This window comes from Ranitomeya variabilis, chromosome 7 (assembly GCF_051348905.1).
Source record: "Ranitomeya variabilis isolate aRanVar5 chromosome 7, aRanVar5.hap1, whole genome shotgun sequence".
Lineage (NCBI taxonomy): Eukaryota > Metazoa > Chordata > Amphibia > Anura > Dendrobatidae > Ranitomeya > Ranitomeya variabilis.
In genome coordinates, this window is record NC_135238.1 from 10,430,654 (window position 1) to 10,502,742 (window position 72,089).

The following is a 72,089-nucleotide window of genomic DNA, read 5'->3' on the forward strand; positions in this document are numbered from 1 at the left end:
TCTCTCTGACCACTTCAGGATTGTCCTGTGTTCTCATCATCAGGCGAGATGTCGCATTCTCCTTGTCTTGTTGATGTAAAATACGGATCTGCATATTCTGACCGGACCAGACCTTCTCGGTGCTTGATTCTTGAAATGAAAGAGTGCAAGTCTTACATCTTTCATTCCCCTCAGATGAATAAATATTTTCTGTTTCAGGATCTTTCCGCAACTGATCGATGATTGGGATCCCATTGGACTGAAACCTCAATAGTTTGCTCCATCAATTGAAAACATTACTCTGTGAAAAGAACGGATGTTAAAGCTACCACAGAAAGTCCTGCAAGTAAGAGGCACAATTTCATATTCCTTGTGATAATCTGCAAGATTCCCAACTCAGACAGAATTTCCTGCGTTAGATCCTGAAAAAAATGAGTCTTCACCCGAGGGATTGCACTGATGGAAGCGGTTACCAGCCCCAGAATTGTGGAGTCCAAATGCACCAAGACACTGGAAGGATAAATAAGAAGACCGACTTCTTTCTTGTCCTCTGGAAGGTTTGGTATGTAGAGGCCATCATCAAGCCAAGGAACAGCTTCTTGGTAGCAGGAGTTAAATGATGTTGAAAAGAAACTAGAGTTTCTGGAGAAGTTGGAGTGTCGTTCGAAGGGGAGACTGAAGGTTTATTGGAGAAAGGTGCCATAACCGGCCAATAATCCAAATGCAGAATGACACATTATTCCCTAAAGACATAATGCTGTTATGGCAACAATGGCCACTTTTGTGACCACTCTTGAAGCTGGTGATAGGAAAGCTTTGGATTGGAAATGAAACCTTTTCCTTCAATACAGCAATCCTGAAAAATGTACTGTCTTCCTCTGAAATAGAAATGTGGAAATTGGCATCTAATAAAGTCTACATTGTCCTTAATTTACAAGGTGGCGATAACGGAGTTTATTTTTTCCATTGTGAATATCTCTTTCTTCCAGGGGACGTCCACTTTTGGCCCTGTAAAGACTATTATTCCACGTCAATAGTTCAGAGTGTTCATCCATTAAGTCGCCATGGCAGAACAATGAGCCGAAGGCCGTTAAATAATAATAATAATAATAATAGTTCTGATTTGTCAGGAAAGAGACGGATTAATTTGACACATCAGAAAAACCTTGACGAAATGTAGAGAGTCGTCTCGTTGTATGGTCTTCATCCTCAATTATCTGTAGTAGTCTATGACCAGACATGAAATAATTTTAGTAATCTTGCCCCTACAAAAAAAAACCTTGTGGCACGGAATTTTGACTTTTGTTTTGGATTTATCCTAAATTCTTGAACTATAAAAGCATCTGCGATATCCGCTCTCATTATGAAACTCTTCTCTTTGTGAAGGTTGGTAGAAACACAAGGCTGTAGCCGTCCTTATTGGCCTGTAATATCTGCAATAATCTTGGCGTCTTGGCCAAGGCAAAGCATATAATATATACACCTCAGATTCCATCATATGGAAAATATGTATATATATATACACCCCGGTACAGTCACTGCCAGCTCCACAATAACAAAAAAATAGGCAAAATTACTAAACCTTATGTTGCAGGAATGGCTCTCATGTTTCTCGTTGCGATTTTACTTTTCTATAGTGTTGAAATTTGGCATGGATAGCATCATCAATTGGATCGTTATTAAGTTGGAAGGGTTAGAATGGCCTACACTAATGTGAGTGAAAACATTATGTTTATCCCTTTGCTACGATGGAGAAAATATATCTCCCACAAATATCGGATTGATGCAAAACCCCAATATTCATTGCTGACCACTGGCTCCAAAAAAATCTGGGTACCGGTGCTTTCAACACAGGACGCTCTTGCCATGGAAGTGTACTTTTCGGCCTCTGAGTAAACGAATCCCAGTCTTGCTGGCTGGTTCTCAGAGCAGATATCTGCTGTAATTACCTGTTCACTGCAGGTGGTCCCCACTTCATTGGACAATGAAGCATTGTCTCTTTCTCACCTGTTATAATTAATCCTGTATGCGAGAGTGATACGTCCACTCTCCATAGATGTCTTTATGGATTTTAATTTCTTCCTTATGACACAGTGTTAGACACACAAGCGCCTTCAGTAGGTGATGCAGGCTGAACTGCAGGATATATAGGAAGAAACTGCCACAGGTAAAACAGGCTAAAAAGGAAGAGAAATCAGTCTGTGTAAGTTTACTGCGTCTTTTTAGGAAGCTTCTACTGTAGCAGCTTGAACTCTGAAAGACAACGTTAAGCATTAGGAATAGGCTCAGTAGATGACACTAACAGAACAATGATATTCCTAATAATGTACCCTAAAGCTGACACTGGTTCTGGCTGCATTCAGCTTATGGGAAGGACCTCCGCCAGGTTAGCCATCACATAGAGCAGCAGCGTGATTTTCAGGCACTGTATACAAATCCTCCTGAGACTGTAATATGCTGCACACATCACAAAGCAAAAGAGAAAATCAACTTATTTCATTTTCAGCAGCATATTTTCTATAAAAGCCGTAGAGAACGCACCGTCATACATACACTGCTCCTCACTGAGGCAGCAAGGAGAGCAAAGGGCGCGATACAGTTGTGCTCAAAAGTTTAAATACCCCGGCAGAATTTCTGCCATGGTTTTGTTTGTACAGAGCCCCTGATTGTCCATTTGTTAATCACAGTGTGAATGCTGCTGACCGGCATTATCAATTCCTTGGATATATTTTTGCATCCCTTTATACGGTTCCACTACCTTTTCCCGTAGATCCGTTGACAATTCTTTTGCTTTCCTCGTGACTCACAATCCTGAAACGTCAGTGGCTGGATGAAAGATGCAAGAGTCTGTCTGGATCCCAGAAACTCACTCAACTTTTATGCACACACTGATCACAAGCAAACAGGTCACAGGTGAGGATGTTACCAATCACCAGGGTATGGGAACTTTTGATCAGGGTCACTTGGATGTTTTGGGTTGTCATTATGATTTATAAAGAGAAAACACAGTAGTCTGACAATAAATGGCTTCTCCCAACCACTGACCATGAGTGGAGGAAAAGTTTTATCATTCATATTCTCTGAAAAGAGGCCAAGAAAGCAAATATTCTGCCGGGGTATGTAAACTTTTGAGCACAACTGTATATTAATTTTGTGTGCGTCCTTGGTTATACTCATGTCTATTATCCCCTTACATTTCTCATGCTCTGGTTTGGAATATATTTTATTAATGTTTAAAAGATTTAATAAATTTGATTTTATGGTTAAATATACTCTCTGGTATTACAGTATGCAGTTGCAGTAGTACAGTATATAGGAGCAGTATTACAGTATATAGGGGCAGTATACAGGGGCAGTAGTATAGTATATAGGAGCGGTTTTACTGTATATAGGGGCAGTATACAGTATATAGGGGCAATATTACAGTATATAGGGGCAGAAGTATAGTATATAGGGGCAGTATTACAGTATATAGGGGTAGAAGTACAGTATATACAGTCATGGCCAAAAGTATTGACACCCCTGCAATTCTGTCAGATAATACTCAGTTTCTTCCTGAAAATGATTGCAAACACAAATTCTTTGATATTATTATCTTCATTTAATTTGTCTTAAATGAAAAAAACACAAAAAGAATTGTTCTAAAGCCAAATTGGATATAATTCCACACCAAACATAAAAAAGGGGGTGGACAAAAGTATTGGCACTGTTCGAAAACTCATGTGATGCTTCTCTAATTAGTGTAATTAACAGCACCTGTAACTTACCTGTGGCACCTAACAGGTGTTGGCAATAACTAAATCACACTTGCAGCCAGTTGACATGGATTAAAGTTGACTCAACCTCTGTCCTGTGTCCTTGTGTGTACCACATTGAGCATGGAGAAAAGAAAGAAGACCAAAGAACTGTCTGAGGACTTAAGAAACCAAATTGTGAGGAAGCATGAGCAATCTCAAGGCTACAAGTCCATCTCCAAAGACCTGAATGTTCCTGTGTCTACCGTGCGCAGTGTCATCAAGAAGTGTAAAGCCCATGGCACTGTGGCTAACCTCCCTAAATGTGGACGGAAAAGAAAAATTGACAAGAGATTTCAACGCAAGATTGTGCGGATGTTGGATAAAGAACATCAACTAACATCCAAACAAGTTCAAGCTGCGCTGCAGTCCGAGGGTACAACAGTGTCAACCCATACTATCCGTCAGCTTCTGAATGAAAAGGGACTGTATGGTAGGAGACCCAGGAAGACCCCACTTCTTACCCCGAGGCATAAAAAAGCCAGGCTGGAGTTTGCCAAAACCTTCCTGAAAATGCCTAAAACGTTTTGGAAGAATGTTCACTGGTCAGATGAGACAAAAGTAGAGATTTTTGGGCAAAGGCATCAACATAGAGTTTACAGGAGAAAAAAGAGGTATCTAAAGAAAAGAACACGGTCCCTACAGTCAAACATGGCGGAGGTTCCCTGATGTTTTGGGGTTGCTTTGCTGCCTCTGGCACTGGACTGCTTGACCGTGTGCATGGCATTATGAAGTCTGAAGACTACCAACAAATTTTGCAGCATAATGTAGGGCCCAGTGTGAGAAAGCTGGGTCTCCCTCAGAGGTCATGGGTCTTCCAGCAGGACAATGACCCAAAACACACTTCAAAAAGCACTAGAAAACGGTTTGAGAGAAAGCACTGGAGACTTCTAAGGTGGCCAGCAATGAGTCCAGACCTGAATCCCATAGAACACCTATGGAGAGATCTAAAAATGGCAGTTTGGAGAAGGCACCCTTCAAATATCAGGGACCTGGAGCAGTTTGCCAAAGAAGAAAGGTCTAAAATTCCAGCAGAGCATTGTAAGAAACTCATTGATGATTACCGGAAGCGGTTGGTCACAGTTATTTTGGCTAAAGGTTGTGCAACCAAGTATTAGGCTGAGGGTGCCAATACTTTTGTCTGGCCCATTTTTGGAGTTTTGTGTGAAATGATCAATGTTTTGCTTTTTGCTTCATTCTCTTTTGTGTTTTTTCATTTAAGACAAATTAAATGAAGATAATAATACCAAAGAATTTGTGTTTGCAATCATTTTCAGGAAGAAACTGAGTATTTTCTGACAGAATTGCAGGGGTGTCAATACTTTTGGCCATGACTGTAGGAGCAGTATTACTGTACATAGGGGCAGTATTACAGTATATACGAGCAGTATTACTGTACATAGGGGCAGTATTACAGTATATAGGGGCAGTAGTACAGTATATAGGAGCAGTTTTACTGTATATAGGGCAGTATACAGTATATAGGGGCAGTAGTACAGTATATAGGAGTATTACTGTATATAGGGCAGCATACAGTATATAGGGGTAGTATTCATTATATAGGGGGCAGTATACATTATATATGGGCAGTATATTGTTCTGATCTGGTGGCCTAAGAGCAGCATGAGACGTACTCTGGAGAAGGTGGTACCTGTACTGACCGCAGACCCTGAACTTAACACCGCAACTAGAAGTAGCCGTGGGATGTACCTAGCTCTCCCTAGACATCTCGACACAGCCGGAGGACTAATTACCCCTAGAGATAGAAAAGGGAAAAGTATCTTGCCTCGGAGAAAATCCCCAAAGGATAGACAGCCCCCCACAAATATTGACTGTGAGAGGAGAGGGAAAAAACATACACAGACTGAAATGAGAATTTAGCAAAGGAGGCCACTTCTAGCTAAATAGAAAGGATAGGACAGAGTACTATGCGGTCAGTATTAAAACACTAGAAAATATCCACCACAGAAAATACAAAATCTCCACAGCTAACTAAAGATATGGAGGGTATATCTGCATCTCCAGAGATACCAGCTTGGCTAAACAAATCCTTATACAGACCAAGCTGGACAAGACAAAAACATGGAAAAGAACTGAACAATAAGGCCACAGCACGTGGACAGCAAAAATCAAGGCCAGAACTCATCTTTGTTGAAATGAACTGCAAAGCAGAAGAGACCAGGCAGGGATGTGAATCCTCCAGGAACAATGGACAACTGGCACTGACTAAAGGGTGAAGCAAGACTAAATAGCCCAGTCAAAATTGCAAAAAGTGAACACACCTGATAAATGCTGTGATTCAGAGACAGCAGCGCTACCACTTACAACCACCGGAGGGAGCCCAAGAGCAGAATTCACAACAGTACCCCCCCTTGAGGAGGGGTCACCGAACCCTCACCAGAGCCCCCAGGCCGATCCGGACGAGCCAAATGAAAGGCACAAACCAAATCATCAGCATGAACATCGGAGGCAACAACCCAAGAATTATCCTCCTGGCCATAACCCATCTATTTGACAAGATACTGAAGCTTCCGCCTTGAAAAACGAGAATCCAAAATCTTCTCAACCACATACTCCAACTCCCCATCAATCAACACCGGGGCAGGAGGATCAACAGAGGGAACAACGGGCACCACATATTTCCGCAACAAAGATCTATGGAAAACATTATGGATGGAAAAAGAGGCTGGAAGCGCCAAACGAAAAGACACCGGATTGATAATCTCAGAAATCCTATAAGGACCAATAAACCGAGGCTTAAACTTAGGGGAAGAAACCTTCATAGGAACATGACGGGAAGACAACCGGACCAAATCCCCAACCCGAAGCCGGGAACCAACACACCGACGACGGTTAGCAAAACGCTGAGCCTCCTCCTGAGACAACACCAAATAGTCCACAACATGAGCCCAAATCTGCTGCAACCTGTCAACCACAGAATCCACACCAGGACAATCAGAAGGCTCAACCTGCCCCGAAGAAAAACGAGGATGAAAACCAGAGTTACAAAAGAAGGGTGAAACCAAGGTAGCAGAACTAGCCCGATTATTAAGGGCAAACTCGGCCAATGGCAAGAAAGCCACCCAATCATCCTGATCAGCAGACACAAAGCATCTCAAATAAGTTTCCAAAGTCTGGTTAGTTCGCTCAGTTTGGCCATTTGCCTGAGGATGAAATGCGGAAGAAAAAGACAAATCAATGCCCAGCCTAGCACAAAAGGCCCGCCAAAACCTAGAAACAAACTGGGAACCTCTATCGGACACAATATTCTCCGGAATACCATGCAAACGAACCACATGCTGAAAAAACAACGGAACCAACTCTGAAGAGGAAGGCAATTTAGGCAAAGGCACCAAATGAACCATCTTAGAAAACCGGTCACAAACAACCCAGATAACCGACATCCTCTGGGAAACCGGAAGATCCGAAATAAAATCCATAGAAATATGCGTCCAGGGCCTCTCAGGGACCGGCAAAGGCAAAAGTAACCCACTAGCGCAGGAACAGCAAGGCTTGGCCCGCGCACAAGTCCCACAGGACTGCACAAAAGAACGCACATCCCGTGACAAAGAAGGCCACCAAAAGGACCTAGCAACCAAATCTCTGGTACCAAAAATCCCAGGATGACCAGCCAACACGGAACAATGAACCTCAGAAATCACTTTACTAGTCCATCTGTCAGGAACAAACAATTTCCCCACTGGACAGCGGTCAGGTTTATCAGCCTGAAATTCCTGAAGAACCCGTCGTAAATCAGGGGAGATGGCAGAAAGAATCACCCCTTCCTTCAGAATACCGACCGGCTCAAGGACCCCAGGAGAATCAGGCAAAAAGCTCCTAGAGAGGGCATCAGCCTTAACATTCTTAGAACCCGGAAGATACGAGACCACAAAATCAAAACGGGAGAAAAACAGGGACCATCGGGCCTGTCTAGGATTCAGCCGTTTGGCCGACTCGAGGTAAATCAGATTCTTATGATCAGTCAAGACCACAATACGGTGCTTGGCCCCCTGAAGCCAATGTCGCCATTCCTCAAATGCCCACGGTTTCATCAAGGAACCATCAGAATTCCTCTGAGACAAAACGGCCCCTGCCCCAATCTCAGAAGCGTCAACCTCAACCTGAAATGGAAGAGAAACATCCGGCTGACGCAACACCGGGGCAGAAGTAAATCGGCGTTTAAGCTCCTGAAAGGCAGAAACGGCCGCAGAGGACCAATTCGTCACATCAGCGCCTTTCTTCGTCAAATCGGTCAGGGGTTTAACCACACTGGAGAAGTTAGCAATGAAACAGCGATAAAAATGAGCAAAGCCCAAAAATTTCTGAAGGCTCTTCACGGATGTGGGCTGGATCCAATCATGAATGGCCTGAACCTTAACCGGATCCATTTCTATAGATGAGGGAGAAAAAATGAAGCCCAAAAAAGAAATCATCTGTACTCCAAAGAGGCACTTAGACCCCTTCACAAACAGAGCATTATCACGAAGGATCTGAAATACCATTCTGACCTGTTCCACATGAGACTCCCAATCATCTGAAAAAATCAAAATATCATCCAAATACACAATCATAAATTTATCAAGATAATTCCGAAATATATCATGCATGAAGGACTGAAACACAGATGGAGCATTAGAGAGTCCGAATGGCATCACAAGGTATTCAGAATGGCCTTCGGGCGTATTAAACGCAGTTTTCCATTCGTCATCCTGCTTAATACGAACAAGATTATATGCCCCTCGAAGGTCAGTCTTAGTAAACCAACTAGCCCCCTTAATCCTAGCAAACAGATCAGAAAGCAAAGGCAAAGGGTATTGAAATTTGACCGTGATCTTATTCAAGAGGCGATAATCAATACAGGGTCTCAAGGAGCCATCTTTTTTTGGCAACAAAAAAAAAACCTGCTCCCAATGGTGAAGAAGATGTCTGAATATGTCCCTTCTCCAAGGACTCCTTTACATAGCTCCGCATGGCGGTATGTTCTGGCACAGACAGGTTGAAAAGTCGGCCCTTAGGGAACTTACAGCCAGGAATCAAGTCAATAGCACAATCACAGTCCCTATGCGGTGGAAGGGAACTGGACTTGGGCTCATTGAATACATCCTGGAAATCTGACAAAATCTCAGGAATTTCAGAAGAGGGGGAGGAGGCAATTGACATCAAAGGAACGTCACCATGAACCCCCTGACAACCCCAACTAGTCACAGACATAGATTTCCAATCTAATACCGGATTATGCACCTGTAACCATGGGAAACCCAGCACAATAGCATCATGCAAATTATGCAACACCAGAAAACGACAATCTTCCTGATGGGCTGGCGCCATGCACATGGTCAGCTGTGTCCAAAACTGGGGTTTATTTTTAGCCAACGGTGTTGCATCAATGCCCCTCAAAGGAATAGGATTCTGCAAAGGCTGCAAGGGGAAACCACAACGTCTGGCAAATTCTAAGTCCATTAAATTTAAAGCGGCGCCTGAATCCACAAATGCCATGACAGAAAATGACGACAATGAGCAGATCAGGGTCACAGATAACAGTAATTTAGGTTGTACAGTACTGATGGTAACGGAACTAGCGATTCTCTTGGTACGCTTAGGGCAATCAGAAATAACATGAGCAGAATCGCTGCAGTAAAAACACAACCTATTCTGACGTCTGAATCCTTGTCGTTCAGCTCTAGACACAATCCTATCACACTGCATAGGCTCAGGACTCTGCTCGGAGGACAACGCCATAGTGTGCACAACTCTGCGCTCGCGCAAGCGCCGATCAATCTGAATGGCCAGAGACATAGAATCACTCAGACCAGCAGGCGTGGGGAACCCCACCATAACATCTTTAACGGATTCAGAAAGACCCTTTCTGAAAATTGCCGCCAAAGCATCCTCATTCCATTTAGTCAGTACAGACCATTTTCTAAACTTCTGGCAATAAGATTCTGCCGCTTCCTGACCCTGACACAGGGCCAACAAGGTCTTCTCAACATGATCCACTGAATTAGGTTCGTCATACAGTAACCCAAGCGCCTGAAAAAAGGTGTCTACATTAAAGGGAACCTATCACCCCGTTTTTTAAAGATTAGATAAAAATAGTGTGAAATAGGGGCAGAGCTGGGCTTTACATTAGTGCCTTTTTGTTGCCTTTATTCCCCCGTTAGGCTGCCGAAATACCTTTGTGACGTGGCCGTTTTGTCCTGTCACTCAAGTTGGTCAGGTCGGATGGGCGTGGTTAAATAGCGGTTCCTCCCCCACCTCTTGCGTTTCTCTGCGAAGTTTAGTACCGCCGTTGGCGTTGTGTTTAGCGCCTGCGTAGTTACGTCTAATTTGGCGCCTGCGTATTATGCTTTGCCCAACTGTGGGCATAGCATAATTTACATCACTGCGCATGCGCGGGTCGTAACTTTAGCCTTGGTGCCCCGGAAGTGATCATATGGGCATAGTGTTTATCTGGATGCCGGTAAATTTTTCTCAGCCCGAACTGCGAGCGTAAGTTTGGTGCCAAAATCGCTCGCCTGCCTATCGTTCTATCTATCGTTTTTTACCAGCATCCAGATAAACACTATGCCCATATGATCACTTCCGGGGCACCAAGGCTAAAGTTACGACCCGCGCATGCGCAATGATATAAAATATGCTATTCACTGCGCAACTGCTAAGAAAAAGCGCGATCTGTGCCATTCACAGATCGCGTTTACGAAAGACACGCCGAGAAGCAGGGGGGAGGAACCGCTATTTAACCACGCCCATCCGACCTGACCAACTTGAGTGACAGGACAAAACGGCCACTTCACAAAGGTATTTCGGCAGCCTAACGGGGGAATAAAGGCAACAAAAAGGCAGTAATGTAAAGCCCAGCTCTGCCCCTATTTCACACTATTTTTATCTAATCTTTAAAAAACGGGGTGATAGGTTCCCTTTAAGCAACGCCGGATTCCCAGGTTCCAGGGCAAATGCCCAATCCTGGGGATCGCCACGCAGCAGAGATATAACAATTTTAACCTGCTGGATGGGATCACCAGAGGAACGGGGTTTCAGAGCAAAAAACAGTTTACAGTTATTTTTAAAGCTCAGAAATTTGCACCTATCCCCAAAAAACAAATCAGGAGTTGGAATTCTAGGCTCTAAAACCGGAGTCTGAACGATATAATCAGAAATACCCTGTACTCTAGCAGCAAGTTGATCCACAGGAGAAGCCAATCCCTGAACATCCATACCAGCTCCGAATTCCTGAGCCACCCAGAGGTAAAGAGGGAAGAAAAAAAAACACAACAGACTACAGAAAAAAAATGGCTCAGCACTTTCCTTCCCTTCTTCTGAGATGCGGTTAACTCATTGTTGGCCAGTTGTACTGTTATGATCTGGTGGCCTAAGAGCAGCATGAGACGTACTCTGGAGAAGGTGGTACCTGTACTGACCGCAGACCCTGAACTTAACACTGCAACTAGAAGTAGCCGAGGAATGTACCTAGCACTCCCTGGACATCTCGACACAGCCGGAGGACTAATTACCCCTAGAGATAGAAAAGGGAAAACTATCTTGCCTCAGAGAAAATTCCCAAAGGACAGACAGCCCCCCACAAATATTGACTGTGAGAGGAGAGGGAAAAAACATACACAGACTGAAATCAGAATTTAGCAAAGGAGGCCACTTCTAGCTAAATAGAAAGGATAGGACAGAGTACTATGCGGTCAGTATTAAAACACTAGAAAATATCCACCACAGAAAATACAAAAACTCCACAGCTAACTAAAGATATGGAGGGTATATCTGCATCTCCAGAGAAACCAGCTTGGCTAAACAAATCCTTATACTGACCAAGCTGGACAAGACAAAAACATGGAAAAGAACTGAACAATAAGGCCACAGCATGTGGACAGCAAAAAAAATCAAGGCCAGAACTTATCTTTGTTGAAAAGAACTGTAAAGCAGAAGAGACCAGGCAGGGATGTGAATCCTCCAGGAATAATGGACAACTGGCACTGACTAAAGGGTGAAGCAAGACTAAATAGCCCAGTCAGATTTGCAAAAAGTGAACACACCTGATAAATGCTGCGATTCAGAGACAGCAGCGCTACCACTTACAACCACCGGAGGGAGCCCAAGAGCAGAATTCACAACAGTATATATTATATAGGGGCACTATTCATTTTATAAGGGCAGTATACAGTATATAGGGGCAATAGTACAGTATATAGGGCCAGTATACAGGGGCAATAGTACAGTATATAGGGGCAGTATTCATTATATAAGTATACAGTATATTATGCCCCCTGATAAAGGAGCTGCCTGCTCCGAAACGCGCGTCGGGGTCGGGCTCAGTCACCTATCTATCCTGCATATACTAGGTACGTATCCATGCCTGATATCATTTTTACTAAAGCTGTGGCACTTGTCCAATATTTGTTTTGCAGCTATGGGTATCCATCGTAATGAGGCTTAACACTATGCTATAGCAGGGTTTGTGTTGGTGTTCCGGCCCGTTAGCTATGGTAATTGCAACGCATGTTTATTCCCGTTTGCATCATTGTATCTGATTTGGTGGTTTTTAATGTTGCTCAATAAAGCGTACATTTTATGGGACTATATGGCTGCTTATTTTTCTTGGCTACTATTGTTGGCAGCTGGTCTCTATAAGTCCTCTATGCATGTTTGCCATTTTATATCTCTACTGTGGCAAATTTTGTATCTTTCTATATATACTTAACATGCTTGCTTCAATACTATTATAGTATATAGGGACAGTATACAGGGGTAATAGTACAGTATATAGGGGCAGTAGTACAGTATATCATATAGGGGCAGAATTCATTATGTAAGGGCAGTATATAGGGACAGTATACAGTGGCAATAGTACAGTATATAGGGGCAGTATACAGGGGCAATAGTACAGTATATAGGGGCAGTAGTACAGTATATAGGGGCAGTGTACAGTATATTATATAGGGAAGTATTCATTATATAAGGGCAGTATATAGGGACAGTATACAGGGGTAATAGTACAGTATATAGGGGCAGTAGTACAGTATATCATATAGGGGCAGAATTCATTATGTAAGGGCAGTATATAGGGACAGTATACAGTGGCAATAGTACAGTATATAGGGGCAGTATACAGGGGCAATAGTACAGTATATAGGGGCAGTAGTACAGTATATAGGGGCAGTGTACAGTATATTATATAGGGAAGTATTCATTATATAAGGGCAGTATATAGGGACAGTATACAGGGGCAATAGTACAGTATATAGGGGCAGTATTCATTATACAAGGGCAGTCGTACAGTATATAGAGGCAGTATAAAGTATATAGGGGCCGTATGCATTACATAGGGGCAGTATACATTATATAGGGGCAGTATAAAGTATATAGGGTGCAGTATACATTATATAGGGGCAGTATACAGTATATAAGGGCAGTATACAGTATATAAGGGCAGTATATAGGGACAGTATATAGGGGCAGTATACAGTATATAAGGGCAGTATATATTATATAAGGGCAGTATTGCAGTATATAGGGACAGTATACATTACATAGGGGCAGTATTACAGTATACAGGGGCAGTATTCATTATACAAGGGCAGTATTACAGTATATAGGGACACTATACATTACATAGGGGCAGTATTCATTATACAAGGGCAGTATACATTATATAGGGGCAGTTTTACAGTATATAGGGGCAGTATACGTTACATGAGGCAGTATTCATTATACAAGGGCAGTATTACAGTATATAGGGACACTATACATTACATAGGGGCAGTATTCATTATACAAGGGCAGTATACATTATATAGGGGCAGTATTCATTATACAAGGGCAGTATACATCATATAGGGGCAGTATATAGAGGCAGCTCAGTATTCGGTCAGTATTGTCCCCGCTGTGGAGCCGGTTTCCGGTGTTATCACGATGCCACGGCTCTTTACCACCAATAAGATGGCGGCGCCTCCTGCCGAGGACGCACGCACCGTGACGTGTGACGTGGCCGCTGCCTCCTGCAGGACGTAACCCCGCCCAGACAAGCTCCTCCTCCGGGCCGGAGCGGGCGGCTCTGTCTCTTCCTGCTGCCGCTGTGTGGGTGAGGTTCTCCGTGTCCGCGGCTTCGCTCTTCCTCGGTCTCCTCTTCCGTTATCGCCGCCGTCGCCTCCATTTTCCCGGAGTCTTCTTCCTCCCGCGCCCCGCACCGTGATTATTATGCACAAGGAGCACCTGGCCCAGGATGAGAACAGTAACCCGCGGGAAGGCCCAGTGAGCCGGAGGAAGGAGCGACTCAGCCCCAGCGAGCACGACATGAACCAGCTGAACCGCAGCCGCCCGAAGACAGGTGAGCGGGGAGCGGCGGGAAGGGGCGCCGGGGGGCGAGTCCACATCCACAGTGATGGGGGGGATACACTGCCCTATATACAGGGGGACGAGTCCACACTGATAGGGGGGTACACTGCCCTATATACAGGGGGACGAGTCCACACTGATAGGGGGGTACACCGCCCCTATATACAGGGGGACGAGTCCACCTCCACACTGATAGGGGGGTACACTGCCCTATATACAGGGGGACGAGTCCACACTGATAGGGGGGTACACCGCCCCTATATACAGGGGGACGAGTCCACACTGATAGGGGGGTACACTGCCCTATATACAGGGGGACGAGTCCACACTGATAGGAGGGGTACACTGCCCCTATATACAGGGGGACGAGTCCACACTGATAGGAGGGGTACACTGCCCCTATATACAGGGGGACGAGTCCACACTGATAGGGGGGTACACCGCCCCTATATACAGGGGGACGAGTCCACACTGATAGGGGGGTACACCGCCCCTATATACAGGGGGACGAGTCCACACTGATAGGGGGGTACACCGCCCCTATATACAGGGGGACGAGTCCACACTGATAGGGGGGTACACTGCCCTATATACAGGGGGACGAGTCCACCTCCACACTGATAGGGGGGTACACTGCCCTATATACAGGGGGACGAGTCCACCTCCACACTGATAGGGGGGTACACTGCCCTATATACAGGGGGACGAGTCCACACTGATAGGGGGGTACACCGCCCCTATATACAGGGGGACGAGTCCACCTCCACACTGATAGGGGGGTACACTGCCCTATATACAGGGGGACGAGTCCACACTGATAGGGGGGTACACCGCCCCTATATACAGGGGGACGAGTCCACACTGATAGGGGGGTACACTGCCCTATATACAGGGGGACGAGTCCACACTGATAGGGGGGTACACCGCCCCTATATACAGGGGGACGAGTCCACACTGATAGGGGGGTACACTGCCCTATATACAGGGGGACGAGTCCACACTGATAGGGGGGTACACTGCCCTATATACAGGGGGACGAGTCCACACTGATAGGGGGGTACACTGCCCCTATATACAGGGGGACGAGTCCACACTGATAGGGGGGTACACTGCCCTATATACAGGGGGACGAGTCCACCTCCACACTGATAGGGGGTACACTGCCCCTATATACAGGGGGACGAGTCCACACTGATAGGGGGGTACACTGCCCCTATATACAGGGGGACGAGTCCACCTCCACACTGATAGGGGGGTACACTGCCCTATATACAGGGGGACGAGTCCACACTGATAGGGGGGTACACCGCCCCTATATACAGGGGGACGAGTCCACACTGATAGGGGGGTACACTGCCCTATATACAGGGGGACGAGTCCACACTGATAGGAGGGGTACACTGCCCCTATATACAGGGGGACGAGTCCACACTGATAGGAGGGGTACACTGCCCCTATATACAGGGGGACGAGTCCACACTGATAGGGGGGTACACCGCCCCTATATACAGGGGGACGAGTCCACACTGATAGGGGGGTACACCGCCCCTATATACAGGGGGACGAGTCCACACTGATAGGGGGGTACACCGCCCCTATATACAGGGGGACGAGTCCACACTGATAGGGGGGTACACTGCCCTATATACAGGGGGACGAGTCCACCTCCACACTGATAGGGGGGTACACTGCCCTATATACAGGGGGACGAGTCCACCTCCACACTGATAGGGGGGTACACTGCCCTATATACAGGGGGACGAGTCCACACTGATAGGGGGGTACACCGCCCCTATATACAGGGGGACGAGTCCACCTCCACACTGATAGGGGGGTACACTGCCCTATATACAGGGGGACGAGTCCACACTGATAGGGGGGTACACCGCCCCTATATACAGGGGGACGAGTCCACACTGATAGGGGGGTACACTGCCCTATATACAGGGGGACGAGTCCACACTGATAGGGGGGTACACCGCCCCTATATACAGGGGGACGAGTCCACACTGATAGGGGGGTACACTGCCCTATATACAGGGGGACGAGTCCACACTGATAGGGGGGTACACTGCCCTATATACAGGGGGACGAGTCCACACTGATAGGGGGGTACACTGCCCCTATATACAGGGGGACGAGTCCACACTGATAGGGGGGTACACTGCCCTATATACAGGGGGACGAGTCCACCTCCACACTGATAGGGGGGTACACTGCCCCTATATACAGGGGGACGAGTCCACACTGATAGGGGGGTACACTGCCCCTATATACAGGGGGACGAGTCCACCTCCACACTGATAGGGGGGTACACTGCCCCTATATACAGGGGGACGAGTCCACACTGATAGGGGGGTACACCGCCCCTATATACAGGGGGACGAGTCCACACTGATAGGGGGGTACACCGCCCCTATATACAGGGGGACGAGTCCACACTGATAGGGGGGTACACTGCCCTATATACAGGGGGACGAGTCCACACTGATAGGGGGGTACACTGCCCTATATACAGGGGGACGAGTCCACACTGATAGGAGGGGTACACTGCCCCTATATACAGGGGGACGAGTCCACACTGATAGGGGGGTACACCGCCCCTATATACAGGGGGACGAGTCCACACTGATAGGGGGGTACACTGCCCTATATACAGGGGGACGAGTCCACACTGATAGGGGGGTACACTGCCCTATATACAGGGGGACGAGTCCACACTGATAGGAGGGGTACACTGCCCCTATATACAGGGGGACGAGTCCACACTGATAGGGGGGTACACCGCCCCTATATACAGGGGGACGAGTCCACACTGATGGGGGGTACACTGCCCTATATACAGGGGGACGAGTCCACACTGATAGGAGGGGTACACTGCCCCTATATACAGGGGGACGAGTCCACACTGATAGGAGGGGTACACTGCCCCTATATACAGGGGGACGAGTCCACACTGATAGGGGGGTACACCGCCCCTATATACAGGGGGACGAGTCCACACTGATAGGGGGGTACACCGCCCCTATATACAGGGGGACGAGTCCACACTGATAGGGGGGTACACTGCCCTATATACAGGGGGACGAGTCCACCTCCACACTGATAGGGGGGTACACTGCCCTATATACAGGGGGACGAGTCCACACTGATAGGGGGGTACACCGCCCCTATATACAGGGGGACGAGTCCACCTCCACACTGATAGGGGGGTACACTGCCCTATATACAGGGGGACGAGTCCACACTGATAGGGGGGTACACCGCCCCTATATACAGGGGGACGAGTCCACACTGATAGGGGGGTACACTGCCCTATATACAGGGGGACGAGTCCACACTGATAGGGGGGTACACCGCCCCTATATACAGGGGGACGAGTCCACACTGATAGGGGGGTACACTGCCCTATATACAGGGGGACGAGTCCACACTGATAGGGGGGTACACTGCCCCTATATACAGGGGGACGAGTCCACACTGATAGGGGGGTACACTGCCCTATATACAGGGGGACGAGTCCACCTCCACACTGATAGGGGGGTACACTGCCCCTATATACAGGGGGACGAGTCCACACTGATAGGGGGGTACACTGCCCTATATACAGGGGGACGAGTCCACACTGATAGGGGGGTACACCGCCCCTATATACAGGGGGACGAGTCCACCTCCACACTGATAGGGGGGTACACTGCCCTATATACAGGGGGACGAGTCCACACTGCCCCTATATACAGGGGGACGAGTCCACACTGATGGGGGGGGATACACTGCCCCTATATACATTGGGGACGAGTCCACACTGATAGGGGGGATACACTGCCCCTATATACAGGGGGACGAGTCCACACTGATAGGAGGGGTACACTGCCCCTATATACAGGGGGACGAGTCCACACTCATAGGGGGGTACACTGCCCTATATACAGGGGGACGAGTCCACACTGATAGGGGGGTACACCGCCCCTATATACAGGGGGACGAGTCCACCTCCACACTGATAGGGGGGTACACTGCCCTATATACAGGGGGACGAGTCCACCTCCACACTGATAGGGGGGTACACTGCCCCTATATACAGGGGGACGAGTCCACCTCCACACTGATGGGGGGGTACACTGCCCCTATATACAGGGGGACGAGTCCACACTGATAGGGGGGTACACTGCCCCTATATACAGGGGGACGAGTCCACACTGCCCCTATATACAGGGGGACGAGTCCACACTGATGGGGGGGATACACTGCCCCTATATACAGGGGGACGAGTCCACACTGATAGGGGGGATACACTGCCCCTATATACAGGGGGACGAGTCCACACTGATAGGAGGGGTGCACTGCCCCTATATACAGGGGGACGAGTCCACCTCCACACTGATAGGGGGGTACACTGCCCTATATACAGGGGGACGAGTCCACACTGATAGGGGGGATACACTGCCCCTATATACAGGGGGACGAGTCCACACTGATAGGGGGGATACACTGCCCCTATATACAGGGGGACGAGTCCACACTGATAGGAGGGGTGCACTGCCCCTATATACAGGGGGACGAGTCCACCTCCACACTGATAGGGGGGTACACTGCCCCTATATACAGGGGGACGAGTCCACCTCCACACTGATAGGGGGGTACACTGCCCCTATATACAGGGGGACGAGTCCACACTGATAGGGGGGTACACTGCCCTATATACAGGGGGACGAGTCCACACTGATAGGGGGGTACACCGCCCCTATATACAGGGGGACGAGTCCACCTCCACACTGATAGGGGGGTACACTGCCCTATATACAGGGGGACGAGTCCACACTGCCCCTATATACAGGGGGACGAGTCCACACTGATGGGGGGGGATACACTGCCCCTATATACATTGGGGACGAGTCCACACTGATAGGGGGGATACACTGCCCCTATATACAGGGGGACGAGTCCACACTGATAGGAGGGGTACACTGCCCCTATATACAGGGGGACGAGTCCACACTGATAGGGGGGTACACTGCCCTATATACAGGGGGACGAGTCCACACTGATAGGGGGGTACACTGCCCTATATACAGGGGGACGAGTCCACACTGATAGGGGGGTACACCGCTCCTATATACAGGGGGACGAGTCCACCTCCACACTGATAGGGGGGTACACTGCCCTATATACAGGGGGACGAGTCCACCTCCACACTGATAGGGGGGTACACTGCCCCTATATACAGGGGGACGAGTCCACTTCCACACTGATGGGGGGGTACACTGCCCCTATATACAGGGGGACGAGTCCACACTGATAGGGGGGTACACTGCCCCTATATACAGGGGGACGAGTCCACACTGCCCCTATATACAGGGGGACGAGTCCACACTGATAGGGGGGATACACTGCCCCTATATACAGGGGGACGAGTCCACACTGATAGGAGGGGTACACTGCCCCTATATACAGGGGGACGAGTCCACACTGATAGGGGGGTACACTGCCCTATATACAGGGGGACGAGTCCACACTGATAGGGGGGTACACTGCCCTATATACAGGGGGACGAGTCCACACTGATAGGGGGGTACACCGCCCCTATATACAGGGGGACGAGTCCACCTCCACACTGATAGGGGGGTACACTGCCCTATATACAGGGGGACGAGTCCACCTCCACACTGATAGGGGGGTACACTGCCCCTATATACAGGGGGACGAGTCCACCTCCACACTGATGGGGGGGTACACTGCCCCTATATACAGGGGGACGAGTCCACACTGATAGGGGGGTACACTGCCCCTATATACAGGGGGACGAGTCCACACTGCCCCTATATACAGGGGGACGAGTCCACACTGATGGGGGGGATACACTGCCCCTATATACAGGGGGACGAGTCCACACTGATAGGGGGGATACACTGCCCCTATATACAGGGGGACGATTCCACACTGATAGGAGGGGTACACTGCCCCTATATACAGGGGGACGAGTCCACACTGCCCTATATACAGGGGGACGAGTCCACATCCACACTGATAGGGGGGGTACACTGCCCCTATATACAGGGGGACGAGTCCACACTGATAGGGGGGGTACACTGCCCCTATATACAGGGGGACGAGTCCACACTGCCCTATATACAGGGGGACGAGTCCACATCCACACTGATAGGGGGGGTACACTGCCCCTATATACAGGGGGACGAGTCCACACTGATAGGGGGGATACACTGCCCCCATATACAGGAGGACGAGTCCACACTGAAAGGGGAGACACACTGCCCCTATATACAGGGGGACGAGTCCACACTGATGGGGGGGGATACACTGCCCCTATATACAGGGGGGATACACTGCCCCTATATACAGGGGGGACACACTGCCCCTATATACAGGGGGACGAGTCCACACTGATAGGGGGGATACACTGCCCCTATATACAGGGGGGACACACTGCCCCTATATACAGGGGGACGAGTCGACACGGATGGGGGGGATACACTGCCCCTATATACAAGGGGACGAGTCCACACTGATGGGGGGGGATACACTGCCCCTATATACAGGGGGACGAGTCCACACTGATGGGGGGGATGTTGTCTAGTTACTGTTGGCGGCAGTGACAGGTTAATGTCGTCCCCCGTCTCGCCATCAGCAGGGTCTTCCCTGACCTCCATGTTTCAGGCCGGTGTCCGCTCTTGTGTATGGTGTGGGGTCTGCTGCTTCTTCCTCCTGGGGTGCAGTTACCAGCGTGGCCACCGGGGGCGCACACTGTGGGATTGCACAATGTCAGCCTCTGTTCTGTGCGGGAACTACACACCTGGGGGGGGGCACATCCTCCTGTCCTGCACACAGCAGTGTAGGACTACCACTCCCAGCAGTCTGGCAGCAGCTGCTTATTCCCAGGACCCCCCATAGTGTCCATATGTAAGTGCTTCCTTCTGGGATTCCCTTCCCGCCATGTCCAACCTCTGCTGTGGTCAGTGTGTCCTCAGGCTATGTGCACACGTTGCAGATCCGCAAGTGATGTACAGTACAATATAAATCAATGGCTAAAAAAAATGCCGTGCTGATGGTGCGGAAAAATCTGCACGGAAAACGCAACAGATTAATAAAAGGAGCATGTCCATTCTTTGCAGATCTGCTGCGTTTCTGCACCCGTTCCATAATAGAAATCTGCAGGGGGAAAAAATTCGCACAAAAACCTGCAACGTGTGCACATACCAAAAAAAGGTGCAGATTCTGACCTGCGTTTTCTGCCAAGAAATTCAGAATCTGCACAGAAAATTCCACAGTCAAATCTGCAGCGTGTGCACTAAGGGTATGTGCACACGTTGCGGATTCTCTGCGGATCCGCAGCATTTTTTGCAGTGCAGAAACGCTGCAGATCCGCAATTGATTTACAGTACAATGTAAATCAATGAGAAAAAAAAAATGCTGTGCACACTTTGCGGAAAATCCGCTGCGGAAATGCTGCGGTTTAAAAGAAATAGCATGTCACTACTTTTTTGTGAATCTGCAGCATCTTTGTATCCATTCCATTATAGAGAACCGCAGGGGTAAAAAACGCAGCAAATCCGCAAGAAAACCGCAGCAAAAACGCACAAAAAACGCTGTGGAACCACACAAAAAAACACAGGTGCGTTTTCTGCACCAGAAATTCCTAAACCTAATCCGCAACGTGTGCACATAGCCAAGCCTCATAGTTCTCACAGCAAGGGCTCCTCAGTTGTATCCAGTCCTAAGGTTAAAAAATCAAACTGTTACATTGTATCAGTCTGGACTAAAATAAACCATAAAATGGTTACAGCTGTAACAAACCCGCAGCAGTGAGAAGTATTGGGATCCGGATGGGGCTTGAGCCTCTAGGATTTTTTGTTCTCTGTGGTACAGATCCTTCGCCCCCGCCGGTCTCTGTGCTTCCTCATACTGTGACCTCTGCTGCCTGTCCTCGGTCTCTGCTTCCTCATACTGTGACCTCCGCTGCCTGTCCTTGGTCTCTGTGCTTCCTCATACTGTGACCTCCGCTGCCTGTCCTCGGTCTCTGCTTCCTCATACTGTGACCTCCGCTGCCTGTCCTTGGTCTCTGTGCTTCCTCATACTGTGACCTCCGCTGCCTGTCCTCGGTCTCTGCTTCCTCATACTGTGACCTCCGCTGCCTGTCCTCGGTCTCTGTGCTTCCTCATACTGTCACCTCCGCTGCCTGTCCTCGGTCTCTGCTTCCTCATACTGTGACCTCCGCTGCCTGTCCTCGGTCTCTGTGCTTCCTCATACTGTCACCTCCGCTGCCTGTCCTCGGTCTCTGCTTCCTCATACTGTGACCTCCGCTGCCTGTCCTCGGTCTCTGTGCTTCCTCAGGCTGTGACCTCCTCTGCCTGTCCTCGGTCTCTGTGCTTCCTCATACTGTGGCCTCCGCTGCCTGTCCTCGGTCTCTGCTTCCTCATACTGTGACCTCCGCTGCCTGTCCTCGGTCTCTGTGCTTCCTCAGGCTGTGACCTCCTCTGCCTGTCCTCGGTCTCTGTGCTTCCTCATACTGTCACCTCCGCTGCCTGTCCTCGGTCTCTGCTTCCTCATACTGTGACCTCCGCTGCCTGTCCTCGGTCTCTGTGCTTCCTCATACTGTGACCTCCGCTGCCTGTCCTCGGTCTCTGTGCTTCCTCATACTGTCACCTCCGCTGCCTGTCCTCGGTCTCTGTGCTTCCTCATACTGTGACCTCCGCTGCCTGTCCTCGGTCTCTGTGCTTCCTCATACTGTGGCCTCCGCTGCCTGTCCTCGGTCTCTGTGCCTTCCTCATACTGTCACCTCCGCTGCCTGTCCTCGGTCTCTGTGCTTCCTCAGGCTGTGACCTCCGCTGCCTGTCCTTGGTCTCTGTGCTTCCTCATACTGTGACCTCCGCTGCCTGTCCTCGGTCTCTGCTTCCTCATACTGTGACCTCCGCTGCCTGTCCTTGGTCTCTGTGCTTCCTCATACTGTGACCTCCGCTGCCTGTCCTCGGTCTCTGCTTCCTCATACTGTGACCTCCGCTGCCTGTCCTCGGTCTCTGTGCTTCCTCATACTGTCACCTCCGCTGCCTGTCCTCGGTCTCTGCTTCCTCATACTGTGACCTCCGCTGCCTGTCCTCGGTCTCTGTGCTTCCTCAGGCTGTGACCTCCTCTGCCTGTCCTTGGTCTCTGTGCTTCCTCATACTGTGACCTCCGCTGCCTGTCCTCGGTCTCTGTGCTTCCTCAGGCTGTGACCTCCTCTGCCTGTCCTCGGTCTCTGTGCTTCCTCATACTGTGACCTCTGCTGCCTGTCCTCGGTCTCTGTGCTTCCTCAGGCTGTGACCTCCGCTGCCTGTCCTTGGTCTCTGTGCTTCCTCATACTGTGACCTCCGCTGCCTGTCCTCGGTCTCTGTGCTTCCTCAGGCTGTGACCTCCGCTGCCTGTCATCGGTCTCTGTGCTTCCTCAGGCTGTGACCTCCGCTACCTGTCCTCGGTCTCTGTGCTTCCTCAGGCTGTGACCTCCGCTACCTGTCCTCGGTCTCTGTGCTTCCTCAGGCTGTGACCTCCGCTGCCTGTCCTTGGTCTCTGTGCTTCCTCATACTGTGACCTCCGCTGCCTGTCCTCAGTCTCTATGCTTCCTTATCCTGTGACCTCTGCTGCCTGTCCTCGGTCTCTGTGCTTCCTTATCCTGTGACCTCTGCTGCCTGTCCTCGGTCTCTGTGCTTCCTCATACTGTGGCCTCCGCTGCCTGTCCTCGGTTTCTGTGCTTCCTCATACTGTTGCCTCCGCTGCCTGTCCTCGGTCTCTGTGCTTCCTCAGGCTGTGACCTCTGCAGCCAATCTCCTTTCTGGACTTTGACATGACTGGCTGCAGTGGTCGCATGCAGCATGAGAGCTGGGATTGAGGGTAAGCTTTTCCCAGTTCCGGTATGTGAGTACGCAGGGGTCCTCATTTAGGGCCCCCCCCGATCCAGTGATCCCGGGGTCAGCTGTATGTGATGTGTCCCCCCTGGTGACCTGTGGTCAGGGGTCTCTCTATTCATTTTCTTCTCTCTTACTCTTCAGGCTCCTGGGACTCAAACGGATTTGGGCCAGAAATTGAGGCGCTAGCCGGCCGTACCGAGGAGAGCGTCCCCCTCAGCCCCTCTAACTCCCTGAACCTGCGCCACCTGCGAGGCTGCGAGAAAGACCCCTCTGGCCGAGGGCTGCAGAGACCCCCACCCCCCTCCCAGTACCATCCCAACTACTACCCCACACACCACCATCACCACCACCGCACTTCGTACTCTGGACACCGTAAAGGCTACTGGGACTATGAGAGCCAATACCGGGATGGAAAACGTAAAGCGTGGGTGCCCCGGCCCGGAGGGGGTCCCCACACCCAGCGCCCCAGGAACCGCGAAGCCTTAAACTCCACAGAGCCCCCGTGTGCGGATATGAGGCCCGAGCAGACGGCCGGGGACAAAACCAAAAGCGTCTCGCGCCAGCCCTCGCCCCCGGCAGACAAGGAGCCGGCCGCGGACAGCTGGCTGCTCTTCAAGCCTCTGCCCGTCTTTCCTGTCGACAGCAGCAGCGCCAGGACGCTGCCGAAAATCAGCTACGCCAGCAAGGTGAAGGAGAACCTGGACGGCAAAGGACTGGTGCCCAGCTCTGCCCTCCGCACCTCCACCACCCTCCCCAACTGCCTGCTGAACGCTGCGCAGAGTGACGCCGCTGCCCTGCACGCCGGCTCCCTGTCCTCCTCCTCCTGCTCCTCCCTCTCCTCCTCCCCACCTTCCCCAGTCAGCCAGGAGAACCTGGGGGCCATCTTCCAGAACGAGTGGGGGCTATCCTTTATTAACGAACCTGGAGCTGGCCAGGCGGTGCCGCCAGAGGTGAGGGAGCCCGAAGAGGAGACCCCCGGAGGGGTGGAAGGTGGCGGCGACCCGGACCAAGCCCCTCCGGTGATGGCCCTGGTGCGTCTGTCCCACGGCTTCTATATAGAAGGGGCCGATCCTGAGGTGACCACCATGGAGAATCCGAAAGATTGGGAGGCCATGGTCTCCTACAGCCTGCAAGGTGAGTGGTGGCAGACGGTAAATGGGGTCCGAAGGCCAATACCTGCTGGGCCCCCGATATCTGCTGGTGCTGCCCCCAGTGATTAACCCCGGAGTCTCCTCGTGTCCAGTTGGGATGTTGTAGTTCTGACAACCAATATGGCCGCTGTGCACGCTCTCGCGTTGTCAGCCCCCGTTCCCGGACCCTTAGTTTAGGGGGAGTACATCCTGATCCCCCACTGCCCGGGAGGCAGCACATTGTTACCGTAGTGTGTGACCACTGCTGTCAGAGAATGGGAGTATTGTACAGACCCATCTTTCCCTGCTTAGACACACCGCTGAGGGTTTGTTACAGTTGCATCCAGTCCTGTATTAGCTCCCCGCTCTCCCTGCTGTCCTTTCTGTTTCTATAATATATCAGTGCAGGAGTTGCACAGCTGATGCTTTGTTACATTGTGCTGGGATTTTATTTAGGTTTAAAAAATTTTTTCTTTTTCTCCAGAGTGGAATCGTATCTGGAACTTACACAAGAAAGGTAAGAGGCGGAGGAGGGCTGGCGGGGCACCACGCTGGGCAGAGGAGGGCTGGCGGGGCGCCACGCTGGGCGGAGGAGGGCTGGCGGGGCGCCACGCTGGGCGGAGGAGGGGTTGGCAAGGCGCCACGCTGGGCGGGGGAGGGGTTGGCAAGGCGCCACGCTGGGCGGAGGAGGGCTGGCGGGGCGCCACGCTGGGCGGAGGAGGGCTGGCGGGGCGCCACGCTGGGCGGGGGAGAGGCGCCACGCTGGGCGGAGGAGGGGCGCCACGCTGGGCGGAGGAGGGGCGCCACGCTGGGCGGGGGAGAGGCGCCACGCTGGGCGGAGGAGGGGCGCCACGCTGGGCGGAGGAGGGGCGCCACGCTGGGCGGAGGAGGGGCGCCACGCTGGGCGGAGGAGGGGCGCCACGCTGGGCGGAGGAGGGGCGCCACGCTGGGCGGAGGAGGGGCGCCACGCTGGGCGGAGGAGGGGCGCCACGCTGGGCGGAGGAGGGGCGCCACGCTGGGCGGAGGAGGGGCGCCACGCTGGGCGGAGGAGGGGCGCCACGCTGGGCGGAGGAGGGGCGCCACGCTGGGCGGAGGAGGGGCGCCACGCTGGGCGGAGGAGGGGCGCCACGCTGGGCGGAGGAGGGGCGCCACGCTGGGCGGAGGAGGGGCGCCACGCTGGGCGGAGGAGGGGCGCCACGCTGGGCGGAGGAGGGGCGCCACGCTGGGCGGAGGAGGGGCGCCACGCTGGGCGGAGGAGGGGCGCCACGCTGGGCGGAGGAGGGGCGCCACGCTGGGCGGAGGAGGGGCGCCACGCTGGGCGGAGGAGGGGCGCCACGCTGGGCGGAGGAGGGGCGCCACGCTGGGCGGAGGAGGGGCGCCACGCTGGGCGGAGGAGGGCTGGCGGGGCGCCACGCTGGGCGGAGGAGGGCTGGCGGGGCGCCACGCTGGGCGGAGGAGGGCTGGCGGGGCGCCACGCTGGGCGGAGGAGGGCTGGCGGGGCGCCACGCTGGGCGGAGAAGGGCTCGTGGGGCGGATGAAGGGCTGGTGGGTTGCCGTTCTGGGTGGAGGAGGGTGGATCCAGGGGAGGGGGCTGGGCTGAGGAGGGTGGATCCAGGGGAGGGGGCTGGGAATAGCAGGGTTGGCGTGGCGCCGTCCTGGGCAGAGGAGTGCTGTGTCGGGGCGGGCGATGATGGGCTGATTCTGGTGGTCCGTGATTGTCCCCTCGGCATACACTAGGTCTGGGGTTGGCTCGTCTGTGTTGTGAACATATGAATGTTTACTGACAGCAAGCAGAGATCTTGGAAAGTGAGAAAAGCCTGAACCTGCGACTGCCGCCCCGTCACTTTCCTCCTTTTCTCTTTCAGATCCCTCCCGCGTAGTCGTATATGCAGAAGCCATGGATGGCAAAGGTTAAGGCACAGAGCGGAGCCCCCCCTAGCCCTCGTCTCCGGAGCGATAGTCCGTCCCTCCAGCCCCAAAAACCCACCTTCCCAATGAATACACTCAGTCCGCAGAGCGGCATTCAAGATGCGCCACAGAGACCACTGCGCCCCACGAGAGACTGCTTTACACCCACCTTCTCTGTGACCTCCGGGCAGGAAGGGGTTAAGGTGGCATTTCCTGGAGAATGTTCTTTTTAGTTTATATTTTTTATTTTGTCGCCCCCCCATAGTGTCCCGTAAGATGGAGAGCCCCACAGAAGGGGGGGCCCGGCTGCCTCCTGCGTTCTCTGGCCCCAACCCTAAATTGTGTGGCTCACCGGCCTCAGCCACTCTCTGCGGTGGCGGGTACAGGTGGCGCCCCCCCGCTGCTCAGTGTGGGTACAGGTGGCGCCCCCCACTGCTCAGTGTGGGTACAGGTGGCGCCCCCCGCTGGTCACTGTCGCTTCTCTCCGGACTCGGATTCTCCTTTTTATCTTTAGAACCTTTTATCCTCCAATGAAGTGTGAGCGCCGCCCTGCGGATTCTCCACGTCTCCAGGAGGAAGGATTCTCTACCAGGAAAGATGCTCACCTTTTTTTTTTTTTTTTTTTTTTTTTCCCTTGCTAAAGCACCTTTTCTCATTTTTTTTTTTTTTTTTTTTTTTTCTCTCCTGCTTATTTTAACACTTTTCACGCTAAGTTGTGGCTGAGGCACTAAAACCCAAACTGGCGATTTGTTGAAAGCCGGACCTGGGGGATATTGTCATTAAAATCTGTTTTATTACCCTCCGGCGCGCTGGACTATGTCTTATTTCCCCGTCAGGGGATATGTGGCACACACTTAGTATCTCATCCTCTACATGGATATATACACTGCTCCAAAAAAATGAAGGGAACACTAAAATCCCACCTCCTAGATATCTCTGAATGAAATATTCCAGTTGTAAATCTTTATTCATTACATAGTGGAATGTGTTGAGAACAATAAAACCTAAAAATGATCAACGTAAATCACAACTAATATCCCACGGAGGTCTGGAGTTGGAATGATGCTCAAAATCAAAGTGGAAAATTAAGTTACAGGCTGATCCAACTTCAGTGGAAATGCCTCAAGACAAGGAACTGATGCTCAGTAGTGTGTGTGGCCTCCACGTGCCTGTATGACCTCCCCACAACACCTGGGCATGCTCCTGATGAGGCAGTGGATGGTCTCCTGAGGGTTCTCCTCCGAGACCTGGACTAAAGCATCCGCCAACTCCTGGACAGTCTGTGGTGCAACGTGACGTTGGTGGATGGTGCGAGACATGATGTCCGAGATGTGTTCAATCGGATTCAGGTCTGGGGAACGGGCGGGCCAGTCCATAGCTTAAGTGCCTTCATCTTGCAGGAACTGCTGACACACTCCAGCCACATAAGGTCTGGCATTGTCCTGCATTTGGAGGAACCCATAGCCAACGCACCAGGATATGGTCTCACAAGGGGTCTGAGGATCTCATCTCGGTACCTAATGGTAGTCAGGCTACCTCTGGCGAGCACATGGAGGGCTGTGCGGCCCTCCAAAGAAATGCCACCCCACACCATTAATGACCCACTGCCAGACCAGTCATGCTGAAGGATGTTGCAGGCAGCAGATCGCTCTCCACAGCGTCTCCAGACTCTGTCACGTCTGTCACATGTGCTCAGTGTGAACCTGCTTTCATCAGTGAAGAGCACAGGGCGCCAGTGGTGAATCTGCCAATCCTGGTGTTCTGTGGCAAATGCCAAGTGTCCTGCACAGTGTTGGGCTGTGAGCACAACCCCCATCTGTGGATGTCGGGCACTCAGGCCATCCTCATGGAGTCTGTTTCTAACCGTTTGTGCAGACACATGCACATTTGTGACCTGCTGGAGGTAATTTTGCCGGGCTCTGGCAGTGCTCCTCCTATTTCTCCTTGCACAAACGCTGAGGTAGTTGTCCTACTGCTGGGTTGTTGCCCTCCTACGGCCTCCTCCATATCTCCTGGTGTACTGGCCTGTCTCCTGGTAGCACCTCCAGCCGCTGGACACTACGCTGACAGACACAGCAAACCTTCTTGCCGCAGCTCGCATTGATGTGCCATCCTGGATGAGCTGCACTACCTGAGCCACTTGTGTGGGTTGTAGAGTCCGTCTCATGCTACCATGAGTGTGAAAGCACAACCAACGTTGAAAAGTGACCAAAACATCAGCAAGAAAGCATTGGTGCTGAGATGTGGTCTGTGGTCCCACCTGCAGAACCACTCCTTTATTGAGGGGGTCTTGATAGTTGCCAATAATTTCCATCTGTTGTCTATTCCATTTGCACAACAGCATGTGAAATTGTCAATCAGTGCTGCTTCCTAAGTGGACAGTTTGATTTCACAGAAGTTTGATTTACTTGGAATTAAATTATGTTAAGTGTTCCCTTTAGCATCCTGCTACCATCACTAGGGGGCACTCACTGCATGAGATTAGGTGGATACATTGTTTGCACTGAACTCCCCCTAGTGGTGACTGCAGACAGAATCTTATGTATCTGTATAGAATCCTAGAATGTTAGAGTTGGAAGGGACCTCCAGGGTCCTCATGTCTAACCCCCTGCTCAATGCAGGAGTCACTAAACCATCTCAGACAGATGTCTGTCCAGCCTCTGAAGACTTCCATTGAAGGAGAACTCGCCACCTCTCGTGGCCGCCTGTTCCAGTCATTGATCGTCCTCACTGTCAAAAAGTTTTTCCTAATATCTAATCTGTATCTTCTCCCTTTCCATTTAATTCCATTGCTTCTCGTGTGTCCATGTGCAAATGGGAATAATGATCCCTCTACTCTGTGACAGCCCTTCAGATATTTGTAGACAGCTATTACGTTTCCTCTCTGCCTTCTTGTTTACAGCTAAGAATTCCCATATCCTTCAGTTGTTCCTAGTAGGACATACTTTGCAGTCCGCTGACCATCCCGGTAGCTCTTCTCTGAACTTGCTCCAGTTTGTTGGTCTTATTTTATAATGTGGAGCCCAGAACTGGACCCAGTATCCAGATGAGGCCTGACCAAGGAGGAGTAGAGGAGGGTAATTACTTAACGTGATCTAGACTCTATGCTTCTCTTAATACGTCCTAGAACTGTGTTTTCCTTTTTTGCTGCTGCATCCCACTGTTGACTCCTGTGCAGTCTGATCTATTAGTATACACAGGTCTTTTTCACACGTGCTGTTGCTTAGATCTTTTTCTCCCAGATCCCCTAATCTAGATCATTTAGATCTTACACAGGGAGTCGACTGCACCGACACTCTTATGAGGATGGTGGGGTGTCTGATATCTGGTAATTTTTGGCCCCCAGTACAGATAAGTAATGGGAGCATGTGGCCCCCTCTGCAATCCTAGAAAGGGTTAATTCTGAGAGGATCACTTGTGCATGTTTGGCACTATACTGCTCCAAACTGCAGCATGCGACCACAGCAGAGTATGGCTGGCACTGGCAGAGCTGTCGGCTCCGCAGCAGAACACAGTCAGGTGATTGATTCAGTACAGCTGTACAATCTACAAATTCACACAACTAGGAGAAAAATTCTGCAGATTATTAGATGCATTGGCTGAAAGAACATTCATAAACGGGAAAGCCCAAAAAAACACCTACATCGACGTGAAAATTGCACCCAAGGACCAACAGGATAACTGTCCTTATAACCAGACATTACAGACGGGAACATTATATTTTACTGTACAAGTGTTTATTTATCTCATATAGCACCAACATATTCCACAGCGTTGTACTGTTATTAGCACTGTACCCATTGAGACTCCCTCTACATTCACTATTATAATACTGCCCCTATGTACAGGAATATAACTACTATAATACTGCCCCTATGTACAGGAATATAACTACTATAATACTGCCCCTATGTACAGGAATATAACTACTATAATACTGCCCCTATGTACAAGAATATAACTACTATAATACTGCTCCTATATACAAGAATATAACTACTATAATACTGCCCCTATGTACAAGAATATAACTACTATAATACTGCTCCTATGTACAGGAATATAGCTACTATAATACTGCTCTTATGTACAAGAATATAACTACTATAATACTGCTCCCTATGTACAAGAATATAACTACTATAATACTGCTCCCTATGTACAAGAATATAACTACTATAATACTGCTCCCTATGTACAAGAATATACTATAATACTGCCCCTATGTACAAGAATATAACTACTATAATACTGCTCCTATGTACAAGAATATAACTACTATAATACTGCCTTTATGTACAAGAATATAACTACTATAATACTGCCCCTATGTACAAGAATATAACTACTATAATACTGCCCCTATGTACAAGAATATAACTACTATAATACTGCTCCTATGTACAAGAATATAACTACTATAATACTGCTCCTATGTACAAGAATATAACTACTATAATACTGCCCCCATGTACAAGAATATAACTACTATAATACTGCCCCTATGTACAAGAATATAACTACTATAATACTGCCCCTATGTACAAGAATATAACTACTATAATACTGCCCCCATGTACAAGAATATAACTACTATAATACTGCTCCTATGTACAAGAATAAAACTACTATAATACTGCCCCTATGTACAAGAATATAACTACTATAATACTGCCCTCTATGTACAAGAATATAACTACTATAATACTGCTCCTATGTACAAGAATATAACTACTATAATACTGCCCCCATGTACAAGAATATAACTACTATAATACTGCTCCTATGTACAAGAATAAAACTACTATAATACTGCCCCTATGTACAAGAATATAACTACTATAATACTGCCCTCTATGTACAAGAATATAACTACTATAATACTGCCCCTATGTACAAGAATATAACTACTATATTACTGCTCCTATGTACAAGAATATAACTACTATAATACTGCCCCTATGTACAAGAATATAACTACTATAATACTGCTCCTATGTACAAGAATATAACTACTATAATACTGCCCCTATATACAAGAATATAACTACTATAATACTGCTCCTATGTACAGGAATATAACTACTATAATACTGCTCCTATGTACAAGAATATAACTACTACTAGATGGTGGCCCAATTCTAACGCATTGGGTATTCTAGAATATGTATAGTAGTATATAGCACAGCCCACGCAGTATATAACACAGGGAACATAGTATATTGCCCAGCCAGGTAGTATATAGCACAGCCCACGTAGTATATAACAGAGACGTATGTAACAGCCCAAGTAGTATGGCAGCTTTCTGGAGACCGTCCCCGGCCTGTCCGTCCATGACAGGAGCAGATGTACGGCCGCTGGTGAGAGCGGCAGAGGCGCCATCTCCGGCAGTGCAGGAGCAGCACACGACCCGCGCCTAACAATAACAGGACACGTGTGTAGATGACGGAGAGGCCGAGGGCCCGGCCGGGAGTGTGGCTCACACGGGGCACCCTGCAGGACTCCACAGTGCCGGCACATGGGCTGGCTCCGAAGAGCTGTTTACGTGCGGGGTGATAGTCCGCCCTTCCTGTAGTCCGGCACGGAGGCCGTTTCTGGCGGAGGACATCGTGGCTGCTCCCGGGAGTGTGCGGAGCCCCGGGCACAGGTCAGATGATGGCGGCCGCTGTGATCTCCCCGTTGTATTTCCATATCCCGCATTGTGAGCGCTCGCTGCTTCCTCCCCATTATAACCTCGTGCACCATGTGCGGGTCATGTGTCAGCAGGGGGCACTGACTGGGGGGAGTAGGGAGGGACTAATCGGACTGTGCCCGTCGCTGATTGGTCGCGGCAGCCATGACAGGCAGCTGGTACGACCAATCAGCGACGCGGGATTTCCGTGATGGAAGTTGCCGACAGAAAGACAGAAGTACCCCTTAGACAATTATATATATATATATAGACTAGATGGTGGCCCGATTCTAACGCATCGGGTATTCTAGAATATGCATGTCCACGTAGTATATTGCCCAGCCACGTAGTATATTGCCCAGTCACGTAGTATATTGCCCAGTCACGTAGTATATTGCCCAGCCACGTAGTATATTGCCCAGCCACGTAGTATATTGCCCAGCCACGTAGTATATTGCCCAGCGATATAGTATATTGCCCAGCGATATAGTATATTGCCCAGTCACGTAGTATATTGCCCAGTCACGTAGTATATTGCCCAGCGATATAGTATATTGCCCAGCGATATAGTATATTGCCCAGTCACGTAGTATATTGCCCAGCGATATAGTATATTGCCCAGTCACGTAGTATATTGCCCAGCCACGTAGTATATTGCCCAGTCACGTAGTATATTGCCCAGCCACGTAGTATATTGCCCAGCCACGTAGTATATTGCCCAGCCACGTAGTATACTGCCCAGCCACGTAGTATATTGCCCAGCCACGTAGTATATTGCCCAGCCACGTAGTATACTGCCCAGCCACGTAGTATATTGCCCAGTCACGTAGTATATTGCCCAGCCACGTAGTATATTGCCCAGCCACGTAGTATATTGCCCAGCCACGTAGTATATTGCCCAGCGATATAGTATATTGCCCAGTCACATAGTATATTGCCCAGTCACGTAGTATATTGCCCAGCGATATAGTATATTGCCCAGCCACGTAGTATATTGCCCAGTCACGTAGTATATTGCCCAGTCACGTAGTATATTGCCCAGTCACGTAGTATATTGCCCAGCGATGTAGTATATTGCCCAGCCACGTAGTATATTGCCCAGCCACGTAGTATATTGCCCAGCCACGTAGTATATTGCCCAGCCACGTAGTATATTGCCCAGCCACGTAGTATATTGCCCAGTCACGTAGTATATTGCCCAGCTACGTAGTATATTGCCCAGCCACGTAGTATACTGCCCAGTCACGTAGTATATTGCCCAGCGATATAGTATATTGCCCAGTCACGTAGTATATTGCCCAGCCACGTAGTATATTGCCCAGCCACGTAGTATATTGCCCAGCCACGTAGTATATTGCCCAGCCACGTAGTATACTGCCCAGCCACGTAGTATATTGCCCAGTCACGTAGTATATTGCCCAGCTACGTAGTATATTGCCCAGCCACGTAGTATATTGCCCAGTCACGTAGTATATTGCCCAGCTACGTAGTATATTGCCCAGCCACGTATGTCACAGGTTAAAAAATAAACATATACTCACCTTCCGAGAGCCCCTTATAGTCCTGTCGCCTGTGTGCGGGGCACGCGGTAGCTTCCGGTCCAAGGGTTGGTATGAGCGCAGGACCTGTGATGACGTCACGGTCACATGACCGTGACGTCATGGCAGGTCCTTCTGCAGGTCCTTCTGGCATACCATCCTCGGCACCGGAACCTGCCGCTTGCATGGAGCGGTCACCGGAGCGTCGCGAGGAGCGGGAAAGGCGGCGGAAGGTGAGTATATAATGATTTTTTATTTTTTTTATTATTTTTAACATTTGATCTTTTTACTATTGATGCTGCATAGGCAGCATCAATAGTAAAAACTTGGTCACAGGGTTAATAGCGGCGGTAACGGAGTGAGTTACCTGCGGCATTACGCGGTCCGTTACCGCTGCCATTAACCCTGTGTGACTGGAGGGGAGTATGGAGCGAGCACCGGGCACTGACTGCGGGGAAGTAGGGAGGGACTAATCAGACTGTGGCCGTCGCTGATTGGTTGCGGCAGCCATGACAGGCAGCTGGCGAGACCAATCAGCGACTTGGATTCCATGACAGACAGAGGCAGCGACCAATGAATATCCGTTACAGACAGACAGACAGACGGAAGTGACCCTTAGACAATTATATATTAGATAATACTGCCCCTATGTACAAGAATATAACTACTATAATACTGCCCCTATGTACAAGAATATAACTACTATAATACTGCCCCTATGTACAAGAATATAACTACTATAATACTGCCTCTATGTACAAGAATATAACTACTATAATACTGCCGCATATACAAGAATATAACTACTATAATACCGCCCCTATGTACAAGAATATAACTACTATAATACTGCTCCTATGTACAAGAATATAACTACTATAATACTGCTCCTATGTACAAGAATATAACTACTATAATACTGCTCCTATGTACAAGAATATAACTACTATAATACTGCCGCATATACAAGAATATAACTACTATAATACTGCTCCTATGTACAAGAATATAACTACTATAATACTGCCCCTATGTACAAGAATATAACTACTATAATACTGCTCCTATGTACAAGAATATAACTACTATAATACTGCCCCTATGTACAAGAATATAACTACTATAATACTGCCCCTATGTACAAGAATATAACTACTATAATACTGCCCCTATATACAAGAATATAACTACTATAATACTGCTCCTATGTACAAGAATATAACTACTATAATACTGCTCCTATGTACAAGAATATAACTACTATAATACTGCCCCTATGTACAAGAATATAACTACTATAATACTGTCCCTATGTACAAGAATATAACTACTATAATACTGCCCCTATGTACAAGAATATAACTACTATAATACTGCTCCTATATACAAGAATATAACTACTATAATACTGCCCCTATGTACAAGAATATAACTACTATAATACTGCTCCTATGTACAAGAATATAACTACTATAATACTGCCCCTATGTACAAGAATATAACTATTATAATACTGCTCCTATGTACAAAAATATAACTACTATAATACTGCCCCTATGTACAAGAATATAACTACTATAATACTGCCCCTATGTACAAGAATATAACTACTATAATACTGCCCCTATGTACAAGAATATAACTACTATAATACTGCCCCTATGTACAAGAATATAACTACTATAATACTGCCCCTATGTACAAGAATATAACTACTATAATACTGCCCCCTATGTACAAGAATATAACTACTATAATACTGCTCCTATGTACAAAAATATAACTACTATAATACTGCCCCTATGTACAAGAATATAACTACTATAATACTGCCCCTATGTACAAGAATATAACTACTATAATACTGCCCCCTATGTACAAGAATATAACTACTATAATACTGTTCCTATGTACAAGAATATAACTACTATAATACTGTTCCTATGTACAAGAATATAACTACTATAATACTGCTCCTATGTACAGGAATATAACTACTATAATACTGCTCCTATGTACAAGAATATAACTACTATAATACTGCCCTATGTACAAGAATATAACTACTATAATACTGCTCCTATGTACAAGAATATAACTACTATAATACTGCCGCATATACAAGAATATAACTACTATAATACTGCCCCCTATGTACAAGAATATAACTACTATAATACTGTTCCTATGTACAAGAATATAACTACTATAATACTGTTCCTATGTACAAGAATATAACTACTATAATACTGCTCCTATGTACAAGAATATAACTACTATAATACTGCCCTATGTACAAGAATATAACTACTATAATGCTGCTCCTATGTACAAGAATATAACTACTATAATACTGCCCCCTATGTACAAGAATATAACTATTATAATACTGCTCTTATGTACAAGAATATAACTACTATAATACTGCCCCTATGTACAAGAATATAACTACTATAATACTGCTCCTATGTACAAGAATATAACTACTATAATACTGCTCCTATGTACAAGAATATAACTACTATAATACTGCCCCTATGTACAAGAATATAACTACTATAATACTGCCTCTATGTACAAGAATATAACTACTATAATACTGCCGCATATACAAGAATATAACTACTATAATACTGCCCCCTATGTACAAGAATATAACTACTATAATACTGCTCCTATGTACAAGAATATAACTACTATAATACTGCCCCTATGTACAAGAATATAACTACTATAATAGTGCCCCTATGTACAAGAATATAACTACTATAATATTGCCCCTATGTACAAGAATATAACTACTATAATACTGCTCTTATGTACAAGAATATAACTACAATTATACTGCCCCTATGTACAAGAATATAACTACTATAATAGTGCCCCTATGTACAAGAATATAACTACTATAATATTGCCCCTATGTACAAGAATATAACTACTATAATACTGCCCCTATGTACAAGAATATAACTACTATAATACTGCCCATTTGTACAAGAATATAACTACTATAATACTGCTTCTATGTACAAGAATATAACTACTATAATACTGCCCATTTGTACAAGAATATAACTACTATAATACTGCCCCTATGTACAAGAATATAACTACTATAATACTGCACCTATGTACAAGAATATAACTACTATAATGCTGCTCCTATGTACAAGAATATAACTACTATAATACTGCCCCCTATGTACAAGAATATAACTACTATTATACTGCCCCTATGTACAATATAACTACTATAATACTGCCCCTATGTACAAGAATATAACTACTATAATACTGCCCCCATGTACAAGAATATAACTACTATAATGCTGCTCCTATGTACAAGAATATAACTACTATAATACTGCCCCCTATGTACAAGAATATAACTACTATAATACTGCTCCTATGTACAAGAATATAACTTCTATAATACTGCTCCTATGTACAAGAATATAACTACTATAATACTGCCCCTATGTACAAGAATATAACTACTATAATACTGCCCCTATGTACAAGAATATAACTACTATAATACTGCCCCTATGTACAAGAATATAACTACTATAATACTGCCCCTATGTACAAGAATATAACTACTATAATACTGCCCCCTATGTACAAGAATATAACTACTATAATACTGCCCCTATGTACAAGAATATAACTACTATAATACTGCTCCTATGTACAAGAATATAACTATTATAATACTGCTCCTATGTACAAGAATTTAACTACTATAATGCTGCTCCTATGTACAAGAATATAACTATTATAATACTGCTCCTATGTACAAGAATATAACTACTATAATACTGCCTCCTATGTACAAGAATATAACTACTATAATACTGCCCCTATGTAAAAGAATATAACTACTATAATACTGCCCATTTGTACAAGAATATAACTACAATAATACTGCCCCTATGTACAAGAATATAACTACTATAATACTGCCCTATGTACAAGAATATAACTACTATAATATTGCCCCTATGTACAAGAATATAACTACTATAATACTGCCCCTATGTACAAGAATATAACTACTATAATACTGCTCCTATGTACAAGAATATAACTACTATAATACTGCCCATTTGTACAAGAATATAACTACTATAATACTGCTTCTATGTACAAGAATATAACTATTATAATACTGCTCCTATGTACAAGAATATAACTACTATAATACTGCTCCTATGTACAAGAATATAACTACTATAATACTGCCCCTATGTACAAGAATATAACTACTATAATACTGCTCCTATGTACAAGAATATAACTTCTATAATACTGCTCCTATGTACAAGAATATAACTACCATAATACTGCCCCTATGTACAAGAATATAACTACTATAATACTGCCCCTATGTACAGGAATATAACTACTATAATACTGCCCCCTATGTACAAGAATATAACTACTATAATACTGCTCCTATGTACAAGAATTTAACTACTATAATGCTGCTCCTATGTACAAGAATATAACTATTATAATACTGCTCCTATGTACAAGAATATAACTACTATAATACTGCCTCCTATGTACAAGAATATAACTACTATAATACTGCCCATTTGTACAAGAATATAACTACAATAATACTGCCCCTATGTACAAGAATATAACTACTATAATACTGCCCCTATGTACAAGAATATAACTACTATAATATTGCCCCTATGTACAAGAATATAACTACTATAATACTGCCCCTATGTACAAGAATATAACTACTATAATACTGCCCCTATGTACAAGAATATAACTACTATAATACTGCTCCTATGTACAAGAATATAACTACTATAATACTGCCCATTTGTACAAGAATATAACTACTATAATACTGCTTCTATGTACAAGAATATAACTATTATAATACTGCTCCTATGTACAAGAATATAACTACTATAATACTGCTCCTATGTACAAGAATATAACTACTATAATACTGCCCCTATGTACAAGAATATAACTACTATAATACTGCTCCTATGTACAAGAATATAACTTCTATAATACTGCTCCTATGTACAAGAATATAACTACCATAATACTGCCCCTATGTACAAGAATATAACTACTATAATACTGCCCCTATGTACAAGAATATAACTACTATAATACTGTCCCCTATGTACAAGAATATAACTACTATAATACTGCCCCTATGTACAAGAATATAACTACTATAATGCTGCTCCTATGTACAAGAATATAACTACTATAATACTGTCCCCTATGTACAAGAATATAACTACTATAATACTGCCCCTATGTACAAGAATATAACTACTATAATACTGCTCCTATGTACAAGAATATAACTACTATAATGCTGCTCCTATGTACAAGAATATAACTACTATAATACTGTCCCCTATGTACAAGAATATAACTACTATAATACTGCCCCTATGTACAAGAATATAACTACTATAATGCTGCTCCTATGTACAAGAATATAACTACTATAATACTGTCCCCTATGTACAAGAATATAACTACTATAATACTGCCCTATGTACAAGAATATAACTACTATAATACTGTCCCCTATGTACAAGAATATAACTACTATAATACTGCCCCTATGTACAAGAATATAACTACTATAATGCTGCTCCTATGTACAAGAATATAACTACTATAATACTGCTCCTATGTACAAGAATATAACTACTATAATACTGCCGCATATACAAGAATATAACTGCTATAATACTGCTCCTATGTACAAGAATATAACTACTATAATGCTGCTCCTATGTACAAGAATATAACTACTATAATACTGCCCCCTATGTACAAGAATATAACTATTATAATACTGCTCCTATGTACAAGAATATACTATAATACTGCTCCTATGTAAAAGAATATAACTATTATAATACTGCTCCTATGTACAAGAATATTCTATAATACTGCCCCCATGTACAAGAATATAACTACTATAATACTGCTCCTATGTACAAGAATATAACTACTATAATACGGCCCCTATGTACAAGAATATAACTACTATAATACTGCCTCTATGTACAAGAATATAACTACTATAATACTGCCGCATATACAAGAATATAACTACTATAATACTGTCCCCTATGTACAAGAATATAACTACTATAATACTGCCCCTATGTACAAGAATATAACTACTATAATACTGCTCCTATGTACAAGAATATAACTACTATAATACTGCCCCTATGTACAAGAATATAACTACTATAATACTGCTCCTATGTACAAGAATATAACTACTATAATACTGCCCCTATGTACAAGAATATAACTACTATAATACTGCTCCTATGTACAAGAATATAACTACTATAATACTGCTCCTATGTACAAGAATATAACTACTATAATACTGCCCCTATGTACAAGAATATAACTACTATAATACTGTTCCTATGTACAAGAATATAACTACTATAATACTGCTCCTATGTACAAGAATATAACTACTATAATACTGCCCATTTGAACAAGAATATAACTACAATTATACTGCCCCTATGTACAAGAATATAACTACTATAATACTGCCTCCTATGTACAAGAATATAACTACTATAATACTGCCCCTATGTACAAGAATATAACTACTATAATACTGCCCATTTGAACAAGAATATAACTACAATTATACTGCCCCTATGTACAAGAATATAACTACTATAATAGTGCCCCTATGTACAAGAATATAACTACTATAATATTGCCCCTATGTACAAGAATATAACTACTATAATACTGCCCCTATGTACAAGAATATAACTACTATAATACTGCCCCTATGTACAAGAATATAACTACTATAATACTGCCCCTATGTACAAGAATATAACTACTATAATACTGCCCCTATGTACAAGAATATAACTACTATAATACTGCCCATTTGTACAAGAATATAACTACTATAATACTGCTTCTATGTACAAGAATATAACTACTATAATACTGCCCATTTGTATAAGAATATAACTACTATAATACTGCCCCTATGTACAAGAATATAACTACTATAATACTGCCCCTATGTACAAGAATATAACTACTAGAATACTGCCCCTATGTACAATATAACTACTATAATACTGCCCCTATGTACAAGAATATAACTACTATAATACTGCTCCTATGTACAAGAATATAACTACTATAATGCTGCTCCTATGTACAAGAATATAACTACTATAATACTGCCCCCTATGTACAAGAATATAACTACTATAATACTGCCCCTATGTACAATATAACTACTATAATACTGCCCCTATGTACAAGAATATAACTACTATAATACTGCCCCCATGTACAAGAATATAACTACTATAATGCTGCTCCTATGTACAAGAATATAACTACTATAATACTGCTCCTATGTACAAGAATATAACTACTATAATACTGCTCCTATGTACAAGAATATAACTACTATAATACTGCTCCTATGTACAAGAATATAACTACTATAATACTGCTCCTATGTACAAGAATATAACTTCTATAATACTGCTCCTATGTACAAGAATATAACTACTATAATACTGCCCCTATGTACAAGAATATAACTACTAGAATACTGCCCCTATGTACAAGAATATAACTACTATAATACTGCCCCTATGTACAAGAATATAACTACTATAATACTGCCCCTATGTACAAGAATTTAACTACTATAATGCTGCTCCTATGTACAAGAATATAACTACTATAATGCTGCTCCTATGTACAAGAATATAACTACTATAATACTGCCCCCTATGTACAAGAATATAACTATTATAATACTGCTCCTATGTACAAGAATATAACTACTATAATACTGCTCCTATGTACAGGAATATAACTACTATAATACTGCCACCTATGTACAAGAATATAACTACTATAATACTGCTCCTATGTACAAGAATATAACTTCTATAATACTGCCCCTATGTACAAGAATATAACTACTATAATACTGCCCCTATGTACAAGAATATAACTACCATAATACTGCCCCTATGTACAAGAATATAACTACTATAATACTGCCCCTATGTACAAGAATATAACTACTATAATACTGCTCCTATGTACAAGAATATAACTACTATAATACTGTCCCCTATGTACAAGAATATAACTACTATAATACTGCTCCTATGTCCAAGAATATAACTACTATAATACTGCCCCTATGTACAAGAATATAACTACTATAATACTGCTCCTACGTACAAGAATATAACTGCTATAATACTGCTCCTATGTACAAGAATATAACTACTATAATGCTGCTCCTATGTACAAGAATATAACTACTATAATACTGTCCCCTATGTACAAGAATATAACTACTATAATACTGCCCCCTATGTACAAGAATATAACTACTATAATACTGCTCCTATGTACAAGAATATAACTACTATAATACTGCCCCCTATGTACAGAATATAACTACTATAATACTGCCCCTATGTACAAGAATATAACTACTATAATACTGCTCCTACGTACAAGAATATAACTGCTATAATACTTCTCCTATGTACAAGAATATAACTACTATAATGCTGCTCCTATGTACAAGAATATAACTACTATAATACTGTCCCCTATGTACAAGAATATAACTACTATAATACTGCTCCTATGTACAATATAACTACTATAATACTGCTCCCTATGTACAAGAATATAACTACTATAATACTGCTCCTATGTACAAGAATATAACTACTATAATGCTGCTCCTATGTACAAGAATATAACTACTATAATACTGTCCCCTATGTACAAGAATATAACTACTATAATACTGCTCCTATGTACAATATAACTACTATAATACTGCTCCCTATGTACAAGAATATAACTACTAGAATACTGCTCCTATGTACAAGAATATAACTACTATAATACTGCCCCTATGTACAAGAATATAACTACTATAATACTGCTCCTATGTACAAGAATATAACTACTATAATGCTGCTCCTATGTACAAGAATATAACTACTATAATGCTGCTCCTATGTACAAGAATATAACTACTATAATACTGCTCCTATGTACAAGAATATAACTACTATAATGCTGCTCCTATGTACAAGAATATAACTACTATAATACTGCTCCTATGTACAAGAATATAACTACTATAATACTGCCCCTATGTACAAGAATATAACTACTATAATACTGCTCCTATGTACAAGAATATAACTACTATAATACTGCCCCTATGTACAAGAATATAACTACTATAATACTGCTCCTATGTACAAGAATATAACTACTATAATACTGCTCCTATGTACAAGAATATAACTACTATAATACTGCCCCTATGTACAAGAATATAACTACTATAATACTGTTCCTATGTACAAGAATATAACTACTATAATACTGCTCCTATGTACAAGAATATAACTACTATAATACTGCCCATTTGAACAAGAATATAACTACAATTATACTGCCCCTATGTACAAGAATATAACTACTATAATACTGCCTCCTATGTACAAGAATATAACTACTATAATACTGCCCCTATGTACAAGAATATAACTACTATAATACTGCCCATTTGAACAAGAATATAACTACAATTATACTGCCCCTATGTACAAGAATATAACTACTATAATAGTGCCCCTATGTACAAGAATATAACTACTATAATATTGCCCCTATGTACAAGAATATAACTACTATAATACTGCCCCTATGTACAAGAATATAACTACTATAATACTGCCCCTATGTACAAGAATATAACTACTATAATACTGCCCCTATGTACAAGAATATAACTACTATAATACTGCCCCTATGTACAAGAATATAACTACTATAATACTGCCCATTTGTACAAGAATATAACTACTATAATACTGCTTCTATGTACAAGAATATAACTACTATAATACTGCCCATTTGTATAAGAATATAACTACTATAATACTGCCCCTATGTACAAGAATATAACTACTATAATACTGCCCCTATGTACAAGAATATAACTACTAGAATACTGCCCCTATGTACAATATAACTACTATAATACTGCCCCTATGTACAAGAATATAACTACTATAATACTGCTCCTATGTACAAGAATATAACTACTATAATGCTGCTCCTATGTACAAGAATATAACTACTATAATACTGCCCCCTATGTACAAGAATATAACTACTATAATACTGCCCCTATGTACAATATAACTACTATAATACTGCCCCTATGTACAAGAATATAACTACTATAATACTGCCCCCATGTACAAGAATATAACTACTATAATGCTGCTCCTATGTACAAGAATATAACTACTATAATACTGCCCCCTATGTACAAGAATATAACTACTATAATACTGCTCCTATGTACAAGAATATAACTACTATAATACTGCTCCTATGTACAAGAATATAACTACTATAATACTGCTCCTATGTACAAGAATATAACTTCTATAATACTGCTCCTATGTACAAGAATATAACTACTATAATACTGCCCCTATGTACAAGAATATAACTACTAGAATACTGCCCCTATGTACAAGAATATAACTACTATAATACTGCCCCTATGTACAAGAATATAACTACTATAATACTGCCCCTATGTACAAGAATTTAACTACTATAATGCTGCTCCTATGTACAAGAATATAACTACTATAATGCTGCTCCTATGTACAAGAATATAACTACTATAATACTGCCCCCTATGTACAAGAATATAACTATTATAATACTGCTCCTATGTACAAGAATATAACTACTATAATACTGCTCCTATGTACAGGAATATAACTACTATAATACTGCCACCTATGTACAAGAATATAACTACTATAATACTGCTCCTATGTACAAGAATATAACTTCTATAATACTGCCCCTATGTACAAGAATATAACTACTATAATACTGCCCCTATGTACAAGAATATAACTACCATAATACTGCCCCTATGTACAAGAATATAACTACTATAATACTGCCCCTATGTACAAGAATATAACTACTATAATACTGCTCCTATGTACAAGAATATAACTACTATAATACTGTCCCCTATGTACAAGAATATAACTACTATAATACTGCTCCTATGTCCAAGAATATAACTACTATAATACTGCCCCTATGTACAAGAATATAACTACTATAATACTGCTCCTACGTACAAGAATATAACTGCTATAATACTGCTCCTATGTACAAGAATATAACTACTATAATGCTGCTCCTATGTACAAGAATATAACTACTATAATACTGTCCCCTATGTACAAGAATATAACTACTATAATACTGCCCCCTATGTACAAGAATATAACTACTATAATACTGCTCCTATGTACAAGAATATAACTACTATAATACTGCCCCCTATGTACAGAATATAACTACTATAATACTGCCCCTATGTACAAGAATATAACTACTATAATACTGCTCCTACGTACAAGAATATAACTGCTATAATACTTCTCCTATGTACAAGAATATAACTACTATAATGCTGCTCCTATGTACAAGAATATAACTACTATAATACTGTCCCCTATGTACAAGAATATAACTACTATAATACTGCTCCTATGTACAATATAACTACTATAATACTGCTCCCTATGTACAAGAATATAACTACTATAATACTGCTCCTATGTACAAGAATATAACTACTATAATGCTGCTCCTATGTACAAGAATATAACTACTATAATACTGTCCCCTATGTACAAGAATATAACTACTATAATACTGCTCCTATGTACAATATAACTACTATAATACTGCTCCCTATGTACAAGAATATAACTACTAGAATACTGCTCCTATGTACAAGAATATAACTACTATAATACTGCCCCTATGTACAAGAATATAACTACTATAATACTGCTCCTATGTACAAGAATATAACTACTATAATGCTGCTCCTATGTACAAGAATATAACTACTATAATGCTGCTCCTATGTACAAGAATATAACTACTATAATACTGCTCCTATGTACAAGAATATAACTACTATAATGCTGCTCCTATGTACAAGAATATAACTACTATAATACTGCTCCTATGTACAAGAATATAACTACTATAATACTGCCCCTATGTACAAGAATATAACTACTATAATACTGCTCCTATGTACAAGAATATAACTACTATAATACTGCCCCTATGTACAAGAATATAACTACTATAATACTGCTCCTATGTACAAGAATATAACTACTATAATACTGCTCCTATGTACAAGAATATAACTACTATAATACTGCCCCTATGTACAAGAATATAACTACTATAATACTGTTCCTATGTACAAGAATATAACTACTATAATACTGCTCCTATGTACAAGAATATAACTACTATAATACTGCCCATTTGAACAAGAATATAACTACAATTATACTGCCCCTATGTACAAGAATATAACTACTATAATGCTGCCTCCTATGTACAAGAATATAACTACTATAATACTGCCCCTATGTACAAGAATATAACTACTATAATACTGCCCATTTGAACAAGAATATAACTACAATTATACTGCCCCTATGTACAAGAATATAACTACTATAATAGTGCCCCTATGTACAAGAATATAACTACTATAATATTGCCCCTATGTACAAGAATATAACTACTATAATACTGCCCCTATGTACAAGAATATAACTACTATAATACTGCCCCTATGTACAAGAATATAACTACTATAATACTGCCCCTATGTACAAGAATATAACTACTATAATACTGCCCCTATGTACAAGAATATAACTACTATAATACTGCCCATTTGTACAAGAATATAACTACTATAATACTGCTTCTATGTACAAGAATATAACTACTATAATACTGCCCATTTGTATAAGAATATAACTACTATAATACTGCCCCTATGTACAAGAATATAACTACTATAATACTGCCCCTATGTACAAGAATATAACTACTAGAATACTGCCCCTATGTACAATATAACTACTATAATACTGCCCCTATGTACAAGAATATAACTACTATAATACTGCTCCTATGTACAAGAATATAACTACTATAATGCTGCTCCTATGTACAAGAATATAACTACTATAATACTGCCCCCTATGTACAAGAATATAACTACTATAATACTGCCCCTATGTACAATATAACTACTATAATACTGCCCCTATGTACAAGAATATAACTACTATAATACTGCCCCCATGTACAAGAATATAACTACTATAATGCTGCTCCTATGTACAAGAATATAACTACTATAATACTGCCCCCTATGTACAAGAATATAACTACTATAATACTGCTCCTATGTACAAGAATATAACTACTATAATACTGCTCCTATGTACAAGAATATAACTACTATAATACTGCTCCTATGTACAAGAATATAACTTCTATAATACTGCTCCTATGTACAAGAATATAACTACTATAATACTGCCCCTATGTACAAGAATATAACTACTAGAATACTGCCCCTATGTACAAGAATATAACTACTATAATACTGCCCCTATGTACAAGAATATAACTACTATAATACTGCCCCTATGTACAAGAATTTAACTACTATAATGCTGCTCCTATGTACAAGAATATAACTACTATAATGCTGCTCCTATGTACAAGAATATAACTACTATAATACTGCCCCCTATGTACAAGAATATAACTATTATAATACTGCTCCTATGTACAAGAATATAACTACTATAATACTGCTCCTATGTACAGGAATATAACTACTATAATACTGCCACCTATGTACAAGAATATAACTACTATAATACTGCTCCTATGTACAAGAATATAACTTCTATAATACTGCCCCTATGTACAAGAATATAACTACTATAATACTGCCCCTATGTACAAGAATATAACTACCATAATACTGCCCCTATGTACAAGAATATAACTACTATAATACTGCCCCTATGTACAAGAATATAACTACTATAATACTGCTCCTATGTACAAGAATATAACTACTATAATACTGTCCCCTATGTACAAGAATATAACTACTATAATACTGCTCCTATGTCCAAGAATATAACTACTATAATACTGCCCCTATGTACAAGAATATAACTACTATAATACTGCTCCTACGTACAAGAATATAACTGCTATAATACTGCTCCTATGTACAAGAATATAACTACTATAATGCTGCTCCTATGTACAAGAATATAACTACTATAATACTGTCCCCTATGTACAAGAATATAACTACTATAATACTGCCCCCTATGTACAAGAATATAACTACTATAATACTGCTCCTATGTACAAGAATATAACTACTATAATACTGCCCCCTATGTACAGAATATAACTACTATAATACTGCCCCTATGTACAAGAATATAACTACTATAATACTGCTCCTACGTACAAGAATATAACTGCTATAATACTTCTCCTATGTACAAGAATATAACTACTATAATGCTGCTCCTATGTACAAGAATATAACTACTATAATACTGTCCCCTATGTACAAGAATATAACTACTATAATACTGCTCCTATGTACAATATAACTACTATAATACTGCTCCCTATGTACAAGAATATAACTACTATAATACTGCTCCTATGTACAAGAATATAACTACTATAATACTGTCCCCTATGTACAAGAATATAACTACTATAATACTGCTCCTATGTACAATATAACTACTATAATACTGCCCCTATGTACAAGAATATAACTACTATAATACTGCTCCTATGTACAAGAATATAACTACTATAATACTGCCCCTATGTACAAGAATATAACTACTATAATACTGCCCCTATGTACAAGAATATAACTACTAGAATACTGCTCCTATGTACAAGAATATAACTACTATAATACTGCCCCTATGTACAAGAATATAACTACTATAATACTGCTCCTATGTACAAGAATATAACTACTATAATGCTGCTCCTATGTACAAGAATATAACTACTATAATGCTGCTCCTATGTACAAGAATATAACTACTATAATACTGCTCCTATGTATAAGAATATAACTACTATAATACTGCTCCTATGTACAAGAATATAACTACTATAATACTGCCGGCTAAGTACTTCATTACCCCATTCCCACCTATAGGGGGAGCTGCAGATGGCCCTGACGCCCGGCGGTTCCTGTGGAGGGATATAAATGGCTGCAGTGTGAATAGTCAGTAGTGGGGGCCGCTCGGGGCCGGGGATAATTTTGTCGCCTGCGTCTCCTTCATCCGGTCCCACGCACCATTACAGAAAGAACTAGCAGCAATCAGCGTCTCAGCGCCGGCCGCTCGTCTGCGCTTTATGGGGAAAATTACAGCTCTCTGTTTCTATGGGAACTGCAACCACCAAGAGTCTGGATCAGCGTCAGGAAGGTGAAGGGTTAATTCACAGCTCAGCAGTCAGTATCACACAGGAGAGGATTAGATACACGGCTCAGCAGACAGTATCACACAGGAGAGGATTAGATACACGGCTCAGCAGACAGTATCACACAGGAGAGGATTAGATACGCAGCTCAGCAGTCAGTATCACACAGGAGAGGATTAGATACACGGCTCAGCAGTCAGAATCACACAGGATAGGATTAGATACACTGCTCAGCAGTCAGTATCACACAGGAGAGGATTAGATACACGGCTCAGCAGATAGTATCACACAGGAGAGGATTAGATACACGGCTCAGCAGTCAGTATCACACAGGATAGGATTAGATACACGGCTCAGCAGTCAGTATCACACAGGAGAGGATTAGATACACGGCTCAGCAGACAGTATCACACAGGAGAGGATTAGATACACGGCTCAGCAGACAGTATCACACAGGAGAGGATTAGATACGCAGCTCAGCAGTCAGTATCACACAGGAGAGGATTAGATACACGGCTCAGCAGTCAGAATCACACAGGATAGGATTAGATACACTGCTCAGCAGTCAGTATCACACAGGAGAGGATTAGATACACGGCTCAGCAGATAGTATCACACAGGAGAGGATTAGATACACGGCTCAGCAGTCAGTATCACACAGGATAGGATTAGATACACGGCTCAGCAGTCAGTATCACACAGGAGAGGATTAGATACACGGCTCAGCAGACAGTATCACACAGGAGAGGATTAGATACACGGCTCAGCAGACAGTATCACACAGGAGAGGATTAGATACACGGCTCAGCAGACAGTATCACACAGGAGAGGATTAGATACACTGCTCCTCAGTCAGTATCACACAGGATAGGATTAGATACACGGCTCAGCAGACAGTATCACACAGGAGAGGATTAGATACACGGCTCAGCAGACAGTATCACACAGGAGAGGATTAGATACACGGCTCAGCAGACAGTATCACACAGGAGAGGATTAGATACACAGCTCAGCAGTCAGTATCACACAGGAGAGGATTAGATACACGGCTCAGCAGTCAGAATCACACAGGATAGGATTAGATACACTGCTCAGCAGTCAGTATCACACAGGAGAGGATTAGATACACGGCTCAGCAGATAGTATCACACAGGAGAGGATTAGATACACGGCTCAGCAGTCAGTATCACACAGGATAGGATTAGATACACGGCTCAGCAGACAGTATCACACAGGAGAGGATTAGATACACGGCTCAGCAGACAGTATCACACAGGAGAGGATTAGATACACGGCTCAGCAGACAGTATCACACAGGAGAGGATTAGATACACTGCTCAGCAGTCAGTATCACACAGGATAGGATTAGATACACGGCTCAGCAGACAGTATCACACAGGAGAGGATTAGATACACGGCTCAGCAGACAGTATCACACAGGAGAGGATTAGATACACGGCTCAGCAGACAGTATCACACAGGAGAGGATTAGATACACAGCTCAGCAGGCAGTATCACACAGGAGAGGATTAGATACACAGCTCAGCAGTCAGAATCACACAGGATAGGATTAGATACACTGCTCAGCAGTCAGTATCACACAGGAGAGGATTAGATACACGGCTCAGCAGATAGTATCACACAGGAGAGGATTAGATACACGGCTCAGCAGTCAGTATCACACAGGAGAGGATTAGATACACGGCTCAGCAGTCAGTATCACACAGGAGAGGATTAGATACACGGCTCAGCAGACAGTATCACACAGGAGAGGATTAGATACACGGCTCAGCAGACAGTATCACACAGGAGAGGATTAGATACACGGCTCAGCAGACAGTATCACACAGGAGAGGATTAGATACACGGCTCAGCAGTCAGTATCACACAGGAGAGGATTAGATACACGGCTCAGCAGTCAGTATCACACAGGAGAGGATTAGATACACGGCTCAGCAGACAGTATCACACAGGATAGGATTAGATACACGGCTCAGCAGTCAGTATACACAGGATAGGATTAGATACACGGCTCAGCAGACAGTATCACACAGGAGAGGATTAGATACACGGCTCAGCAGACAGTATCACACAGGAGAGGATTAGATACACGGCTCAGCAGTCAGTATCACACAGGAGAGGATTAGATACACGGCTCAGCAGTCAGTATCACACAGGAGAGGATTAGATACACGGCTCAGCAGTCAGTATCACACAGGATAGGATTAGATACACGGCTCAGCAGTCAGTATCACACAGGAGAGGATTAGATACACGGCTCAGCAGTCAGAATCACACAGGAGAGGATTAGATACACGGCTCAGCAGTCAGTATCACACAGGATAGGATTAGATACACGGCTCAGCAGTCAGTATCACACAGGAGAGGATTAGATACAGCTCAGCAGTCAGTATCACACAGGATAGGATTAGATACAGCTCAGCAGTCAGTATCACACAGGAGAGGATTAGATACACAGCTCAGCAGTCAGTATCACACAGGATAGGATTAGATACACAGCTCAGCAGACAGTATCACACAGGAGAGGATTAGATACACGGCTCAGCAGACAGTATCACACAGGAGAGGATTAGATACACGGCTCAGCAGACAGTATCACACAGGAGAGGATTAGATACACGGCTCAGCAGACAGTATCACACAGGAGAGGATTAGATACACTGCTCCTCAGTCAGTATCACACAGGATAGGATTAGATACACGGCTCAGCAGACAGTATCACACAGGAGAGGATTAGATACACGGCTCAGCAGACAGTATCACACAGGAGAGGATTAGATACACGGCTCAGCAGACAGTATCACACAGGAGAGGATTAGATACGCAGCTCAGCAGTCAGTATCACACAGGAGAGGATTAGATACACGGCTCAGCAGTCAGAATCACACAGGATAGGATTAGATACACTGCTCAGCAGTCAGTATCACACAGGAGAGGATTAGATACACGGCTCAGCAGATAGTATCACACAGGAGAGGATTAGATACACGGCTCAGCAGTCAGTATCACACAGGATAGGATTAGATACACGGCTCAGCAGTCAGTATCACACAGGAGAGGATTAGATACACGGCTCAGCAGACAGTATCACACAGGAGAGGATTAGATACACGGCTCAGCAGACAGTATCACACAGGAGAGGATTAGATACACGGCTCAGCAGACAGTATCACACAGGAGAGGATTAGATACACTGCTCCTCAGTCAGTATCACACAGGATAGGATTAGATAGATACACGGCTCAGCAGTTAGTATCACACAGGATAGGATTAGATACAGCTCAGTAGTCAGTATCACACAGGAGAGGATTAGATACAGCTCAGCAGTTAGTATCACACAGGAGAGGATTAGATACAGCTCAGCAGTCAGTATCACACAGGAGAGGATTAGATACACGGCTCAGCAGTTAGTATCACACAGGATAGGATTAGATACAGCTCAGTAGTCAGTATCACACAGGAGAGGATTAGATACAGCTCAGTAGTCAGTATCACACAGGAGAGGATTAGATACAGCTCAGCAGTTAGTATCACACAGGAGAGGATTAGATACAGCTCAGTAGTCAGTATCACACAGGAGAGGATTAGATACAGCTCAGCAGACAGTATCACACAGGAGAGGATTAGATACACGGCTCAGCAGTTAGTATCACACAGGATAGGATTAGATACACGGCTCAGCAGTCAGTATCACAGGAGAGGATTAGATACACGGCTCAGCAGTCGGTATCACACAGGAGAGGATTAGATACACGGCTCAGCAGTCGGTATCACACAGGAGAGGATTAGATACACGGCTCAGCAGTCAGTATCACACAGGAGAGGATTAGATACACAGCTCAGCAGTCAGTATCACACAGGAGAGGATTAGATACACAGCTCAGCAGTCAGTATCACACAGGAGAGGATTAGATACACGGCTCAGCAGTCAGTATCACACAGGAGAGGATTAGATACACAGCTCAGCAGTCAGTATCACACAGGAGAGGATTAGATACACAGCTCAGCAGTCAGTATCACACATGAGAGGATTAGATACACGGCTCAGCAGTCAGTATCACACAGGAGAGGATTAGATACACAGCTCAGCAGACAGTATCACACAGGATAGGATTAGATACACAGCTCAGCAGTCAGTATCACACAGGAGAGGATTAGATACACGGCTCAGCAGTCGGTATCACACAGGAGAGGATTAGATACACGGCTCAGCAGTCAGTATCATACAGGAGAGGATTAGATACACGGCTCAGCAGTCAGTATCACACAGGACAGGATTAGATACACGGCTCAGTAGTCAGTATCACACAGGAGAGGATTAGATACACGGCTCAGCAGTTAGTATCACACAGGAGAGGATTAGATACACGGCTCAGTAGTCAGTATCACACAGGAGAGGATTAGATACACGGCTCAGCAGTTAGTATCACACAGGAGAGGATTAGATACACGGCTCAGCAGTCAGTATCACACAGGAGAGGATTAGATACAGCTCAGTAGTCAGTATCACACAGGAGAGGATTAGATACACAGCTCAGCAGTCAGTATCACACAGGATAGGATTAGATACACTGCTCAGCAGTCAGTATCACACAGGAGAGGATTAGATACACGGCTCAGCAGTTAGTATCACACAGGATAGGATTAGATACACGGCTCAGCAGTCAGTATCACAGGAGAGGATTAGATACACGGCTCAGCAGTCGGTATCACACAGGAGAGGATTAGATACACGGCTCAGCAGTCGGTATCACACAGGAGAGGATTAGATACACGGCTCAGCAGTCAGTATCACACAGGAGAGGATTAGATACACGGCTCAGCAGGCAGTATCACACAGGAGAGGATTAGATACACGGCTCAGCAGACAGTATCACACAGGATAGGATTAGATACACAGCTCAGCAGTCAGTATCACACAGGAGAGGATTAGATACACGGCTCAGCAGTCAGTATCACACAGGACAGGATTAGATACACAGCTCAGCAGTCAGTATCACACAGGATAGGATTAGATACACGGCTCAGCAGTCAGTATCACACAGGAGAGGATTAGATACACGGCTCAGCAGACAGTATCACACAGGAGAGGATTAGATACACGGCTCAGCAGTCAGTATCACACAGGACAGGATTAGATACACAGCTCAGCAGTCAGTATCACACAGGATAGGATTAGATACACGGCTCAGCAGTCAGTATCACACAGGAGAGGATTAGATACACGGCTCAGCAGTCAGTATCACACAGGACAGGATTAGATACACAGCTCAGCAGTCAGTATCACACAGGATAGGATTAGATACACGGCTCAGCAGTCAGTATCACACAGGAGAGGATTAGATACACAGCTCAGCAGACAGTATCACACAGGACAGGATTAGATACACAGCTCAGCAGTCAGTATCACACAGGAGAGGATTAGATACACGGCTCAGCAGACAGTATCACACAGGAGAGGATTAGATACACGGCTCAGCAGACAGTATCACACATGAGAGGATTAGATACACGGCTCAGCAGTCAGTATCACACAGGAGAGGATTAGATACACGGCTCAGCAGACAGTATCACACATGAGAGGATTAGATACACGGCTCAGCAGTCGGTATCACACAGGAGAGGATTAGATACACGGCTCAGCAGTCAGTATCACACAGGAGAGGATTAGATACACAGCTCAGCAGTCAGTATCACACAGGAGAGGATTAGATACACGGCTCAGCAGACAGTATCACACAGGAGAGGATTAGATACACGGCTCAGCAGTCAGTATCACACAGGAGAGGATTAGATACACGGCTCAGCAGACAGTATCACACAGGAGAGGATTAGATACACAGCTCTGCAGACAGTATCACACAGGAGAGGATTAGATACACAGCTCAGCAGTCAGTATCACACAGGAGAGGATTAGATACACGGCTCAGCAGAAAGTATCACACAGGATAGGATTAGATACACGGCTCAGCAGTCAGTATCACACAGGAGAGGATTAGATACACGGCTCAGCAGACAGTATCACACAGGAGAGGATTAGATACACGGCTCAGCAGTCAGTATCACACAGGAGAGGATTAGATACACGGCTCAGCAGACAGTATCACACAGGATAGGATTATATACACGGCTCAGCAGTCAGTATCACACAGGATAGGATTAGATACACAGCTCAGCAGTCAGTATCACACAGGAGAGGATTAGATACACGGCTCAGCAGACAGTATCACACAGGAGAGGATTAGATACACGGCTCAGCAGTCAGTATCACACAGGAGAGGATTAGATACACGGCTCAGCAGTCAGTATCACACAGGAGAGGATTAGATACACGGCTCAGCAGTCAGTATCACACAGGAGAGGATTAGATACACGGCTCAGCAGACAGTATCACACAGGAGAGGATTAGATACACAGCTCTGCAGACAGTATCACACAGGAGAGGATTAGATACACAGCTCAGCAGTCAGTATCACACAGGAGAGGATTAGATACACGGCTCAGCAGAAAGTATCACACAGGATAGGATTAGATACACGGCTCAGCAGTCAGTATCACACAGGAGAGGATTAGATACACGGCTCAGCAGACAGTATCACACAGGAGAGGATTAGATACACGGCTCAGCAGTCAGTATCACACAGGAGAGGATTAGATACACGGCTCAGCAGACAGTATCACACAGGAGAGGATTAGATACACGGCTCAGCAGACAGTATCACACAGGAGAGGATTAGATACACGGCTCAGCAGACAGTATCACACAGGAGAGGATTAGATACACTGCTCCTCAGTCAGTATCACACAGGATAGGATTAGATACACGGCTCAGCAGACAGTATCACACAGGAGAGGATTAGATACACGGCTCAGCAGACAGTATCACACAGGAGAGGATTAGATACACGGCTCAGCAGACAGTATCACACAGGAGAGGATTAGATACGCAGCTCAGCAGTCAGTATCACACAGGAGAGGATTAGATACACGGCTCAGCAGTCAGAATCACACAGGATAGGATTAGATACACTGCTCAGCAGTCAGTATCACACAGGAGAGGATTAGATACACGGCTCAGCAGATAGTATCACACAGGAGAGGATTAGATACACGGCTCAGCAGTCAGTATCACACAGGATAGGATTAGATACACGGCTCAGCAGTCAGTATCACACAGGAGAGGATTAGATACACGGCTCAGCAGACAGTATCACACAGGAGAGGATTAGATACACGGCTCAGCAGACAGTATCACACAGGAGAGGATTAGATACACGGCTCAGCAGACAGTATCACACAGGAGAGGATTAGATACACTGCTCCTCAGTCAGTATCACACAGGATAGGATTAGATAGATACACGGCTCAGCAGTTAGTATCACACAGGATAGGATTAGATACAGCTCAGTAGTCAGTATCACACAGGAGAGGATTAGATACAGCTCAGCAGTTAGTATCACACAGGAGAGGATTAGATACAGCTCAGCAGTCAGTATCACACAGGAGAGGATTAGATACACGGCTCAGCAGTTAGTATCACACAGGATAGGATTAGATACAGCTCAGTAGTCAGTATCACACAGGAGAGGATTAGATACAGCTCAGTAGTCAGTATCACACAGGAGAGGATTAGATACAGCTCAGCAGTTAGTATCACACAGGAGAGGATTAGATACAGCTCAGTAGTCAGTATCACACAGGAGAGGATTAGATACAGCTCAGCAGACAGTATCACACAGGAGAGGATTAGATACACGGCTCAGCAGTTAGTATCACACAGGATAGGATTAGATACACGGCTCAGCAGTCAGTATCACAGGAGAGGATTAGATACACGGCTCAGCAGTCGGTATCACACAGGAGAGGATTAGATACACGGCTCAGCAGTCGGTATCACACAGGAGAGGATTAGATACACGGCTCAGCAGTCAGTATCACACAGGAGAGGATTAGATACACAGCTCAGCAGTCAGTATCACACAGGAGAGGATTAGATACACAGCTCAGCAGTCAGTATCACACAGGAGAGGATTAGATACACGGCTCAGCAGTCAGTATCACACAGGAGAGGATTAGATACACAGCTCAGCAGTCAGTATCACACAGGAGAGGATTAGATACACAGCTCAGCAGTCAGTATCACACATGAGAGGATTAGATACACGGCTCAGCAGTCAGTATCACACAGGAGAGGATTAGATACACAGCTCAGCAGACAGTATCACACAGGATAGGATTAGATACACAGCTCAGCAGTCAGTATCACACAGGAGAGGATTAGATACACGGCTCAGCAGTCGGTATCACACAGGAGAGGATTAGATACACGGCTCAGCAGTCAGTATCATACAGGAGAGGATTAGATACACGGCTCAGCAGTCAGTATCACACAGGACAGGATTAGATACACGGCTCAGTAGTCAGTATCACACAGGAGAGGATTAGATACACGGCTCAGCAGTTAGTATCACACAGGAGAGGATTAGATACACGGCTCAGTAGTCAGTATCACACAGGAGAGGATTAGATACACGGCTCAGCAGTTAGTATCACACAGGAGAGGATTAGATACACGGCTCAGCAGTCAGTATCACACAGGAGAGGATTAGATACAGCTCAGTAGTCAGTATCACACAGGAGAGGATTAGATACACAGCTCAGCAGTCAGTATCACACAGGATAGGATTAGATACACTGCTCAGCAGTCAGTATCACACAGGAGAGGATTAGATACACGGCTCAGCAGTTAGTATCACACAGGATAGGATTAGATACACGGCTCAGCAGTCAGTATCACAGGAGAGGATTAGATACACGGCTCAGCAGTCGGTATCACACAGGAGAGGATTAGATACACGGCTCAGCAGTCGGTATCACACAGGAGAGGATTAGATACACGGCTCAGCAGTCAGTATCACACAGGAGAGGATTAGATACACGGCTCAGCAGGCAGTATCACACAGGAGAGGATTAGATACACGGCTCAGCAGACAGTATCACACAGGATAGGATTAGATACACAGCTCAGCAGTCAGTATCACACAGGAGAGGATTAGATACACGGCTCAGCAGTCAGTATCACACAGGACAGGATTAGATACACAGCTCAGCAGTCAGTATCACACAGGATAGGATTAGATACACGGCTCAGCAGTCAGTATCACACAGGAGAGGATTAGATACACGGCTCAGCAGACAGTATCACACAGGAGAGGATTAGATACACGGCTCAGCAGTCAGTATCACACAGGACAGGATTAGATACACAGCTCAGCAGTCAGTATCACACAGGATAGGATTAGATACACGGCTCAGCAGTCAGTATCACACAGGAGAGGATTAGATACACGGCTCAGCAGTCAGTATCACACAGGACAGGATTAGATACACAGCTCAGCAGTCAGTATCACACAGGATAGGATTAGATACACGGCTCAGCAGTCAGTATCACACAGGAGAGGATTAGATACACAGCTCAGCAGACAGTATCACACAGGACAGGATTAGATACACAGCTCAGCAGTCAGTATCACACAGGAGAGGATTAGATACACGGCTCAGCAGACAGTATCACACAGGAGAGGATTAGATACACGGCTCAGCAGACAGTATCACACATGAGAGGATTAGATACACGGCTCAGCAGTCAGTATCACACAGGAGAGGATTAGATACACGGCTCAGCAGACAGTATCACACATGAGAGGATTAGATACACGGCTCAGCAGTCGGTATCACACAGGAGAGGATTAGATACACGGCTCAGCAGTCAGTATCACACAGGAGAGGATTAGATACACAGCTCAGCAGTCAGTATCACACAGGAGAGGATTAGATACACGGCTCAGCAGACAGTATCACACAGGAGAGGATTAGATACACGGCTCAGCAGTCAGTATCACACAGGAGAGGATTAGATACACGGCTCAGCAGACAGTATCACACAGGAGAGGATTAGATACACAGCTCTGCAGACAGTATCACACAGGAGAGGATTAGATACACAGCTCAGCAGTCAGTATCACACAGGAGAGGATTAGATACACGGCTCAGCAGAAAGTATCACACAGGATAGGATTAGATACACGGCTCAGCAGTCAGTATCACACAGGAGAGGATTAGATACACGGCTCAGCAGACAGTATCACACAGGAGAGGATTAGATACACGGCTCAGCAGTCAGTATCACACAGGAGAGGATTAGATACACGGCTCAGCAGACAGTATCACACAGGATAGGATTATATACACGGCTCAGCAGTCAGTATCACACAGGATAGGATTAGATACACAGCTCAGCAGTCAGTATCACACAGGAGAGGATTAGATACACGGCTCAGCAGACAGTATCACACAGGAGAGGATTAGATACACGGCTCAGCAGTCAGTATCACACAGGAGAGGATTAGATACACGGCTCAGCAGTCAGTATCACACAGGAGAGGATTAGATACACGGCTCAGCAGTCAGTATCACACAGGAGAGGATTAGATACACGGCTCAGCAGTCAGTATCACACAGGAGAGGATTAGATACACGGCTCAGCAGTCAGTATCACACAGGAGAGGATTAGATACACGGCTCAGCAGACAGTATCACACAGGAGAGGATTAGATACACGGCTCAGCAGTCAGTATCACACAGGATAGGATTAGATACACGGCTCAGCAGACAGTATCACACAGGAGAGGATTAGATACACGGCTCAGCAGTCAGTATCACACAGGAGAGGATTAGATACACGGCTCAGCAGACAGTATCACACAGGAGAGGATTAGATACACAGCTCTGCAGACAGTATCACACAGGAGAGGATTAGATACACAGCTCAGCAGTCAGTATCACACAGGAGAGGATTAGATACACGGCTCAGCAGAAAGTATCACACAGGATAGGATTAGATACACGGCTCAGCAGTCAGTATCACACAGGAGAGGATTAGATACACGGCTCAGCAGACAGTATCACACAGGAGAGGATTAGATACACGGCTCAGCAGTCAGTATCACACAGGAGAGGATTAGATACACGGCTCAGCAGACAGTATCACACATGAGAGGTTTAGACAGTTGCTTTTTATCTACCAATCACGTTTCTGCTTTCACACTTTCATCAGCACGTGACTGTAAGCAGTGATGTGATTGGTTGCTGTGGTGACCCCAGTACACATCACAGCCGCGGTCTCTATAGGAACCATAACTGTCAGTGACACTGGAGCCACGAGCGCGGGTCGGTTGGCAGTTTCCATGGTAACCCTTGGACACGTGGCGTGCAGTTGGTGTGCGGCCATTTTGTTGTAGCTCACACCTTTGCAGGGGCGGAGGATGAGAGCGGCTTCCCCAGGAGTCGGACCGGCTGCCGCCTGCACACGGGGTACCTGAGGGGGCGCTGCAGTGCGGGGTGGGCTGGGAGGGAGACAGGCTACCGAGCAGGGGCCTGGCGTGGTGCATCCTGGGAGACCCATCCCCTGCGCACACGTGTCCCAGAATGCTCTGCGCAGAGGCCTTTTGAGTTGTGTTGAACTACAAGTCCCAGCGAACACAATGTGTGAAGCATAAATGGTGAATACGTAAAGAACTAGCAGGCGAAGAGCACCAGGGCATGCTGAGAATTGTAGTTCTCCACTTCTGCAGCCCACGAGGGGTCTGCGGCAGACATTGCAGGTAGTGGTACATGGAGGAGTTGTCATGGTGACGGCGGCCATGCCTGTTGTGATGTGACCTGTGTTTGTCGCCCCTCAGGTTGACTCCGCCATGGCCTGTGCGCTGTGTGCGGGGCTCCGGCTCTATGTGCGCCATCACCCTCCGCTGGTCTCCTTCCTCCTGTGTCTGCTCACGCTCGCCATCACCTTCCTGAGTTTTGGCCTCTACCTGCGTTCGTATCCCGTGACAGACGACGATTTTACTAAGGTAAAGTACGAAATCTGGCCGAATAACGAGCGGATCCACTGCACCGAACCCTCTGCTGTGAGAAGGTCAGGCGACTCACTGACAGGGAGCGGAGGTCGTACACCGCTCGGTGACTCACTGACTGAGCAGAGGTCGTACACTGCGCTCGGTGACTCACTGACAGGGAGCAGAGGTCGTACACTGCGCTCGGTGACTCACTGACTGAGCAGAGGTCGTACACTGCGCTCGGTGACACTGACGGGGAGCAGAGGTCGTACACTGCGCTCGGTGACACTGACAGGGAGCAGAGGTCGTACACTGCGCTCGGTGACTCACTGACGGGGAGCAGAGGTCGTACACTGCACTCGGTGACTCACTGACTGAGCAGAGGTCGTACACTGCGCTCGGTGACACTGACGGGGAGCAGAGGTCGTACACTGCGCTCGGTGACTCACTGACGGGGAGCAGAGGTCGTACACTGCGCTTGGTGACTCACTGACAGGGAGCGGAGGTCGTGCACTGCGCTCGGTGACTCACTGACAGGGAGCAGAGGTCGTACACTGCGCTCGGTGACTCACTGACGGGGAGCAGAGGTCGTACACTGCACTCGGTGACTCACTGACTGAGCGGAGGTCGTACACTGCGCTCGGTGACACTGACGGGGAGCAGAGGTCGTGCACTGCGCTCGGTGACACTGACGGGGAGCAGAGGTCGTACACTGCACTCGGTGACTCACTGACTGAGCGGAGGTCGTACACTGCGCTCGGTGACACTGACGGGGAGCAGAGGTCGTACACTGCGCTCGGTGACACTGACGGGGAGCAGAGGTCGTGCACTGCACTCAGTGACTCACTGACTGAGCAGAGGTCGTACACTGCGCTCGGTCACTCACTGACGGGGAGCAGAGGTCGTACACTGCTCGGTGACACTGACGGGGAGCAGAGGTCGTGCACTGTGCTCGGTGACTCACTGACTGAGCAGAGGTCGTACACTGCGCTCGGTGACTCACTGACTGAGCGGAGGTCGTACACTGCGCTCGGTGACTCACTGACAGGGAGCGGAGGTCGTACACTGCGCTCGGTGACTCACTGACGGGGAGCGGAGGTCGTACACTGCGCTCGGTGACTCACTGACGGGGAGCGGAGGTCGTACACTGCGCTCGGTGACTCACTGACAGGGAGCGGAGGTCGTGCACTGCGCTCGGTGACTCACTGACGGGGAGCGGAGGTCGTACACTGCGCTCGGTGACTCACTGACGGGGAGCAGAGGTCGTACACTGCGCTCGGTGACTCACTGACTGAGCAGAGGTCGTACACTGCGCTCGGTGACTCACTGACGGGGAGCGGAGGTCGTGCACTGCGCTCGGTGACTCACGGACTGAGCAGAGGTCGTACACTGCGCTCGGTGACTCACGGACTGAGCAGAGGTCGTACACTGCGCTTGGTGACTCACGGACTGAGCAGAGGTCGTACACTGCGCTCGGTGACTCACTGACGGGGAGCAGAGGTCGTACAATGCGCTCGGTGACTCACTGACAGGGAGCGGAGGTCGTGCACTGCGCTCGGTGACTCACTGACGGGGAGCAGAGGTCGTACACTGCGCTCGGTGACTCACTGACGGGGAGCAGAGGTCGTGCACTGCGCTCGGTGACTCACTGACGGGGAGCGGAGGTCGTACACTGCGCTCGGTGACTCACTGACAGGGAGCGGAGGTCGTGCACTGCGCTCGGTGACTCACTGACAGGGAGCGGAGGTCATACACTGCGCTCGGTGACTCACTGACTGAGCAGAGGTCGTACACTGCGCTCGGTGACTCACTGACGGGGAGCGGAGGTCGTGCACTGCGCTCGGTGACTCACTGACTGAGCAGAGGTCGTACACTGCGCTTGGTGACTCACGGACTGAGCAGAGGTCGTACACCGCGCTCGGTGACTCACTGACGGGGAGCAGAGGTCGTACACTGCGCTCGGTGACTCACTGACAGGGAGCGGAGGTCGTGCACTGCGCTCGGTGACTCACTGACGGGGAGCAGAGGTCGTACACTGCGCTCGGTGACTCACTGACAGGGAGCGGAGGTCGTACACTGCGCTCGGTGACTCACTGACGGGGAGCGGAGGTCGTACACTGCGCTCGGTGACTCACTGACAGGGAGCGGAGGTCGTGCACTGCGCTCGGTGACTCACTGACGGGGAGCAGAGGTCGTACACTGCGCTCGGTGACTCACTGACGGGGAGCAGAGGTCGTACACTGCGCTCGGTGACTCACTGACTGAGCAGAGGTCGTACACTGCGCTCGGTGACTCACTGACGGGGAGCGGAGGTCGTGCACTGCGCTCGGTGACTCACTGACGGGGAGCAGAGGTCGTACACTGCGCTCGGTGACTCACTGACTGAGCAGAGGTCGTACACTGCGCTCGGTGACTCACGGACTGAGCAGAGGTCGTACACTGCGCTTGGTGACTCACTGACTGAGCAGAGGTCGTACACTGCGCTCGGTGACTCACTGACTGAGCAGAGGTCGTACACTGCGCTCGGTGACTCACTGACTGAGCAGAGGTCGTACACTGCGCTCGGTGACTCACTGACGGGGAGCGGAGGTCGTGCACTGCGCTCGGTGACTCACTGACAGGGAGCAGAGGTCGTACACTGCGCTCGGTGACTCACTGACTGAGCAGAGGTCGTACACTGCGCTCGGTGACTCACGGACTGAGCAGAGGTCGTACACTGCGCTCGGTGACTCACTGACTGAGCAGAGGTCATACACTGCGCTCGGTGACTCACTGACTGAGCAGAGGTCGTACACTGCGCTCGGTGACTCACTGACGGGGAGCAGAGGTCGTACACTGCGCTCGGTGACTCACTGACGGGGAGCAGAGGTCGTACACTGCGCTCGGTGACTCACTGACTGAGCAGAGGTCGTACACTGCGCTCGGTGACTCACGGACTGAGCAGAGGTCGTACACTGCGCTCGGTGACTCACTGACTGAGCAGAGGTCGTACACTGCGCTCGGTGACTCACTGACAGGGAGCAGAGGTCGTACACTGCGCTCGGTGACTCACTGACGGGGAGCGGAGGTCGTACACTGCGCTCGGTGACACTGACGGGGAGCAGAGGTCGTACACTGCGCTAGGTGACTCACTGATGGGGAGCAGAGGTCGTACACTGCGTTCGGTGACTCACTGACGGGGAGCGGAGGTCGTACACTGCGCTCGGTGACACTGACGGAGAGCAGAGGTCGTACACTGCGCTCGGTGACTCACTGACGGGGAGCAGAGGTCGTACACTGCGCTTGGTGACTCACTGACTGAGCAGAGGTCGTACACTGCGCTCGGTGACTCACTGACGGGGAGCAGAGGTCGTACACTGCGCTCGGTGACTCACTGACGGGGAGCAGAGGTCGTATACTGCGCTCGGTGACTGACAGGGAGCAGAGGTCGTGCACTGCGCTCGGTGACTCACTGAGCGGAGGTCGTACACTGCGCTCGGTGACTCACTGACGGGGAGCAGAGGTCGTACACTGCGCTTGGTGACTCACTGACTGAGCAGAGGTCGTACACTGCGCTCGGTGACTCACTGATGGGGAGCAGAGGTCGTACACTGCGCTCGGTGACTCACTGACTGAGCAGAGGTCGTACACTGCGCTCGGTGACTCACTGACAGGGAGCAAAGGTCGTACACTGCGCTCGGTGACTCACTGACAGGGAGCAGAGGTCGTACACTGCGCTCGGTGACTCACTGACGGGGAGCAGAGGTCGTACACTGCGCTCGGTGACTCACTGACAGGGAGCAGAGGTCGTACACTGCGCTCGGTGACTCAATGACAGGGAGCAGAGGTCGTACACTGCCCTTGGTGACTCACTGACAGGGAGCAGAGGTCGTACACTGCGCTCGGTGACTCACTGACGGGGAGCGGAGGTCGTACACTGCGCTCGGTGACTCACTGACGGGGAGCGGAGGTCGTACACTGCGCTCGGTGACTCACTGACGGGGAGCGGAGGTCGTACACTGCGCTCGGTGACTCACTGACGGGGAGCGGAGGTCGTACAGTGCGCTCGGTGACTCACTGACGGGGAGCGGAGGTCGTACAGTGCGCTCGGTGACTCACTGACGGGGAGCAGAGGTCGTACACTGCGCTCACTGACGTCCTGTTCTTATTTCTTCAGGATTTCGACACCGTCCTTCAGACTCTGAGCGCTCGGCCCCTCTGTCCGCAGCACAATGTCTCCGGCCCCCCGACCGCGCAGCCAGCAGCTGTGGGCTCAGCCCCCGACCATGGAGATCACGATAATGTGTCCGTGTTGGCGAGCGCTGCTCTGACCCCACCAGGGAACCACAGCGGCCTGCGGATATGGGCGACTGCCAGACAGCTAGGGATGACAGGTCACTATCCATACCACCATCATCCTCACTACTACCACCGCCATCATCACTAATACCACCACCATGATCATTACCACCATCATCGTCATTACTACCACCACTATCATCATCTTCACTACTACCACCACCATCATCATTACTACCACCACTATCCTCGCCGCTATCATTACTACCACCACTATCCTCACCGCTATCATTACTACTACCACCACTATCCTCACCGCTATAATTACTACTACCACCACTATCCTCACCGCTATCATTACTACTACCACCGCTATCCTCACCGCTATCATTACTACTACCACCACTATCTTCACCGCTATAATTACTACTACCACCACTATCCTCACCGCTATCATTACTACCACCACTATCCTCGCCGCTATCATTACTACCACCACTATCCTCACCGCTATCATTACTACTACCACCACTATCCTCACCGCTATCATTACTACCACCGCTATCCTCACCGCTATCATTACTACTACCACCGCTATCCTCACCGCTATCATTACTACTACCACCGCTATCCTCACCGATATCATTACTAGCACCGCTATCCTCACCGCTATCATTACTACTACCACCGCTATCCTCACCGATATCATTACTAGCACCGCTATCCTCACCGCTATCATTACTACTACCACCGCTATCCTCACCGATATCATTACTAGCACCGCTATCCTCACCGCTATCATTACTACCACCGCTATCCTCACCGCTATCATTACTACTACCACCACTATCCTCACCGATATCATTACTACCACCACTATCCTCACCGCTATCATTACTACCACCGCTATCCTCACCGCTATCATTACTACCGCCCTATCCTCACCACCATCTTCATGTCTTTGCCCCTGGGCTGTGACTCCTGGTGGCTGACGCTCATTGTTGTGGTCCCCCGTTCTCAGACCCCGTCTCCCTGTGTTGGTTTCCTGCAGGTCCGGGCACAGACTCCCCCCTGCTGATCACAGTCGCCTCCAGCTGGGGGTCCGCACAGTGTAATGACAGTGACGCTGATTGCTCCGGAAAGTTGTGTGTGATAGTGAGCGGTCCACTGTCCATTTTACCGCAGAAGTGGTGAGTGACCTCTCAGCCGGCGGTGCCCCTAGATGTGTTTGTAGGTAAAGATTATGGGATGCCCTTGTCCGGCCCCAGGCTGTTGTTTCCGTGGTGATAAGTGGAGCCCAATGTGTTTGCAGCCACTTATCTCCCTTGTACGTACAGCCTGTAGATGGAGGCGTAATATTAGACTATATGGCGGTACTGCCTCCGCCACGTTGCAGACACTGTGCACATTCACCACTGACCATCTCCATGCAGGTCGTCCTTCCAGTGTTCTGCCGTGAACCCCAGCGCACACCATCTTCCTCCAGAACTGTATGTGTGGGAGACGGAAACTGGCATCACCTCCGAGTGTTACAGCCTGAAGTATAGAAGAGACCCAGGGCTGAAAGCCATGATGTCTGCGGTGAGACACTACATATGACTACTCGGGGTGCAGGATAATGATGCTGACACTCGGGGTACAGGATAATGACACTGACACTTGGGGTACAGGATAATGACACTGACACTGGGGGTACAGGATAATGACGCTGACACTGGGGGTGCAGGATAATGACGCTGACACTCGGGGTGCGGGATAATGACGCTGACACTGGTGGTACGGGATAATGACGCTGACACTGGGGGTACGGGATAATGACGCTGACACTGGGGGTACGGGATAATGACGCTGACACTGGGGGTACGGGATAATGACGACACTGGGGGTACGGGATAATGACGCTGACACTGGGGGTACGGGATAATGATGCTGACACTGGGGGTACAGGATAATGACACTGACACTGGGGGTACAGGATAATGACGCTGACACTCGGGGTACAGGATAATGACACTGACACTACAGACGTTCAGGGTGCAGGGTAATGATGCTGACGCTCAGGGTGCAGGATTGTGATGGTGACGCTCTGGGTGCAGGGTAATCATGCTGACTCTCAGGGTGCAGGATTGTGACGGTGACACTCAGGGTGCAGGGTAATGATGCTGACGCTCAGGGTGCAGGATTGTGACGGTGACGCTCGGTGCAGGATAATGATGCTGACTCTCAGGGTGCAGGATTGTGACGGTGACGCTCAGGATGCCGGGTAATGTTGCTGACGCTCAGGGTGCAGGATTGTGACGGTGACTCTCGGTGCAGAATAATGATGCTGACTCTCAGGGTGCAGGGTAATGATGCCGACGCTCAGGGTGCAGGATTGTGACGGTGACGCTCAGGGTGCAGGATTGTGACGGTGACGCTCAGGGTGCAGGATTGTGACGGTGACGCTCAGGGTGCAGGGTAATGATGCCGACGCTCAGGGTGCAGGATTGTGACGGTGACGCTCAGGGTGCAGGGTAATGATGCCGACGCTCAGGGTGCAGGATTGTGACGGTGACGCTCAGGGTGCAGGGTAATGATGCTGACGCTCAGGGTGCAGGGTAATGATGCTGATACGTGGGGGACACGCTGTGATCCGCTGTGTTGCTCTTCATCAGGAGGACTGTGCCGTGGTGTCGGGGCGCCTGCTGTCCGCAGTGCTGGTTTGCTTCCTCTTTGCCCTCCTGCTGATTGTGGTTGGTGGCTGCTGGAGTTCCCCCCTGAAGGATAAGAGGACCCCCGGCCCGGGGCTGCTCTGACGGACACTTTCTCCAGATCTCAGTTTATTTTTGGGCGTTATAATAAATTCTTTCCCTCTGGAGCGGCCTGGGCTGATTTCTCACCAGGTATCGTGTACGTGCTAGTGATGGACGGCGTCTGGTGATGACCCCGCCTCACAGAATTGGGGTCTGTGTCTGACAGACCTCCGCGACCAGTCCCCTCGGTGGCAGCGTCCCCTGGGGTCTGACGTAGGCTGACGCTGCGTCCGGTCTCCTCTCGGGGCGATCACCCCAATCACTGCTGCTGGTTAACCCCTTACATGCCACTGCCATCACTGACTGCGGTACAATTCTGGAGGAGCGTCCATCAGCGCCCCTGTAAGTAACACGATCATGGATTACCTGCAGACGACGCCATATTGGTGCCCCCAGCCACAGAATGGGACTCTCACTATATGCAGCTGTAAAAGAAACAAGAATGACATTTCCATTTTTTTCTCTTTTTCCATTACATTTTATATTCTAAAATTATAAAAAAAAATACAACTCAGAAAAAAATATTGGAAGAAGAAAAAAAATGTCTTGTTTCTGTAAGAGTTAATGACAGGCAATCTCCTTGGCTAAATCTTTTTGTTTTGTTTTCCTTTCTAAATAAAGTTTTGTTGAAATACCGTCAATAGACTGATATGAACGCATGCGCACAACGCTGAGCCTGAGAGATGTCCGCGCCTGCGCCCCGCTTTTCTCGCTGTTGACGCCCCGTCGTTGTGCGCATGCTCAGCTTGGCCTCTTAGCAACTTCCGGTTTAGCTCCCGCCCGGTTCGCCATCTTGGATGGGCTGAGAGGAAAAAAAAAAAAAAGGAGGGGGAGGAGAGGAGCAGCGAGCTGTATAGAGAGGACGGGAGGAGGGGGCTGCAGGATGCTCCCCACAGACTGACACCGAGCTGGGGCTCCGGCACCGAGGACTCCTCAGTACACGGCGTATGGGGACATTGCGGCCATGTAGGCTGCACCTCCGGGGGGGAGAGCTGTGATCAGGCTCCGTATTGGGGGTATCTGCTCACATTGTGTCTCTGTATGGGGGAGACCACTATAGGGGCAGCTCTGTAGTCACAATAGACGTATGTCCTCGGAGATCGCCACGGTTACCGGGACCGGGGGGCTCGCTGCCCACGGAGCCAGCATGGGAGGCCACGGGCACCGGCTGAGCGCCCACTGAGAGCCGCCTGACCGGCCAGGACCCCGCCGCACTCTGACACTTTCCGGTAAGTGACGGGGACGCCTGTGTATACGGGGGTCTGGCAGGCCACCGGGGGGTCCAGCAGGTCACCGGGGGGGTCCGGCGGGTCACCGGGGGGGTCCGGCGGGTCACCGGGGGGGTCCGGCAGGTCACCGGGGGTCTGGCAGGTCACCGGGGGTCTGGCAGGTCACCGGGGGGTCCGGCAGGTCACCGGGGGGGTCCGGCGGGTCACCGGGGGGGTCTGGCAGGTCACCGGGGGTCTGGCAGGTCACCGGGGGGGTCCGGCAGGTCACCGGGGGGGTCCGGCAGGTCACCGGGGGTCTGGCAGGTCACCAGGTACTACAGCCGACACAGGCGGGCGAGCTCGGGCATCACGCTGACCAATGTGGAACCAAACCGCACCGTCCCTTTAATCCGTCCCCTCCCCTACAAGCCGCCGTTGCGGTGCCCACCCTGGGTCGCGATGGTGAGTTTTCCTGCAGCCATAATGGGACGAAGCTGTAACCAGACCGCTTGTGATACGGTAATGGCGGCATTGGAAGGGGGTTTAGGGGGTGGTCACATTATGGACAGAGGGGGGAGGGATGTAATGTGCCGGGCAAGGTGGGGGCGGCCATGTGCCCTTTGCTGGGGGAGGGGGGCACTGAATGTGGTAAAAATTAAAGGGGCTTCTGGGAGTTTTCACAATTGGCTAAAACCTCCAAGATAAAATAATGTAATGGCAGCTTTCTCCGCGATTTCCCCCACCCCCGGCTGCGGCAGGACCAGAAGTGACGACATCCTGTCTGTGAGTCACGTGACAGTTACATGTCTGGCAGGTGACCCCTAAGGCCAGTGATTGGCTGAGGAGATCATGTGATCACAGACAGGATGTCATCACTTCCTGTACCGACCACTCGCCATCAGAGCTGCCAGTAAGTCCCAGCCTGACATGGTCGATAACAGGGAACAGTCCCGGGCATCCAGCTGCAGTGGGGAGGGGGGTGAAGACTTTAGGCCTCAGCAGATCCCAGATTTAGTTCTGGCCCGATAAATAAAGTTTGCTGGATTTGAATTCTATAGGACATGTTTCATGGTCCCAGTGGAGGATTGGGTGGCGGGGCCATGGAGTGGGTCATGCACTTTCTGCTTGTGCGGGGGTTATGTTGGTGGTTTCCTTCCATGAAGGTTTTGTACTGCGCATTGGAACATGTTGGTGCAGCAGAAGTGGAGGCTCGGTAATGGCTGCAGCTGTCACCTGCCTCAGTGATCTTCCCTATAATCTGGGTGGCTCTGGAGGTTGCTCCCGCCCTGACATTCTGCTGGTTGACTTTGGAAACAGTCAGCAAGCTTATAAACTTGTTACCTGAGCTCCTGTAATACCGGCGGAGGATGAGAACCCTTCCCAGAATGCAGATCACCAGTGCAAGGAATGCTGGGAGATGTCAGCTCTGGATTCTGCAGAGTTGTGTGATCCTTCTCTTCTCAGGGCAACACGTCTCCACTTCTGGGATATGTAGTTCACCTGGGGGTTTGTGACTTATTCCTGTCGTTACTGCATCCTACCCCCGACCTTACTGGAGAAGGGGCTGTGACGTCGTGTGACCGGTGCTGCCAGGACCGGGCATCTCTAGGATGCAGAAAGGTCTACGTGCTGCATGGAATCGGGGAGCCCGTTACACAGCGCGGTGCTGGGGCTCCTATGCCTCCATATTGGCTGTGGGCTGTGGAGGTCGCTGCATGGACTCATCAGTGACAATAGTCTCATCATCTCCAGCTGCTGGGAGTCGTTATACTTATATGCAGTAAACGCACCGTCATGTCCCTTCCATCATCCCTGACCCCAGAGCTCACAATCTAATCTCCTATCACACAATGTATCACTACTCCCATCATCTCTGACCATCTTGTACAGCAGAAAATGATGCACAACATTGGACACTGACTGCATCATTAGTCAGTGGCACATATGCCCGAGTCCCATTTTATATACAGTACAGACCAAAAGTTTGGACACATCTTCTCATTTAAAGATTTTTTCTGTATTTTCATGACTATGAAAATTGTACATTCACACTGAAGGCATCAAAACTATGAATTAACACATGTGGAATTATATACTTAACAAAAAAAGTGTGAAACAACTGAAATTATGTTTTATAT

At 46.8% G+C, this 72,089-nt stretch overlaps 2 protein-coding genes and 1 long non-coding RNA gene across 4 annotated transcripts in view; 2 read left to right on the forward strand and 1 right to left on the reverse strand.

Annotated features, from left to right (window-relative positions):
• Positions 1 to 1,945: 1,945 nt before the first annotated feature.
• LOC143785228 (uncharacterized) lies at positions 1,946 to 13,708 on the reverse strand. The gene is made up of 3 exons (XR_013217959.1): positions 13,608 to 13,708; positions 2,310 to 2,436; positions 1,946 to 2,156 (listed from the first exon to the last, which is right to left on the reverse strand). It is a non-coding gene; the product is annotated as an uncharacterized LOC143785228 (long non-coding RNA).
• A 91-nt stretch (positions 13,709 to 13,799) lies between these two features.
• On the forward strand, positions 13,800 to 27,850 carry LOC143785227 (FMR1-interacting protein NUFIP2-like). The gene is made up of 4 exons (XM_077273943.1): positions 13,800 to 14,106; positions 24,152 to 25,144; positions 25,625 to 25,657; positions 27,006 to 27,850. The coding sequence occupies exons 1-4, from the start codon at positions 13,977 to 13,979 to the stop codon at positions 27,053 to 27,055; spliced, it is 1,206 nt and encodes a 401-aa protein (XP_077130058.1). The 5' UTR covers positions 13,800 to 13,976; the 3' UTR covers positions 27,056 to 27,850.
• A 41,982-nt stretch (positions 27,851 to 69,832) lies between these two features.
• TAOK2 (TAO kinase 2) overlaps positions 69,833 to 72,089 on the forward strand; it is a 26,825-nt gene continuing 24,568 nt past the window's right edge. For both annotated transcript variants that reach the window (XM_077273949.1, XM_077273947.1), the window contains exon 1: positions 69,833 to 69,972. The gene's annotated coding sequence lies outside the window, so the exon portion shown is untranslated. The remainder of the gene's footprint in view (positions 69,973 to 72,089) is intronic.

Coding starts and splice junctions, on each gene's coding strand:
- LOC143785227 (XM_077273943.1), top strand. CDS start 13,977: ATGCACAAGGAGCACCTGGCCCAGGATGAGAACAGTAACCCGCGGGAA. Junction 14,107..24,151: donor CCGCAGCCGCCCGAAGACAG/GTGAGCGGGGAG, acceptor CTTACTCTTCAG/GCTCCTGGGACTCAAACGGA. Junction 25,658..27,005: donor CTGGAACTTACACAAGAAAG/GTAAGAGGCGGA, acceptor TTTCTCTTTCAG/ATCCCTCCCGCGTAGTCGTA.